At 33.1% G+C, this 59,456-nt stretch overlaps 1 protein-coding gene across 1 annotated transcript; it reads left to right on the top strand.

Annotated features, from left to right (window-relative positions):
* The first annotated feature begins 18,900 nt into the window (after nucleotides 1–18,900).
* On the top strand, nucleotides 18,901–56,184 carry LOC132721208 (protein jagged-1a-like). Its single transcript, XM_060705472.1, has 8 exons — nucleotides 18,901–18,942; nucleotides 24,290–24,376; nucleotides 26,044–26,110; nucleotides 28,377–28,478; nucleotides 28,685–28,795; nucleotides 33,569–33,682; nucleotides 43,591–43,827; nucleotides 55,707–56,184. The coding sequence occupies exons 1-8, from the start codon at nucleotides 18,916–18,918 to the stop codon at nucleotides 55,889–55,891; spliced, it is 930 nt and encodes a 309-aa protein (XP_060561455.1). The 5' UTR covers nucleotides 18,901–18,915; the 3' UTR covers nucleotides 55,892–56,184.
* Nucleotides 56,185–59,456: the final 3,272 nt, after the last annotated feature.

Genomic DNA, 59,456 nt, shown 5'->3' with positions numbered 1-59,456 from the left:
TTTTGTTTTTTATTTGAAATAATTATGGTTTTTTTCAGGTTATAAAACAAATTATTAAATTCATGGACATATGTTATGTGCGATTATTCTTCCATTTAATTTTTTGTTCGAATATTTAAATGACTGTCTAAACCGAGTATGAATATAAAAAACAAACAAGCAGTTAAATGTTGATCGGATCTGGAGAATTTGGAGAAAAAACGCTGGTTTTGATGAAAGTGGATTTTTTAAATCACGGAAAGTTTAAAGTATTTTTCTGCAACATGATATTTGGTATGATTCATCTGCCAGGGTCCCAAACTAACTGCATGTATTTAATTATCAAATTATCCACATATGGACAAAGATATTCCGCGGTTTTACGTGCAATCAAAATAAAAAGCCGGATAATTTGAAGAACCCATATGGGAACATGGTATGTTATATAACGTAACGTAGTTTACACAAGGTAACCTTGTTACATATGCATGTAAGACATTTTGGTGAAATTATGCCTATCTTGGACTTTCATTTAAAGATGCTTTAAAACATGATTTCATGGATATGTGTGCTTGCGTGTTTGTGTTAAAAATAAAATGATTAAACAATGTCTTACGAGGATAGTGCTCTCGAAGTACACTTTTGATATTTTTAATAATACCCATTTTATAAATTAAATGATATGGAGGCTGCGTTCTGTTTTATATACTACATGAAGTAGGTACGAGACCACCTATGACTTTGATGTTTCGATTTTTTATGTTAGAAAGTTTTCTAACTACCGTAAAGAACGTCGGTCGTTCTACTCAGGTGCCCGTTCGTACCTTTATGTATACCTAAAGGGGCACTTGTAAAACTGGAAAGTTGCCACATGATCATGTCAGTTTTGGTGAGCCGTGAAACCAAACCAAAAATGACCTATATTACCTGAATTAAAAGTTATTTTTTAAAGCTTTCTGCCTTTAAACATAAAAAATTTAAGCCATGGCAACTACATTTTTATTTGTTTGGGTCGTCAGACCAAACAAATAATTGTAGCGAAATTTCAGACTCTGATATGCTTATTTGCAACATCAGAAAGTAATCCGAACTCCTGGAAGCGGTTACTTACCTTTATAAGTACTCTAACGCCGAAAAAATAAGGGGAGATCACTGCGTAAAGATAGTCAAATGACAGGCGCATTAATGTTCAAGCCTTCTCAGGGGAAGAAAAGTACTTCCCGGTTGGTCAAAGGTTTCAAATATTGTGTCATTCTTTACAGATATACATGCAATATTAAGCTCCATGATTATTTAATCAGTGTTAAACGAAATAAATAAGGGGTTACAAACCCTAATTTAGAATGATATGGTTTCTTCAGGCTGTTATCGTGTAACTTCCCCGTGGTCGAGGGGATAATTACACGCTCGTTTAGAAAGAGAGAGAGAGAGAGATGTCCTGAGCTCAAACCCCTTTTTTATTTATTTTTTATTTTATTTATTTTTATTTATTTTTGTTTTTTGTTGTTTTTTTTCAAGCCAAATAAACATTGAATTGAATATCAGTGTTGCAATAAGCCTTATAGCTAATTTACTACAGTTATAACACTGGGAACAGCATTGGTGGCACTATACAAAAACAAATTGGTTTGTAATCTCATAACCTTCACCTTTCTGACATTCTGAGACCCAAACAAATTCAGCGCCTTCTGTGTTTTGATTTAATTAAACATGACCATGATACTGCAAAACTGTACCTAGTGACTTACTTATTATAAACAAAATATAAATATATATAATGTTATCAAGTAATGATATTTTTCAGCGATTTAGATCATGACATTGTTTTATTTTTTCCGGAGGAAGCAAAAAGACATATCTTACACTTCACTAAAACTAAAAGAAATACAAAAAACAACAACAATAAACAACAATAAACACAGCATTATAACAACATTTCTTTCTATAGAACAATCATTTGAAACGCAACTACATGATTCTTTGAAGATCGAAGTGTTTAACATACCCTTGGTGATTTTAAATACTAGTAGGACAATTACTCCTGAAATACAATGCTCAAATACATATTAACATTTGAAGTAAGCATAATGATACATTGCAAAACAGGTCCCAGGGTTCTTGTTTAAAAATATAAAAATAAAATGTATAACTATGAAAAAAATCACTCGTATTATAATTTAAATTAAAGTTTCATATGTTTTATTTTAAAATTATTTCAAAGACAGAAATTGTGTGTGTACCGTATCTTTTTAAATAACAGTGTGTTCCGTACCATTTCAACATTACTTGATGAAAATATGCTAAAACATCACTGCACTCACTCGATACATTGAACATTAGTAGATCTATGAGATTTTACATGTATTTTTCGATGAAATAGTAACAAAAACATATGGCCTGCTAGAAATCGCTTGTTATGACAAATGAGTGTGTACCGTTCCCCTCGGCCCCGGCTATGAGAAGAAAACTGTACTCGAATGTTCTCAAAAATCATTTAGGGGTTTTCAGAATTTTGATATACCGTGGAAAGCTGATAAAATTACGGGTACTCTGCGCCTTATCTGATCAAAATCGGTTGAGTAATAAATAAGTTATGAATAAAAAACATACCTGAATCGGGTGAAAAATCGGCGTGTTCCGTACCCGAAAAGTCACGTGGTATGGCCACATTGTAACTCATCAAACCTACAATCACTTGAATTAAAATCATGTTCATTACAAAACGTTTGACACTCTAAATTTTTTGATTCAAAAATATTGTTAGATAAATTTTCAAAATATGTCTTGAAATCTTCTACAGAAATGTCATCTGAAACAGATGTTTTATTTTTTTTAAAATGAGACCAAAATTGCTTTGGTTTACTAAATCGTAATTTTTCAATTTCAGAATATTTCCTCTTTATATATGATTTCTTTTTCCTACGGGTTAAATCTTTATATTCTTTTTTACATATACAAAAATATTCTCTACTTTCTACATCTTTACAATAATTAAAATTATTCAAAGCATCTAGATAACGGTTTTTCAACAATCTACATTCATCATCAAACCAGTCTGCATTATTTGAAGTAAAACTATATATATCAGTGAATGAAGCGTTATGTTTTTGTTTATAATTTTTCTCAAAAAATGGGTCAGCCACGCCCCTTAGTAAGCAGGTAAAGTTATTTAAAACATTGTTCACACAACCTCGGTCACCACAATCAATACCAATCAAAAGTTGGTTAAATTCCGGTAATTTTGCGATTAATCCTGCTCTGAATGAATTTTCCAGATTACTATCCCATACATATTTTACATAGCTACTTTCTTTACGGACAGGTAAACAAACGTTTGTTTTCAACGATAGACTTACAGGAGCGTGATCACTAAATTCGTTGACAGATTGTATTTCAAAAGAAGTAATATTTGAAAAATTAACTGCATTTGTCAAAACATAATCAATAACTGATGCTCCAGTTTGTGAAACGTATGTGTACATACCAATATTAAAATCATTATGCAACCTTCCGTTAACAATACGGAGATTTGTTGATCGACACAGATCAATTAATTTTACACCGTAGTTATTACAGGTTTTATCTAAGGAGGCCCGGTCAATAAATTTATCGGGAACATATAACTCGTCATCAAAAGACTTATTCATACAATCAAAGATTATAAAATCATATTTATTACCAACTCTACTATTGAAGTCTCCCATTAAATATACAGTTCCTAAAGATTCAAAATGGTTAATATCATTTTCAATATATTCAAATAAATCCACATTTACAGTATTATATGCTGGGGAGTCCTCAGCCCACAAATAAACACCACATAAGTAAATATCATTTTCAGTATGGAAAAAATATTTGTCGAGTTTACACTAAGTTTACACTAAACACGTTTTGTTTGTTTGTTTGTTTGTTTGTTCAAGTTTTGGCAAATATATTCATGAACAACTTATATTACCTTTTTTAGACACAAATTTGAATGACTTAATCATAGATTTACGTCACGCTAGTAAAAATATATCCACTTTCATTACATACTTATAAATGAAATATTGATAAATATTGATGAGAAAATGCGTATTTTCATTTCCCGTATTTTCACTGTAATAAATTATTTTTCACTGCAGTGAAACATATTTTCGTGTTTTCATTGGTGTCTTGCCGAACTACTTTCTTCTACATTCTGCCAGTATACAAAATTAACGGAAATTCTTTCAAATTGTCAAAATAAAAAAAAGTGTAAAGAATAAACAGAAAACTCTTTTTTCTATAAATACAGGATATATTTTTATCTTGTGGTATGAAAATTATCATATTTCTCTCGTGGCTACTGCTATGAATGAAATATTTATTTGCATACCACTCGATGAAAGCAAATCCTGTATTTGGAGGGAAATACCTGAATATACTCTATAAATTTTCGTTGAAAAAGTACAAATATATCATTATTATCATTATTATCGTTCGTTCATTCGTTCGTTCGTTCCTTCCTTCTTTCCTTCATTTATTCCTTCCTTCGTTCCATCGTTCCATCATTAATTCATTCATTCATTCATTCATTACAATTCATTCATTCATTCATTCAGTCATTCAGTCATTCATTCATTCATTCAGTCATTCATTCATTCATTCATTCATTCATTCATTCATTCATTCATTCATTCATTCATTCATTCAGTCATTCAGTCATTCATTCATTCAGTCATTCAGTCATTCATTCTATCTATTTATCTTATTTATTTATTTATTTATTTATTTATTTATTTGTTTGTTTGTTTGTTTGTTTGTTTGTTTGTTTGTTTGTTTATTTATTTATTTATTTATTTATTTATTTATTTATTTATTTATTTATTTATTTATTTATTTATTTATTTATTTTTATTTATTTATTTCCATTGTTTTTCATTTTAAAAATTCCATATTAACTCAACTATTAAGTAACTTGCTTGTTATGAAAGAACGGTGTTAAGATACCCCACAAATTATTTCATATTTCATTTGAAAGCAAAATATTAAACTAACATTTTAAAACAAATGTTCCTGAAATAAATCATGTTGTGAATCGTCAATTTGTTTTTCAGATGTAAAATTAAAATAATTTTTAAAAGAACTAACCTTAGTACAACAGATATATATTTTCCTTTCTTATCCAACGATGTTCAATTACATAAGTTCGTTGTACTAATTGTTTATTTTTTTTAAAAACTTCGTGTCATTGGTCTTATTGTATTGTTGTTTCTTCAGACAATAATTCGTAGTTAATTTATGCCGACAGAAAACGTGTGAAATAGTCCGTTGCTTTAATTATTCATAATATTGAACTATCAAACTTGTGAAAAACACATTATATTTAATTGGCCGTCGGAACAAACGACGATTTACGGAAAATACCGAAGTTGCACCAAAATTAGCTTTAGATTAAACCACGGAGTTAGCCGAAGTTCGCAATATGTTGTGGCCACATTTTTATTGGGATTATATGACAATACAAATATGTGCTGAACATGAGGTCCTATGAATAATAAATAAGTTTGACAGCAACAAAAATATATCAGTTAAATAACAGATTAAATTACCCTACTAACGGTAATCATAATTTTTATCTTTTGAAATAATGATTATATAACATAAAAGCGGAATTACTACTTGGGACCGAAAGATGTTCACATTTATTTACTAAAATAAATCGAATGTATAAAATATACTATTCACTCCTTTAGAATCTGTAAAATAACGGTATTATCAATCGATTCATCTATTCTTTTTTTCTGATATATTTTTTTTCTAAATTCAATAATTATATTTATTTATGATTTTTAATAACTTCTGAAAGAGTTCAGTGTTCTTTTCATTTCTGCCAAACAAAGACATCTGCGTAAAAAATAGTTTAAAGTATATATATATAGACTGTATGAAGATATGTAGAAACATTTGAAAGCGCTAACAGAAATAAACGTATAAAAAATTGAAGAACTTTGTACTCTGCATTTCCCAAAACATACTTTTTTTATACATGAGATCCACACAAGGAATCGAACTTCTTTATATATATATATCACTGTGCATTGAGTATGAAAAAAAATCACCTTTCTGGTAATTCCAAGATTCTGCAGTAAAAACTAGTTCCTTCTAGACACGTGTTTACCAAGCATAATTTACGTAATGAATAAAAAATATTTTTTTCGATTTACATTCAAAATGCTTACGCTAACATAATGCCGTAATGATTCGTACATGTAAAGGTGTATGGAAAATGGCCACCGAGTTATTTCTTCAAAGGTGTTAATACCAATATATCATTACTGCTGGGTCCATTATGTCAATAAAAATCGTAAATCGCGATTGGTTCTCGACCCTTGTTATAGACGCAGTTAATAATGTCTATAAAAAGTACAATTGTTTCTAAAAATGGCATTTTGTCAATAATGATAAAACTGATACAGTTAAGTATATACATACGTATATAGAGATACACCCCAGATACAAATAGCCACATACTTTCAATAAATGTATAACTATTTCAGTCTTAATGAGAATCATATGAATAATTCATATCCACATGTTATGTTTATATTTCACAATACAAAGCAATTTAATAATATATAGCTAATAATAATAATATCTTTTATTTAGCCATGCTGATTTTAGTGTATACCAATTACAAACACCTTCAAAGTTGGGCAGGGGTTTAAAGTAAAGATCGCGAGTTTAATTGTTCTAAAATACTTTTACAATTTCAGATGAGATTATGGTTAATTTAATGACATGTGTACTTGTATATTCGTAATGCAAACTCCACTGAGATCCGACAGGCTTTTTGCTGCCAAAAATGTTACCAGATTTTTACATAAAAATCACAATGTTATCATTTATATCAATCAATGACCCCTGGGATGGGCCAATTTTAACACAGTGCTTTTATTGGAACAAAGTTGGTAGACACAAATAAGATTTTTATGCTTAATATCTAAGCTCTAGCTCTTTGTGGTTTTAAAAGAAGATTTTCTTAAAGTTTTTACTATAGACAATATCATAAGGAAAATAACTGTCCGCGCAATGTACGAAAATAAATATGGAATATATAAATGAGCCGTGCCATGACAAAACCAACATAATGGGTTTGCGACCAGCATTGATCAAACCAGCCTGCACGCTGTTCGCTATCAGTTTCTCGACTTGTAAAAGAGTTTGTAAGCGAACAGCATGGATCCTGATCAGACTGCGCGGATGCGCAGGCTGGTCTGGATCCATGCTGGTCGCAAACCCATTATGTTGATTTTGTCGTGACACGGCTCAAACAATGTTAAAGGCACACTAGCTTAATGTCATCAAATATGATGAACAAGATCGACAAGGAAAGGCGGCGCTCAATGAACACAGCCCCCACCCGACCCAGCAACAAGCGCCATCGGTAAGGAGCCCAGGAGGACCCCAAAGAAAAATCTGCATTAGCACAGTCGGTTAAGTGGCTGCCTCTTACACAATACATTTGGTTTGAGGCTTCAAGTGACACAAAGCCCATCAAAGTGCAAAGGTACGTTAAAATAATTTTACATTTTCAATTTTGTATATAGTTTCTATTCTCTGCGGGCTGAAGCCCGCAGGGTCTTAGTACTTGATTAATTTTTGAGGCATGGACGAGCACGTGACCTGTTTTCGGTACATGAAGGAGCACGTGATCTGTAAACCGTACATAATTATTTTTAATTGACAGTTTCAAAAACCTAGCTAAATACCTTTTGCCGGTACGTTACGGATTTAGCTCAGGTGAATACACTTAATTAAGTACATAACACTATCACGTGATATTTCTAATTTTCAATAATAATAATACCGCTCAAGGTAGAAAAACTTTATGTGTTTGAAAATTAGGATTTTTTTAAGTATCTATCTCAAAATTAAGAAAAATAAACTGCTTATAATGAAAATCTTTAAAATTAGCACTTGGCATCTGCTGTCACTCCGGTACGGAATTAGACCCAGCCTATTGTTGTCAATGGCCTATTTCAAGTCACCCCAACTAATACTGGTTATATTTTAAGTATATCTTAAGTAATTGTGTAAACAAAATTTCATTTCTGAGTAGTTTAAAGGTTGTTTTTGATTTATTTTTGCAGGACTTCATTTCGGGGTGGAAGATTTCAGGAAGTACTGAGTTCTATGCACAAGAATACATACTAGTTAATATTTGGAATAGTCTGTTGTGATTAGAGAAATTAAAAGATGCAAAAAACTCCAAGGGCTAATGTATTATGTTCTGCTCTAAATGTACTTGGCCTGCATTGTTGTTTAAAGAAACAGCCATGAAATTCATTTAACGGATATGCTTTGTCCAAAATTTAGCCATAAATGTGATAGATTTACTATATATAGTTCGAAAATTCACTAAGCCGTCTCCATCTGCCATAATAGAGATATTTTCTGCGTAAACTTTTGTTTTTATCTTTTTTACGCGGAATTATTCTCATAATGGTATTTAATCGTTTTCTTAAAAAGAAATACATGTAGTTGTTTTACTTCACTGAAATAAAAAAAAAACACACACAAAAAAACATAAAGATCGTTGTTACACACCATATATGAATTATACAGACGGGTGACCCACTAATCTACCTTCTCCAGTTTCCGGTTTTCAACAGTCACCGGTCTTCAAAGACCTTCTATTGATCTGTACAAACGTTGTTTTTTTTTCAAACAATTTTGAAAAAAATTAAGTAAAATGCCTTTAAATCATCAAAAATGTTACCGCAGGAAACCATTTAAACTTGTCATATATTTCACTAGGACTAATAATTTTACCTTCGGCACAAGACTATTTTCTCGTGTAAAAGTACAATTGATTGCTCTTTTTGTATAATATAGAACAAGGTTAGCTTTTAAAAAAGCTAGTAGCGACTCGCTTCGTAATTTTTTTCCAGGTGTACGTTTAAATGTAAAAATGACAGTTCTGTAAGCTGAAGAGACTTCAGCGAAAACAAAATTAAATTGACATAAAGTAATGGAAGCCAGTTCTCTCAGTTTAAGAAAGAGGAATATGAGTATATATGAAGATGCATGTAAACAGATAAAATGAAGTCCCTAGATGTCTATGCACATTTACTGTATGGCCTGTTGACCTTGACCAAGTAAATGTTAGATAGGTAGAATTCATAAAGATGTCTCTTTATACGAAGTTAAGTTGTAATATATTATTTAGTATTGGAAGGAGTGACAGATACAAGTCCTAAAGTATACACAAGTTGTCAATCAATTCAGCCAGAAAAACCGGGATCCTATTACAATATATAGGGATCCCGGGAATTGACCATTTCAAGAATATAGTTTTCAGAAAAGCTGGGATCGCATTAAAACATAAAGGGATCCCGGGATTTGACCAATTCAAGAATGTAGTCTTTGATTTTTCCAATTAATTAGGCATATAATTATAAGTATTGGGATTTCCGCATTTTAAGTTTGTTAATACCCCGGTCACATATTCACGGAATACGCCCACGGAAGAGCCACGGATTAATTCCGGCATCGTCCGTAGCTACCCGTACTGGTCAGTAGCTCTCCGTATTGTAACCGTAATCACTCGTAGTAGTCCTTGTATATCCGTAGCGATCCTTGACAATTTTTGAACATGCACAAAAATTTGCTACGGAAAAATCAACCGTAGCGTATCCCTACTAGTCCGTATTAATCCGTACTGATACGTACTGGTCCGTGCGAAAACCGTAATAGTCCGTACTGATTCGTAGTCCACCAACTTGTCAAGGATTTCCACGGTTTGGTACGGAGAACTACGTATTTGTACGGTTACCCTACGTATAAGCTACGGTTTTAATACGGATTAATACGGCATTGTCACGGAAAGCCACGATCGTAATACGTTGTACTACGGAGAGGCAAGGATTAGCACGGTCTTATACGGTTTATTGCGTTGCAACACGAAACGGTACAGAATGGTACGGCCCACCACTGTTTAGTACGGATGAATTAAGTATCATGTACTTTTTCAAGGGTATAAATACTACCTTCTTGTTAAAAACAGCCATATATATTTGCAGAAACATTTAATAAATATTAATTGCCATTTACTAGTAGCAACTTGATATTGAAATGGCTCAGAATGCGAAGGCAGTGGTCGAGCTGCTTGATGACATGCATAGAAGTAAATTTATATTAATATCGTACTACAATTCATAAGAAATAGAATAACATTTAATGTTACATATTTTACAAACATTGGATCGTGAAAATGGAGTATATATGTACATAAAACGAAGTGTCTCATAAGCCTCGGACACTGGCCCTTGAGTGTTAATAAGATTAATTAACAAGCTTTTTACATATTTCAAAACATAAACATCACGATCATTAATGTAATTGTAAGATAAACAGCAAATCTTGAAATTAAAAGAGAAGCAGTATTGATCAACATTTTTCATTAATGATTACTAGTCCATATCTAATCAGGTAAGAGAAGACAGACGAGATGGTGGACTAGAGATTGGCTTTTACGAAGACGGCTTCATGTTTAGTATGAGGCTCTCATGGCCGAACTTGTTGAGGATCCAGCGTCCTTCAAGAAATTCACTTTAATTGGACCTGATGTGTCTCGGGGTTCGGACGCGATTAGGCTGAATCCTCTCCGCCAAAATCATTGAACGATGCAATTCGTTTTCTAGGTGTTCTTTTCTTTTGAGGCATTTTGAAAATGAGCAAACAAGAGGTTGTGGACGGATGTATTAGGTCCGTATAGATCCGTGGCAATTCGTTCTTCTCCGTATCAATACGTTCTTCTCCGTATCAGACCGTACTTATTCGTACCAACCCGTGCTTATACCGTAGCAGACCGTAGTGTATCCGTAGTGCGTCCGTCCTGATTCGTGTCGCTCCGTATCAAACCGTGTCGGTCCGTAACAATCCGTGTCTCTCCGGGGGCTTTTGGTGGTAAATCTGTCGGACTCCGTACTCATACCGTTGTGTGTCCGTACTGGAACCGTAGCGGACTACGGAATTTCACATTTCCGTAGTAATCCGTGAACGATTAGACCGTAGCTCTTCCGTGGCATTATCCGTGAATATGTGACCGGGGCATAATAAATAGCTCTAAATATATTTATACCCTAAGTTTAATTTATTTAACGTTCATAGCATACAATAAAAAAATTAACGTTTAATGTCCTTTCATTACGACAATAATCAACACAAATATAGTTTATTAGTGTTTCCTCTATATCTTATACGATCCCGGATCCCGGCCAGTCTGGGCCTCCCGGACCCCGGCCAGTAAATATATACACTAAATACCGGAAGGATAAAATGACCGGAAAAAAGGGAAAAGAAAAAAATGCACAGAACCAGATGTGCACTTATGTTAATTAACCAAACGAAAACTTGCTACAGAGGAACAGGTGAGATCGCTAAATCAAACGTCAGTGTAAATATGAATTTTTGAAAAGAATTCATGAAAACAAACATTTTAATCATCATTACATCTTTGCGCTCAAAATAATAATTGCTGCTTTTTAAAAATGGCGTGAAAATTGAAGGTTTTTTGACGCTATGTAAGACTAAATTTGATTGGCTAAATAATTTTGGATCCTAGCCCTGATAGATAAATTTTGTAGAAAGCTGGAAGCCAAGCTTCGATTAAATTTTTGGATGGATTCGGAGTTTTAGGTTGTTTTTCAGTAAAATCCTATCGTAATACCGGCTCGCCGTGGCGAGCCGGCAATAGTGCGGAGAATATTGAAACTAGGTCAATGAACTTAAAACTGATATCTATTTTCTCATTAAAAAGACATCTGTTACATCATGATCTACTTCTTTGACCTGTTAAAAATCGGCTTACTTAATGTTCACAAAATACATGTTTGATAGCAGAAAAAAAAACAATTATCCAAAGTTAAAAAGTTATTCTAAGTCACTATCTTGCGTGGGAAGACAAGGGTAACAACTCCTATACGAAGGTTTTTACATCGAAGTTTTTTAAATGATTAAGGATAAATAAAAAGTTATTATACAATATGTAGCCTTATAATTTATCTATAAAACAATATAGAGAAAAAGCAGAATCCCCAAAGAACGCCCAGCAAGCAATATCAAACCAGAGTATAATTTCTGTTATCCCTCGTGTACTTAATGCGAAAAGACAGTCACAATCATACAAACTCCTTCGTTATCTTAGGTCGGAATCGTGGCTACGGTGTTAAAACTATTGCATTTGTAGCGATATTTTTCAGTTGTTATAGTGCCTAGCAATTAGAACTAGATAAAAGTTATCAAAATACAACATAGCAAGATTTATATCAGGACTGGAAAAATTCTAACAAAACAAACAAAGTTCTCCATGTCCTCTTTCACAATAAGGAAATAAGCTTCCTTTTCTAGGAATATCTTTGAAATTATAGCAGTCTAATGAAAAACTATCTAATGCCCTCTGCCATGTCTCCCCAAAAAAATTATCAAAAAGTCCTTCATCATTCCAGGATGCCATATTAAGTTCACCCGTTTCTTCACCCCTAACTTCTATTTACGTTAATGAGAATTCCTTGACTCCTTGACTACTGTCTGTATCTCTAATAAGTGTAAACGGCTGATTGTTAATATACAGTTTATCCCTTACAAGTACTGCGCGTTTAACTTCAGAACGGTAGGCGAAAGCCTAAAATCTGAAAATAGCAAATCAATTATTGAACATTTAAACACCACAATTATTTTTTATTAATTTTGAAAAATGCAATTTAAACTACTGTTATGTAGATATCAAGTAGTTGTACAAAGAAACTTTATTTTCTATTATTACCCCTCACTTTTTTCGTAATGTTAATTTCCCATAGGCCTCTGGGAGTTATTCTTACTGTTAATGCAAGTGTACCACGTGACTACGAATTTTGTACTGTTACATAGGTAACAGTATTTTTTAACAGTATAAAATCTGGTCACGTGGTCTATTTTCTAAATAAAATGAAATAAAATGGTCGCCATTTTTTTCTCGATTCATTCTTATTTTCGACGATGGGGCATCGCCGAAGTAACTATTACTCTGATAAAATTTTGTTCTTTGCACCCTAGAGTCCCTTTCGCGTATTAAATATCTTTTTGTTTAATAGTCAACAGGAAACATCCGTTTTCAACGGAAGTAACTGTAATGTAAATAATTTTGTCAAACTGGAACATGCAGACAATTAAAGCATGCAACAAAGGATAATTTAACAATTTTAACCAGTGAAACGTTACAGATAGAGTTGGTGGACAGACATCTGTAGCATATCATCGTTATTTTCTAAATGCACTTTGTCAAAAACCATGCGAAGAATATTCTGGATGCAGAAGGATCAGATTTCACAGATCATAACCTTATAAATGGGTTAGTGTTTTGTTTTCTGAATAAAATACAGCTTATTTTATGTTTATGACTGGTAGATATCATCACTTGCCTAAAGAATAAAAGAAAAACAGCTTCTCAAGTAGGCCTACAGTGCACTGACTTAAAACTTGCAAGGTAAGGACAGTTTAGTTATTGCTTCTCTTGGCTTATTTTTGTTACAGTTAGATTTAGTTGACAAATTCAAATCATCACAGTATTTGTTCGGGGTAATAAAATAAATAACACATGGGTTTGTGGGTAACAGTAAAAATATCATCCCTCGTATAAATACTGTTACCCGAGGCTACGCCTCGGGTAACAGTATTTTCCTCGGGATGATATTTATACTGTTACCCACAAACCCATGTGTTATTTATATACTGTTATGTTAAAAGATGCGGATGAAAATAATAATAGTTAAAAAAAGAAAAGACCTGTGATAAAGAGTTTTTCTTTTTTACGGAAGAGCATTAGTGCCAGCTGTGTGTTTTTTATCAATTTGAAATTCGAGTTACTAACTCAAAATTTCAAGTTATTCAACTCAAAATTGCGAATTACTTACTTGAAATTTAGAGTTATATAACTCGAAATTTCAACTTAGTTACTGAAATTTTCGACTAAGTTACTCGAAATTTCGTCTTGCTAACTCGCAATTTCGAATACAATAACGCAAAATTTAGACTTTGTGACATTATTTGAATGGCTAAAAAAAGTTATGAGTTACCAAGAGTTAAGATAAAATATTATACATGTATAGTAGAAAGTGCACTTGTACGATGGAGATGGTGACCCGGGATCGTTCATACTTAACGTGTGGGACATCTGGCCGAAATAGGAAATGGGGCGAGCTGAGGCCTATGTCAAATTTGTTGGGCTGACTATGCGAGTATTTTTCCGTTTCTTGTAAAATCATAGTCTGAGTAAATATAAAAAAATAGAATATTGACAAACATCTTTTTAAAAATGTAACATTAGTGACAGACCTTGTAATAAATCATTGAAAAGTTGCGATTTGAGTAAGTCGAAATTTCGATTTAATAAGTCAAAATTTCGAGTAAATAAGACAAAATTTTGAGTGAATTATGTAAAAATTTCAATAAGCAGCAGTCGAAATTTCGAGTTAATAGGTCGAAATTTTGAAATTTTGAGAGTTAAGTAAATAGAATCATTGAATTAATAAGTCGAAATTTCGTGTTGAGTAAATTGAAATTTCGAGTTAGTCGAAATTTCAAGTTCATAAGGCGAAATTTCGAGTTAAGTAAATAGAAATTTTGAGTTGATTTGTCAAAATTTCGAGTTAAGTTAGTCGAAATTTCGAGTTAGTAAGTCGAAATTTCGAGTTCATAAGTCGAAATTTGGAGTGAATAAGTGGAAATTTCGAGTTAAGTAAATAGAAATTTCGAGCTAGTAAGTCGAAACTTCGAGTTAAGTAAATAGAAATTTCCAGTAAGTAAGACGAAATTGAAATTTCGAGTTAATAAAGAACACACACCAGGCACCTATTCTATTCCGTACTTTTAACTCCAAAGGTTTCATTTCTTTCTACAAATGCACGTGAAGCATTTGCTTGTAAATTTAAAGTGCAAAGTGAAGAAGGGCAATTCGTAGAAAAATCACAGCTATTGCATGCATGTAGGGAAATGGAAAAGTCATGAGGATTTATTCCTACAAAGTCACTGTAATATAATATCAACAAGGTAGATCTTGCATCTTACATCTAAAATATTACAAGATAGGAAAAACATATAGTGGCATGTATAAAACAGGTTTAATGGCGAATCCCTTTTGTGGTTATTTTTATAAAATAGTATTTATGATAATACAATCATTTTCTATCCGGCGACTTGATGATTTAACATCAAAACCTTGCTTGCTTGCCGATTTGCAAACAAAATTAATTGAATTGTTATAGAACTCGTCTTAAAAGATTAATTATTTGAATGTGTAATGAAACTAAACCAACATTATATTGCAAAAAGACATTTAAACTATAAATCAAAATGGCAACCGCGCATGCGCAGTATGTGGCACTACACAGGCCGGTATGTTCCTAACTAAAACGCAGAATATCTATGATTTAATACTACTGACACATGAATTTTAACCAAGTTCCGATTATCATACATAAAATGAATAAATATGTCCGGACTAAGAGGACCAGATGACCTTGCACCTGTCTTTCAAAATTCTTTCTTTTCAAGATATAAGAGGCACTTAACAAAGCTCACTAAAGACAGCTCTTTCATTTGTAACAGTCTTAATTATTTTCAAAATTTAATACAAATCTATATTGATAAATACTTCATTCGTTAAAATGATGGAATTCGGACAATCAACTCCCGGACAATTCACGCCCCATTTATATTTGACCATACGGCAATACCCCTCCTTGTTTTGTTTTTTAACGTAGACAGTGATCAAATAGAAAATCCGGAAAATTCTTCTCCCGGAAATTCTCTCTAGTTTATTTTTGACAACCCGAACGATTCCCCTCCCGAAATGTTTACACAGTGGACAATTTCCGTGTTTGTTAGTTCTTGAGACATTTCCCCTCCTGCATTTTTATTAGGCCGGACAATTCCCTCCCGTTGTTTTTTGATAAAAATATTATAAAGCAAACGATATACACATAAATATATATAAATATGTAGAGAGAGGGTTTTGAATGAGGGTAAGTTCAATACTGAATTTATTGAATGAGTTTAGTTGAATATAATTAAATGATGCAAATCGCAGGTTATACTTTGTACCTTATACAGAACATATGCTAGACTCTGTACACAAGGCAAGACCTATCTTAAAAGCAAAAAAATAAAGTTGATGGATGACTACACAAATACAAAAAGTGAAAATTCTATACTTTGTATAAAGGTAGTATTACTGTAATGCTTTCCCGTCAAAAATCTAATATCGTGGCAGATTGGTTTTTTCTAGATCGTTATTTTTCGCCTTTTCGTCAGTCACATTTTCGTCTCCGGTCCATAACGAAACCATTCATATCAGGAATTTGAAAAGGCTTTGCACGAATATGTGTTTAAATAACACAATGTGTCATGCGTAACACGTAGACTGCTTCCTCTAACGACAAGGTCAATATTGTCTTTCGTTCCATAACTTTCTCAACCATCAAGGGATTTTGAAAATACTTGGCACAAATGTTCACGATAACGAGCAAATCCGCACCCCTATTTCAAAGATCAAGGTCACACTTGGAAGTCAAAATTGAACATGTTCTGTTAAAAGATATGTTTTGTATCCGACCCGTAACTTTGTCATCCATCAAGGTATTTTGTAAATACAATATTCAATACAAATTTTCACAATAATGAGATAACAAGTCATACGCATCAACAGACCGCTACTTCCGAGGTCAAGGTTAAACTTGCATGTCATGCGCAACATCCGAACCCGAAATAAATTGGCACTAATCATTATAATGGCAGGACGTATCATGGGCAACACACGGATCCAACCTTCAAGATCAACGTGACATCAGGGGATCTAAGCTTAACATTTCCTTTATAGGAAATGTTTTCACTTGTCTTACGAAACACCCGGACTCCTATGCCAAAGGTCACAGAAACATTTAGAGGTCAAAGCATAAAATGATCAGACTGAAGCAAATAAAATATGATTGGTGAATCGCCCACATTCCTTGATCGATGAAAAGTGACTGACCGGCCACGAAATATGTCCTTTAACAAACCATACGCTGTATTGATTCTTAGCTTCAATATGTCGCCGTTAACATGACTGCTGTAAACTTTTTAATGCTGAATTTCTTTTGTTCTTGACAGGTATTTAAAATGGTCAAAAGACTGAAAATATTCCTTAGAAGTGAAATCAATTGAAGCATCTGGTTATATTTTCTTTTGAACGAATGGCCGAACTAACTTGGGGTCACCGACCCCGTTTTTTTTTAATAACCCGTCCATGGATTTGAAAAAAAGATGGAATTGATCTTTCGTTATGATTCAGGAAATGAATTTGAATTAAATTTAGATTTATAAGGTGGAAAAGTGGTATTGTGGTAAAAGTTCTCTCAAAACAAAGACAATGGGTATCAGAGCTAATGTTTTTGTTTTCTTATAGTTGACACAAGTACTGTTTGGTTAAAGGAAGTGGACTCGATAGTGGTTCCAAGCTTCAGTCTTTGATCATAGTTGAATAACTAAGAATATACGATTTAATTAAAGTAAGTAGATTTATTTCAAACTTAATGGTCTTTTTGTACCAATATTGACCCAGGGGTGGGTAATGTGTAACTTTTCAGATAGTGTGAAAGCACATTTTCGACGGTCTTTTGATTCAAGTCTGTAAGTTCATAAAAATTGCCTGCAAACTTTGATACATTCATAGAATGATTGTTGAAAACATATCTCTGACTAATACATATGAAAACAATGATCATATTACAACAATTCAAAATTTCTTCAAAACGCATAATATCACGTGTATATCCAGTAACGTTGAAATGTACAAATGAAACAAAAGTAACGCCGAACCTGTGCAAAGCTATGGTCACTACGAGAAACATGGTAAGTAAATCAGCCCAACGTTTTATCCTAAGTCAAGTTAAAATAAATGAATAACCGCATACGGCTGCTAGGACATTACATTACAACATTACAAATTTTTCTAAGAATATGTTTACTTTTTAACATCATTTGTGAAAATGACAATCTGACTACCATTTAGAAGACGATTTTTGTGTTTCGTCAAAATTAATAAGTACATTAACGCATTTAAAACTTTATATTCTGTATACTTTAACATTTTTCTAACTATAATTGTCGTATAACACTACAATGAAGCAGGTAAAATAAGATTCTGTTGTTAATTGTTAGGTAACCATAGTTGTTTCGGTGTATCATTCACGAATCCGGCGTTACCTCGTAAAAATGTCTTAATAGTTACATTTCAACTAATCATTGTGAAATATGTGCGTTAATATATTTAAATACATTTTTTATATCGACGAAACACAAAAGTCGCCATTTATACTCTAGTCAGGTCGTCATTTTCAAAAATGATCTTGAAAATAAACACATTCATGGATATTTATGGCGTTTAAAATATAATGCCTAAACAGCCGTATGCACTGATTCATGTCTACGTTCATTTTAGTTCCATGGTGCTCGTTTTGGTCACATATTCTGCATTACTTTTGCACAATTTCTGCATTATTTGCACATTCCAGCGTTACTTGATATACACGGTGAGTATGCTCTTGTTGTATTTTCATTACGAATATGTTATGATTTTAAAAGGAAAGTAACAGAAGAGGACGCAAATCTGACATAATTGTTGCTTTTGTTGTGAAAGAAATAGTTTTTAATAGTAAATACATCGACAATTAAACCTATTTGTTCCCGATGAAAAAAGGTATGAAACATTCGCACATTTGTTTTTTGATGACGTACATTTTCAGAGCGATATATTTTTTATCCGTTAATGTATACTTGCGTGCGCAGTTTTAATATAGATTCACGTTCATAAATTAGTATAAATACGGTCGGTTTACAGCAGTCACGTCCCATCACTCTGATACAGCAGACGATAATATCAATAGTTTGAGAAGTATGGAACATCTGTTGGTTTTTATTCTGGTATGTTTTCAATTTTGATCAAATTCTTAAATATTTGTTTTCTTTGAGAATTATCTAGAAAGAATTTATATTGTTCTGCTTTTTTCTGAAGCTACATGTATTAATGTTTAAAATTTGTAGTGTGAATATTTATCAAAATTTGATTATGTATCAAAAACGACTTTTCAATCTTTTCAAATCTTCATGAAAAAGTTCAAGACAAGGTTTATTGTTCTGATATATATATTTTTTCATAGTCATATATAATTTATGTCAATAATATCTGTATTGACAGTAAAATATACAGAATGATTATTTAAGCTAATATTGTATTTTGAACACAAATAATAAACAAATAGTATTTATTATTGTTTGATGCACAAACAATTTATTTGTTTAAGTTTATATTTGTTATATTTGACAACATAATTTCTATAAAACCGTGTACTTGGGTGAGCATACACCGCTTGTCATGGAACGCTGTATGAACATATCTGCGGATGTTTCTAAATTCAAAATTTCACCATTTTCGTATTCTGCTTAAGCCGGTGCTAGAGGGCGTGGACGGTAACTTGCAATTTCCAGTACCGTCAATGAACAGGCTCAATCAAACCGAGCCTGCAACATTTTTTATTTTGCCGTGTTGGACTTTCTTAAGGGATTCTGCTTTTCTCTATTTTATACGTGTGACGTATATTTTATGATATTTTTTCTCGTGTTCTTCAAATAAATGTTTTGCATTTACTAAGATTAACTTTTAAATGAGGTCTTTTTGTACATCGAATCTTTTTTGTAAGAGATTATCGTCAGAATACCTTGCCGAATAATCACAATCGAACCGTGTATGCGCTAGGTTAGAATGCGTTTGTTAATGCACGGCCATTACCAGTACAAAAATAGCTTTGATTGAACGAAAGTCATTAACCTACTTAGACGTGTTACTTTTTGATAGTGATTAAAATAATAATGATAAATATAAATTCAAAAGATATTCTTCAAGTATACCAAACTCATTAAAAATATGTTTGAAACATAATGTTAATTGTTTTATCGAAATCATGAAAAAGAAAACTTATTAAATAGTGCTTATATGTCGTCAAAGTGCAGAACATTTACCTTGTTTAAAATTAAACTATGGAGCCCGTCAAGAGTCGTTCCACCTGTGGTTTTTTTTCTTAAATGATCTATAAAATACTTAATGATTTTGGGGAATTCTGGAATACTTACTGAATGAGAACAAAATAGTTAAGACATTTTTAAAATTTGTTACTTCATTTTAACACTTGCCATTTTTTCTTTAAAACTTGAACATTGATTAATTTGTACAGACATGTGCTCTTTGGTAAATAGCAAAAATAATATTTTTCTGTAAAAACCTCACCCCTTCTAATATAAAGGATATCCAGTGTCGCCAAATACATGTTCATTAATCGTAACAATTTAAAAATTATGTAAGCGAAGAATAAGCATGCTTATAAACAAAAAAATAAGCTGTTTATCAATAAAATCATTATTTTCTTAATTTCATTTCAGTTCTTTTTTGTCAATGGCGCCTAAGATCGAAACATGCGTTACCATAAAGTAACGTCTTTTTTCAGGTTAAATTAATTAACACAAGATAGACAATTATTTTATTATAAATATACATTTTACAACGCGGTACGTTGAGCATTGTGAAAAAAAAATCAACCGTATCTAGAACTTTATCTTGGGTAGGGCAGAAAATCTCTTTGCAACCACGTCGGTCTAGAAAATAATTGAATTAATTGTTGTCAAAAATGTGGAAATATATATTTATTATTGAGGAAAATCTCTACTTTATTCTTCTTCAAATAGTTCACATAATAAACTAAAGAGATTTATACATCATATGAAATGGAAGTTTTTTATTATTCAGAAAAAATATCACAACATGTGACAATGCCTGTTAATAAATTTTTTTTAAAAATTCAGTTCGCATGATTTTATCCGATTTGACTGTCTTGCCAAACAATCTCTTAAATACATCAAACTTATTTTACAAAGTACTGAGAGGTTAAAAATACTTCCGATATAAGTAGCAAAATTATTTACATTTTTACCCAGTTTCTCGTATTAGCTAAATACATTTCGTACATTTTGTTGCTTTATTATTGATAAAATATATATGTAAAAATTATTTTAACAACGATTATCATGATTTTACGTAATGTGTGTAGTCTTTTCTAAATGAGAGTCCACCACAAAATGCATGTAATATAAATCCGTGATACCGGGACTTTTATTGTTATTTTGTGACATAACATATATTCGTATTTCTTTCTATTGAGCATTTCGTCATGGGAAGTGATATTTTCGTCGGGTATGTTAAAAACATCATTGGAGTAATTTTCATTTTGATCGTACATGTTTTTTTAAATGATTTAAAATGATTTTAGAGGTCATCAATTGTGAGTGAGTCTGCTATGTTAGTTTCTTTTTTGTACTAAGATTTAAGAATTTTCCAAAACTTAGTAGGTTTGAGGAGGCTAATTTGTTTAAACGATCACCCTCTTTTAATTTATATTTAAACTTACCTTTCTTTTTAAACATTTTTTTAAAACCTGTCTTTAAAAAAACTTTGTTTATTTTCATCTGTTTCATTCCTATTATACAAGTTCTAAAGAGATTTAAATTTAATCGTTTCTTGTTTATATTTGCTATCAAACCATAACTGATTTTCGTATTTAATTTTGTCATCTTACCGAATACAGTTTCAGCTGCTGAATGAAGTAAATTTGTGAATTGTTTCGCAGATTCATTGACGTCACCAGAATAAACTTGTGTTATCAATTTATTAATTGACTCATATTCATTTCTTGACATGCAGTTAAAACCGTTTAACTTAATTGTGTCAAAAACTATTGTTGTTATATTATTATGAGTGTTTTCTGATTTTGTATTGTCAAACTCTAATGTTACACTAAATTTAGACTTGAATTCAAAAGACATACACGCATGATCAGAGAATTCATTGAAATCATTTATAGAAAAAATATCTAAATATTTGAAAGTATCATATTGAATTTAAAGATGATCTTAAACACTGGCACCCCTAACATTACAAGAAGTAGTATCTCCTAAAGAATCATTTTCTAATCGGCCATTTGCAATTAAAAAAACGGTCGATATACATAATGGTAACAGATTTCTCCCATAAAAATCAATGACCTTATCTTTACTACATCTGTGTGAGAAACTATCAAATTTATAAATCAATAGTTGATAGTCATCTAAGTATTTATCAAAAACAATAAAATCGTAATCATCAGAGGTTCTACTATTCATGACACCAGTATTGAGAACATGGCCTAAGTTTTCATGATGAACAATATTTGATTCTAAACAAGCAAAAAAGTCAAATGCATTATTTTCTAACACAAACGAATTATTGCTTGATGTAAGTATGGCATAGACAAATATCAGTGTCGTGTGAAAGAAGGAGTTTTATCTAATTTTATCCAAAATAGTCCATTTATGTTCTTTCAATTATAATTATTTTATCTTTAAGATATGTTTCATAATATAGAGAAATACCCAGTTTTTTGTGTTTCGATTTAACTCCATATAAATGATTACTTTCAAAACTATCAATGTTAAGAGTTGTTATATTTTCACTAGAAATCCACGTCTCATTTGAAAAATAATGTCAAAACATTTTATTTAGTCATTCAAGTCCTGATCACCTAACTTCTGTCTTAATCCGTTGATAGTCCATGCTCCTATGCTAAGGGATAGCTCTTGACCCCCTAAGCTCATGGATCGCTGAAGAATATGGTCGTCCATTGATAAAAGATCTTTACCGATGAATTTAACATTTTTCCCAACATTTTTGCCTGCCGCATTACGCCATACAAATTCAAAACAAGATTATCCTACTCTTTATATATTAAATAATCAATACTTTGATAATCCCAAAATATGCGTATAAAGCTTACGTTAATAGAGATATACAAATACCATATGATGAGTTCATATTGAAAAATCTTGTTATACTTGCTATATATTGCCACGGTAATATGAAGTAATCGAACTTGTAGTTAAGGTAGGATTTTTATATAAATGTACATGAATTAGAATGTTGATACTCTGTTACAACATTATTTTATTTTAACTGCATATTTTATCCGCCATATAGTTGTGTACTGGCGATGGACATTGTAAATGTTTATACCAACTAAACTGTTGATTTTACATTTAATTGAGAGTATATATTGAAGGACTATTTTATTGCGACTTATTATTGTGGAAACAATTATTGCTGAGGAGTTTATTCAAAAGATGTGACATGATACTTAAAATGCAGAAGGGACGTAAAAATCATAATTTAATATCGGGTATGATCACCTTCAGTATGAAGGACTGCCTGGCATCGTTGGCAAATAGAGTTTGAGTTTGGCTTGTGGAATGTTGTCATGTTTAAAAGAATGATATTGGCATTATTTGAAACAGTGGGAAAATTGCCTCAGAAGAATTTTATCTTGGTAGTATTGGGCATTCAAGTTCCCTTTGATAAAGCCGCGATTAGTGCGAAAGCCATGTACAATGCCTGTCTGGACCAAGACTGAACCCCCACCCCTTAGACAACGATCTCGTTCAAGTAAGCAGCAGTCGGCATAACGTTTTTTCTTCTCCTACGGTAAACTCGATCCCTGGCATCAGCTCGATGACTGGAAAACCTCGACTCGCCAGAGTCCATTGTTGTCTACGCCAGCGTTGGTATGTACGTGTCCAAATAACACGATTTACGCGGCGACGTCGCCTCAACCAACGTATGGCGAACGTCGAAGTAGCCCACTCTCGCGCAATTGAACAGTTTGGCCAGATATACGATTGATATGTGTACTAGGGGTGTAAGCAGCAATAGCTGTGGCAGTTTGGAAGCGATTGTGCAGGTTGCTGTTCAGAATATAGCGGTCTTGGTCGTGACGCGCAGACGTCCAATACGTGGTCGATCTTCTGTACGTGTTGTTGCTTGAAAACGTTGCCTAAAAGGAAAAAACTTCATAAAGTATACAAGAATCTACTGGTCCATGCATGCAAGTGAAAATCGCAGTCAGTTGGATTCTCCTGCAAAAGGAGTTAAAATCGATTTAAAATCTATTTTATCAGACACATATCTTTATTCATTCGCCAAATTATATGTAGCTCATCTGACATTTTGATTTTTTAGAAATAAAACTATATCTCAACTTAAACACAGGCGAAGTTTCTTTTTTCATTCAGTAAATGTGTTTATAAAATCTACTGAATCTACATACCGTTAACATTTAAGCTTATTTTATAAAAAAAAAATAATGTATGGATTAAGCAATAGGTATAGGCAGTTTAGCTTTTTGTTTTATTTCAGATATGTTTCTCACTTGCGAGCATGTCTAATGCAGAGGAAGTCGGCTGCCCGAAACCAAAAGTATATGAATGTACGACACATAGTGATGTAAGTACTATCAGAATTACACGTTCAATGAAAACGACGTCTCTCTCTCTCTCTATCTGTTCAATGAAAACGACGCCTCTATCTGTTCAATGAAAACGACGACTCTCTATCTGTTCAATTAAAACGACGCCTCTCTCTATCTGTTCAATGAAAACGACGCCTCTTTCTATCTGTTCAATGAAAACGACGCCTCTCTCTATCTGTTCAACGAAAACGACGCCTCTCTCTATTTGTTTCATGAAAACGACGCCTGTCTCTATATATGTCTGTCAGACTTTCTCTCTCTCCTTAAACCATTCAATAAGACATTAAATATCATTGTCAAATTGCATATTTAAAAATTAAGCATTATAACTGGTTGATTTTATTTTTATTTGAAAAATAAAGTTGTTAGATGAAGCTCAATATTTTCAGAGAAAAAAGAATGAAATGTTATTCTGTGGTTACCCTAACCATATCTTACTTCAGGGGGTGTCCGTGTCCAAATGGTAAAGGCGATTTTCCCTCACCGCTCAGGGTTCGAATCGCAACAGAGAATTTGGGTTCTTTCATATGAGGAAGCTATCCACTTAGTTTATGAAACGTCGGTTGTTCTACCCAGCTCAAATAATCACGGATAGGCACCTGCGACCCGTTAAACTAACGTACTTATGGTTAAAATATGCGTAAATTTTAACCTACATCCGACTTTCTTTTTTTTTTTTTTTTTGCATAAAAGCGTTTTCATAAAAAGAGGCGTACTTAAGAAATTACGCTTAAAATTTGAATAAGACTGACATCATTTATGAATCATGGCAGAGAATGAAAGTGAGATTTCTGGAGACGGGCGTGACTGGTAATAATTTAATTGTGAAAGCCGCTCTAGAAAAGTACATTTAAGTAAGGAAAGGATAATGTGGCTTTACGGGCTTATTAAAATGAAATTTAGTTACAAACAAATACGAATATTGAAGTCATCCTTAAAGCTTAAAAACCTTTTCTTAAAAATATACTGGTACTCCATACCGACCTTAGTCGTGGTTGACTTCAACTTAAGTGTTTTACGTTATTTAAATTTCAGGAGCTTTTGATTCTAAATTAAGATATATTAAGAATTTTATAAATGACATATAATGTTAGCTGAAACTCAGTAACTTAATTTTGTTTCATACGGCATCAAGCTGGTGACAACGGAATAGGAGAGTATCTAAAATGATGAAAATTTTTGAGCGAATTAAATTGTATGATTTGCGTAAAATTATCTATTGCAGTTGATTTTATGGCAAAAAAATCCATATTTTCATTTCCAGACAACATTACAGTTTTTATATTTTTCAAAAGAAACAAATACCCTGTAAATATTTTCAACATAAAACAGCCATGACAGATCATGTGAGATTTCCCTTACTACTCTAACTTTTAGCTTCTGTTACTTATTAGCAATTAATTCAGGTATATTTATTAAGTACTCGTATGGAATTCAAAATATTTCTTAGTTTACATTTTCTCTTTTTTATTGACATAAAATTTTATATTGAGTACTTCTGTCTTCAGGTGATAAGCATACAACATGCTTTAAAACCTTATTTTAAACACTAGATAAGACATTACATGTATTTCTAAAGAAAGAAAAACTCATTTGTATCTTTAATAACCAATTTTCACCAAAATATAAATATAATTTTCAGTGTGAATCCTTTGGATTAAAAGAACATGCCTGCATTGACAAAAATGGGAAAAAAATCTGCATGAGATGTAAGTTAATTTTGTGAAAATGATTTAGATTTATAAATAATCAACGTGTTATTTTTTTAAGGCAGCGGACGATCGCGAAGGTTGAAAAGAATTATTGATGGAAATACCAGGGGTGTTCGAAATGTATTGCTTATTTGTATCTGGAGACTTCAAATTTCAAGTTAGCTCCATGCCCTCGAAGTATTCCCCGTGGCTAGAAATGCAAAGTTTCAGCCGATGTATCCACTTCTTGAAGGCTTCACGGTAAGCTGATTTGGGCACAATAATAAGGTACAGATGAATGGCAGATCCAAGTGCCTGTCGGGACTTGTTTTTCAGCCCAGCAAGGTAGGATTTCAATTTCGGAAACAAAAAGAAATCACATGGGGCAAGGTTTGGAGAATACGTGGGAAGGCAAAACATTTACTTTTTTTTTCAAAAACGCCGAAAATATTGCGGAGGTATGAGCGGGGGCCTTGTCATGTAAAAAACGGATATGCTTAAAACCAGTGACAGGCCGTCGTTTCTTATAATACTTTTTTCAGTTTCTTAAGTAATACGTCTTTGTAGTACTTCCCAGCAATACTTTAGCTTTTTTTCACCGGCACTTTTATTGCGACTCCTTCACTTGAGAAGAAAATTGCATACAAAACCTTTTTTGAACTCAAAGACCGTTTGGCAATAACAGGGCGTTTGTTGTGTTTAGTGGCCCAGATTTTGTTGCTTACTTTTCTGATGGGCTCAAAATAATAGACCCAAGTTTCATTACCTGGGACGACATTGGAAAACTGTGTTTGGCATATTTTGGAAACATTTGAACACCTTCACCCGTTGCCTGTTTTGCTCATCGGTCAACAGTTGTGGCACCCATCTAGCAGAAATCTTTCTGACTTTCAAATGCTTCTTCAAAATAAAGTGAACCGTTGATAGTGATATGCCTATCTTTCGTACAATATCACGAACTGCAAATCTGGCATCTCCTTCAATGATATCCTTTATTTTGGAAACGATTTCGATGCAGATTTTGGCCTTCCTGATTTTGGTGCATTTTTATGCACTCTACACCAAACTCATTTTTTTTTTCATCGCGTAACTGTGTCATAAGATACACAAGAAGGTTCATAAGCAGTCGAGAGTTCAGTCATCAACTGCTTCAAAGAGCAACCCAGTTTTGATCGAACTTTGATGTAAGCCCGTATTTCATCATGTTTGTCGACGCTTCTACCCGCCAGTTGTGGTCAGTGACTGTGTGTATTTAAAAGGCAAATTGTATGTCTTACACTTACTCTAACATGTACATTTTTACACCGTTGTGTAGGTATTGAATTACCCTATACAGGTATGTATTGGTTTTTATCGTGTCTACATGGATCACGAGACAGAGGACAATAAGCAATTCTTTTCGAACAGCCCTGGTACATTGTTTTATTTGTTATATGCAAATCAGATTATCTATATAGAAATGTGTTCTTATTAAATCAGACATATGGCCCATGTAACATAGTTGAATAATCCCGCATAACATTATTGTCGCAAAGAATAACGACCCACCCCCTCCCCTGAAAATAATATCCCGTTTTGTGTTGGCCATGATGGTACCTGTGGACAAAGTTAGACTTCAAAATAAAATCATATAAATATGTTTGAAATTTTAGTATATTATGATATACGAAATGTTTTGTTTTCTACTTATTTTGGTATATCCAAAATACAATAGATAGATATGACATCGTTATTTTTTTACCTTCCGTTGAGCATGCGCTCAGGATTACAACTCAAAATACTAACATTATGCTAACATCATGATCCAAATAACATCCAAATAATTGTAGCACTGTTAAAAAATTCTTATATCGTCAAATATCATCATGATTTATGTGCACATGCTAGACCGGGAGGCGAAACAACAATGATATAAAATCGACGCCGAAATGATGAAAAGTTGAAAGTACGATGGTAAAAAGCCGAAACCATGATGGTGTACTATCGAAGGTACAGCGATGAAAAGTCGAAATAACAAAACCACGATTGTGAAAAGTCTAACACATGATAATGAAAAGTCATAAGTACGATGATGAAAAGTCGAAATGACGAAACAAAGAACCACGATGATAGAAGGTCAAAAACAAGACATTACATCGAGTTTTTATTTGCTAGGTTTAGTAAATTTGCCTTTCATCATTGCTATTTCGGACTTTCATCATCGTACCTGCGCCTTTCACCATCGTAGTTTCGGCTTTTCATTATCGTACCTTCGACTTCGAAAATAATGCTTTATATTATGCAGGTAAATGTGCGCTCTTTCATCAATGTACATGGGATAAAAATGAAGTTGTTTGTGATAACTGTGAAGAAGGTTATTTTGGTGATCATTGTGAATGTAAAAACGGTACATTATTAAAATTGATTCTTACCATCATGTTTTCTCTGTTTTATATATTTCATGATCTTAGAATTATTAACTGTATGTATTTAAAAGAGATTCTAATTTTGTTATTACGTCATTTGTTAAATCAGTTAACGAAATGCACAACAAATATATATGTCCAATTCAATTTTATCCATATTTATCAATTTGCCAAGTAAATTTTCCAGAAACTAGTCAGTGTGACTCAAACCCTTGTGTCAATGGTTGCTGTGTAGATTCTGGTGAAAGCTACCATTGCGAATGTAGATCTGGATGGGGAGGACAGAATTGTGATGAAGGTAGTGCAGGATTTTATTGTGTCAAATTTTAAAACGTAAGCAAGCCCTTATATGAATTATACATGATGGCTTCAAAAACATGTGTGTGAGTATGTGATTGTTATCGTTGGTCATGTTCATTTCTCGTCTGGATTGTCTCTCGTGAGATTACAGAGCAAAAATAATATGCAGTGACATTTACTGCTCCACCGAGGAACTTTTTGTTGTAATTTATAGTTTATTATTTCTAATATATCTTTTCTTTCACGATATATTCTGCACATACTAATGACTAGCCATTCGTATTAAAATATTTCTTCATGCCTCCGATTAAATGAAAATAACAAAGTTTAACAATTTTTATTAAGTTAAATTTGAAATCAGTCCATTGTTACATATCGATCATTATGTTGAGTGAATCCCTGTAAATGTATAGAAAGATTACAGGTGTTTCTTTCACAGGTAATATTTATATTTTTCATCATTATGTTGCGTTTGACCAGAAACACATTTCATTTGCTTCCCATAAAACCATTATACGGATAAATTCCTTAGAAATTATCATGAATCTTCGCAGTTCTTTGTGACAAATATATTCGTTGATTCTATGTTTTTTCTGCAGCATTTAGAAATAATTTGTAGTTGATAACTCTTCGGAATAGCGCGCAAACAGGCCAACCAAAGGTCAATATTTTGTATTTAAACATATTCTTTTGATCTTTTCTTACAAATTTATTACATTCTGACACATTTATAACATTTGATTATCATAATATAAACACAAAAGTAGCAAATGGGTTGAACCACACCACGAGTGCTTTCAACATTAGCAAACGGTTCTTCCCTGATATATGGAATTATCTTATAATAATAAGACAGTTATAAACCAAATTGAATGATAGTACAGCAGTGGTGGTAATATGAACAAAGAGAAAGATTAAGAAAAGAATAAATAAAAAAGAAAATAAAAAGGGGAATAGAGTTCAGTATATAGGGATATAAATTGAACGTGGCAAGTAGTATTTATATATATAATATAAAAATGTTAAGATAGCTAATAGCTATTTCCTTTCAAATCTACACATGTTTGTACTTTGTCAAAAATAAATGAACTATTCTCATCAGAAAGAGGCTCTTTTCCAAACAAAAGGGTCATAACGCTCAAAGGATAGAAACTCAAGTTGAACGGAATAACTGCACTTTTTTCCCGTTTTATTTGGGACATTTAAAAAAGTAGTGTTCCGCATCTTCAATACAGTACCTGCAGAATGAGTGATCTCGTGTTTATTTTTTCAAGATCCGCATTAAATTTACTACATTCGTTTCTAGTACGTGCATGGTAAAAATATAAACTTCGATCTCCGTTTAGGAAATATTTAGGAACGGCATGTGGTTTAAACATTTCTTTGAGACGAGATTTAAATGTATTAAGAGAAGCCGCATGTCTGATATGATCATCCAAATTGTTCCAAAACTCAATGGATGAAGGAATGAACGATTTTGTGAATATTTGTGTTTTCACTTATCTATTATCATTTCGGAGATAGTATGGCGTAGCATTAGCGGCACTATTTGGGAAGAGATTAAGTAAGCAGCTAGGAACATTGTTCTGATGGGCTTTGTACACTATTATTAATTTTTGCATAATTATCCTATCCGACAAAGATACCAAGCCAATTTTTCTGAGCAGACGTTCTATAGATACCGATCTAGTAAGGCCTGTGACAACAACGCTGCTTCGTTTTGCAGTTTTTCAAGAGAATGTTTATCATTTTCATTAAAGCCATCCAAAACAGTGGAGGCATATTCGAGGATTGGTCGCATATATGATAAATAAATTTAAATTAATGTATTTCGTTTAAGTTTGAATTTCAACGATTGCATTGAGCTTAGAACTTTAGAAGCTGATATCATAATTTTATTAATGTGTTCGCGCAATTTCACTTAATGTAAGTCCAAGATGTTTATGCCTTTTTGCATAAGTACGTTTTTTATTTTCAAAGAATTGAGAACAACGTTGTTCATCATTTAAGGAAATAAAACATTACTTTTTGTTTTATCTGGAATAAATTGAATTAGCCACTTATGAGACCATTTTTTAAGAGTGTGTAGATCGGTATTTAATGTGTTTTCTATAAAACTCATTTTACTAGAGGAAATCGACAACAAACTATCATCTACAAAGAAGCGGGTTATGCTTAATAGATTATCCGCAATATCATTAGAGTAGATTAGAAATAGCAACGGACCCAGGACTGATCCATGGGGAACGCCCGCAGTAGTTATTTACTCATTTTAACGAAAACGTTTTGGTGTCGATTTAAAAGATAGTTACTCAATCAATTTAATATATTTATATCGCCATCAATACCGTATTGCCGCAATTTAAAGATAAGGCCTTTGCGTCATACCTTATAAAACGCTTTCGAAATATCACAAAATATCAAACATGTAGATTGTTTGGGGTTTTTTTTGTCAAAGGCCTGAGTATTTTGATGATAACTATCAAGTTGAAAGACGATGGAGTGACCCGGTAAAACCCAGACTGATGATGATCTATAATATTATGAAGATGTAAGTGATTATAAACGTGCTAAAAACAATTCGCTCAAATACTTTACCTACACAACATATAAGCGAAATATATAATTGTATATAATTCATAGGCATGTTTTATTGCCCTTTTTATACTGCTGATTTCCATGAATTAGGGTAAATATTTTCGACTAATAATCGGGATCTGTTCAATAAAATGCATAGTAGAGCACAGACAGAATATATTGTTTCATATAGCATTCTATGACTAATTTCATCTGGTTTACTTGCTTTATTTGTAATAAGTATTATTAAGACATCGCCTTTTTCCTGAATGCTTATTTGTTAACTTGAAAAGGTAACATTACTTTAAGCAACAAAATCTGGTTGGGACGAATGAGCGTCGTCTACAGTTGTGACTGAAACAAAATAATCGTTTAGACAATTTGCTTTTTCTAGATCGGTAAAAAAGTAAATTGTAATTGGCGAATTTTCTATATAGAAATGGAGGAATATTCACACTACCTTTGTTTTCTTTGATAAACTTCTTTACGGTTTTCCAATATTGCCTGGCGTTATTACAATTAAGATCAGATATGGAAAATTGTAAGTTATTAAAAAAAACTTCTCCTTTGCATGTTTAATCATATTCTTCACTTATTTCTGTACAGTTTGTGTAATAGCCATTCAAGGCTAACAAAAAGATAACGATCAAAACCTATGAAGTTTTTATCATATGAGACCCTTGGTCAACTACTGTGCATCTGAATGTTTTTCACGTAATCAGTTTCAATCCCTAGAAAGTCTTCGCAATTGGTGGACGCACGTCCAGTGTTACGGAGATGGTAGACTCTTAAATGACGCCGACTAAATTTTTGTCGTATTGACATCTCCATGTTGAATGTATAAAATCACTAAAGACATTGTCACCATCATCACCGAATATAATCTCGTGTTATCATGGAGAACCATCCGGCATGACCACATGCTGTTCTTTTTGTTAATCCTAGCCGTAACAGACTTTTACAAATTCTCATTTTTTCAAAGAACAGTTTTCTACTAGAACAGCTCTCTTTATATTTTTTCATTGTCCATTACACTTCGCCTTGTCCTCATGACTGATTGTCATATTTACTGTATCTCAGCACAAGATATTGACAAACTGCTTTTACTTTAAACAAACCGTAAACATTTCAAATTGTGTGTTTCGTGGCATAAAAAGGACCAGTTAGCACGCATGTCTTTATTGATTCTAATTTATATGTCCGTTTATGCTTTAGACTAACTGAGGTAATTGTATAAAGATACGATCTTAGAAGCTTTGTGTAACATTTTCATGTTATAATATGATGGCAGAAAGTCTCCATTTTAAATCCGCAGACATCTTCTGTCTTCATAGTAGACAAGTCACGCAAACATGCCGACTTAAGGTAGCAGGTTGCGGCCATTATCATGTTTTGTTTTGACGCATACCTTGGTTTAAAGTCGAGTTTGAGAATTTAGCATCGACGTTTCATTTTGGGAGAACTCTCTTTTAATAAATGACTGCCTCTTTTTTAAAAGTCCGCGATTTTTTAATGAAAATCCGAGTGCTTAGCGTAATTCATCCCGGTTAAATCATTCCGTCTGCGCAAAACCGCAGCTGAAAATGCTATTACCTGCGTGATATTTTATGACACCGTTGTTAAGGAGCAAAAGTCGACGCTTATTATCATTCCCCATGACTCTAAACTTTCTACAACACTTGCAAAAGATGTCGCGGATTTCTTTCTGTTCTTCAAATTTTTATAGACATACAAGGGGATAAAATATTGTCAAAATGAGTCAAAACAATGGACGCTACCGGCCGAATGTCTTTTGTTCATATACAGGTTTATACATTACTTGCGAAATTGTGTGCGATTTCGACAGGAAATTTCGCGGGTTTTTAAGTTGCACGCGACATTTTATGATAAAACGTCAAAATTTCTCGCTTGTTTGAAATGAGCACAACTGGCCATCATATTATACTGCACTTACTAAAAACTCAATTGTTTCAAGTGTTAAATACTAAACAAATAATAATGTTAGCAATTAGAAACTAGTGACAGCAACGGTAGATATTTTTGAAATGTACGTAAATGTGTACGTTTTGATAAATCTGAATCCACTCCGCCGATCACAATATTTCTTATTCCGACCGCCGACGTCATATTGAAATTAAAATATGTCATATCTTAATTGATCCATTGTGTCATAGTAAAGTTTACTATTTTACAGATGTGGATGAATGTTTATCACAGCCATGTGGGGTTGGTGCCTGTGTCGATGAAACAAACAAATATAAATGTGAATGTCCAAACGGTTATGTAGACAACTGTCAAGGTGTAGATCGTAAGTTTCTGTTTTATAATTCATGTTGTTGTTACATGTTTTTAATTAAATGTTCCTAATTTACACTACCTGGTCTATCCTTGTTAAACTTTTGACAAAGTGATGAATTTCAATGTTTCAAAGTTCGTATTTTAGCAACTTTTTCAAAACAACAAACTGTCATAACCATGTCAGCAGCAGACAGGATACATTTTTAATACAGGGTAAATTAGTTGTTATACTTCCATGATCGATATATTTCACGAGTACTTCATTTAGTCATGTCAATTTTATTTACAACGGAGTGTTTTTATGGAAAAATTTCAATTAAATCCTGCTATAATTCTACGTAATCTAGATTAATAATATCTGTCATATTTAGCGGTTCGGATCGGAATATCCGTCCCGAGGTGACCCGCCCATTGGGCGGTAACGAGGCTTGCCGAGTTACCGCCCATGGGCGGGTGACCGAGGGACGGATATTCCGATCCGAACCGCAAACATATGTCAGATATATTTTCTTGCATATTCTACCATATTCCATTATATTTTAAATTATTTATCTTTTATTTTCAATGAAAATTTATATCATTGCAACCGTAACTACTTTCATTCAGCAGCGTATGAATTACAAAATCATATTCATAACGGTAAAATGACGTCATCTTTATCGTGCCAGTGTACAGCACGCGACTCATCTGGAACCCCCCATGCCAGATGAAATTTCGGGCATGGGTAAAACTAACGGAAACGCCAGTCTGATATGCAAGAAAAGCCGGCACTGTTCGTTTTATAGTCAGTAATTATTTCTTATCTCATTTTAAAAATGATGAAAGATTTTGTTAAGACTGATAAGTTAATTCAAGACCATATCAGTGTTAAGTAAAGGTTTATTATTTCCTCACTCATTGAAATATTGCTCTACATATTGCTGTCAGAAGATATATCTTCAAGCTAGCTGCATATACTTAAAAATCTGAACGAGGCCTTGAAATGACCGCCCGTCCGTCCGACAACCTGCCCGTTCGTCCATCCGTCCAAGATATCCATCCTACAATACATTACTTTATCTCATAATCGGTATTTCCTGTCTTCTTTAACTAAGAATTGAAGCAAACTATCATAGTGCAAACATAATCCACAAATTTAATTTTGTTGTTGTGATAATTATTAAAAACATATAATGCGTTGCCATATTTTACCAGTGGTAAATACATAAAATATTGAAACTAAAAACCGGAAATTATGATGCTGAAAGTCTCAGAACTACTTCTTCCTAAAATGATGCACGAAGGGCTCCAAATGTCTTACTCTCAGCAGTTAAGCTGCAAGTTGCCAAAAGATCAATGCAGTTTTGTTACGCCCTTGCGCTTGGTCGTGTTAGCCTTAGCAGTGATCAAGTAGGATCTCTTTTTAAATGAGCTGTCAGGATCTGTTTCAATATCAACCTATCAATGTGAGCTGGGAGTTGACTTTTCTGGCGTAGGCTGATCACAGTTTCAGCTGCTCACCGTGACTGTAAATACTAGGGCCGACTTAAATGCTTGCTCGGTTGGTCGCTTCTTGACGTTTGGACTTCCAACTATTTAATTATTATTTTAATAAAACAATCTTGGGAAACACCTTAACTAAGCAAAAGGAAAACAATATTTCTAGAATCAACAAATTTATTGCAAGATAAATATTATTTCACAATTTATGAACATGTACGAAAAACAAGAAGAAAGAAAAATTTCGTTAAATAAAAATATTCTAAGAATAGAAATAGGTCATAAAACACGGTGGACAGCCGCGGCGTAACCACTAAAATGACGCGTATCTGTCAATTCCCAAGATAAAATAAAAATGCAAAAAATATTAAGTATATGCAGATGTAATAAAGAGAAAAATTTATATTTCCTTTAATTCAAAGAAGAAATTTACTTATTTTACGTTAAAAAAAATAATGCACACCTTTTAAAATTCAGTCAAGTATTTTAAGCTATCAAATTTCAGTGAACGATCAAAATACGGTGTACATGAAAATTTCGAAGTTGGAAGACCCCGACTGAAGGCAGACGGGCTATTTATATGCCACAGTCCCCACAAATTCCACAAGCTTGTGGAAAGAACGCACCACAGACTTTCTTGTGGGGCCCACAGAATTTCTTGTGGAAGGAACGCTCCACAGTATTTTACGTGGGAAAGTCATCCCACAGTTTTTTTTGTGGGTTCAACAGATTTCCTTGTGGAAGAAAGAAAAAATTAAGTTTAGAATACATAAAACAATACAACACACCTTATATTTACGTTTTCTGCTAGGAATAAGTTGAAACATCATAAAAAGTTGAGATTAAACTTTATCATATAAAGAACAGCATCCAGTGTTGCTTTTGACGTCTTATCTGTGATATGCAGGCTTCATAACCTCAGATCCCCTTTCAAAATTCCATTTTATTTAGTTCCGCCCATTGTTTTCTCGTTTGAGGCAAAAGCATTCTTTTACTTGGGGACCATACGCCGCTTTTCATGGAATGAAAAATACTGTGTCACATTGAAGGTTCCATGATAACCGCCGTATGAACATATCTGCGGATGTTTCTAAATTCAAAATTTCACCATGTTCGTGTTAAATGATGAATTCTGCTTAAGCCGGTGCTAGGGGGCGTGGACGGTAACTTGCACTTTCCAATACCGCCCATGAACAGGCTCAATCAAACCGAGCCTGCAACATTTTCAATTGTGTTGTGTTGGACCTTCTTTAGGGATTCTGTTTTTCTCTATTTTTTTGCTATGCGAGCGCTCGTCGTGTTTACAGTATAGAAAAAATAGTAACAAAATGGCCGCCTGCAAGAGGACAGGTGTACTCACAGTGCTGTTAAAAACAGTGACAAAATAAATGGATTAAATGATGAATAAAGTGGTTTTGCTCTGTGGTAAGACATTTCTAGGATTTCTTTATCAAGTACAATCAACAATTTAACGCCAACTTGTCTGAGAACGATAAACAAAAATGTTTACATATTTCGCGAAAACTGTATACATTCGAGACTGACATTTAAAGTTCCTGTCCAAGAAACGAGTTACAGTATGAAAATAAACAGACAGCCGATATCTAAATAGACAAACATTCATTATGCATTTATGACAGCCTCTGTATGTTGAAGTATGAATGATGAGAAACTCTCATCATACTCATAAAAAATATTACTGTGAATGAACATTGAATACAAGAGAGTAAATAGATAAATTAAACAAAGTGGATATTACATTACAACAGTACAGATCAAGGTAAGAATAAGAGATGTGACCCTGGGATATTACAGTATTAGTGCGACTTAAAGTCGAACAATTACTAAGAACTAGCCCTTTTGGCAAGGTAAATGATATCCAATGACAAATATTGAATTCCTTTAATGGATTTAAATCAAATTTGACATAGATATACAATAATGACGTAACATACCTGCAATTAGTTTTGTCTTTACATCCCCATGATCCCAAAAAACGATGTTTTCGGACAAAACCTAGTTTTGTAATCAAATTTGATATATGAAGAGATCTGGGGTTAGTATCTCGAAGCTATCGTTAGCATAACGACTATCGTATACCTCTCGTTAAGGTTTTCACCGCTATCTCGACGCTCTCGTAATTATCGAATAATCGTTAACATGATCAATTATTAACGGATGCCTAGAGGGTGTCGTAAGGCTCTCGTTACTATCATTTTGACACAAAAGTAAGAAAGGAGCGATTTTAAAGTACATAAAAAATGAGAATTATATCATTTTATTGATAATAAATGAAGAACCGACATAAATATAGTATTGTATTTCTTTTTCTCATGAATTTTCACAGGCCCGTAATAGATTTTATTGTGTAAATTCACCCAAAGAACTCTTTAATACAATTCCATAAAAATATATCATTGATTATTTGAAAGAGATAAACTTGTATTCTTGGATCTAATTGGCTCATTTTTATTGTCATTTACAAAGTTTTACATAACATTTTAAGCCTATTATAGCATTCGGCACGATATGGCCAGTTATGTGTTGACGACCCGTAAAAATCCAAACAAACAAAAATTTTCTCACATATCAAAAATATATAATGGTTCTTTACAGTTTAATTTAAGACTTATATTTGAATGCGGATGAGAAAAAAAACATATCATAACTTAAACAGCGAAAGGAATAATCTCCGTTATGTGTAATTTTGCACAAGAAAATATTAATAAATATATGCAAACATCATGCTGAAAATTCAACAAAATTCAAACTTGTTACAGAATTATATTTCGAAAAGTAAACTGTGACGTATTAATTACATCATGAAGAAAAGCTGCAAAAATCGGTACCACAAAAAGGGATGTAATATATAGAAATGTTGTTTGTTTATCATTTCATATTATTATATGATCTAAATATAGCTGCAATCTCATTGGTCCAAATAGTAGTCAACAGAACTTTTTATAAAATCATATTTACTGGGTGTAGTATCATATTCACTGGCTGAATTGGATTTTCCCAGTCTAAAAATAGATTGAGACTCATATTTAATGATCATACACCGTAGACTGTTAAATACGCGTGTTACTTAAAAAATAATTGTTGCTTTTTGTTCTTTATGGCATATTTCTCGATTAAAATATCAATAGATTACCATTTTACTTAAAGGCTACACCGCAATGATGAGTATAAACTTGAATTACTTTTGTTTGCGCAGCGTTCGCGAAATCGTTGCACGCCTAACACGTGCGTCTTTTTTCCAGCGCTTCAACGAGGCAAAATGTGTACATGTATATATAAGGTTGTACTTTTTGTGATTTTTTTTATTTCTTAGTCTGTTCATATAATAAAACAATTATTGACTAGTGAGCCATTAAATTTGATGTGATATTCACCGGCAGAAAGTCATATTGACCTCGGCTATCGCCTCGGTCAATATGTCATCTGCCGGTGAATATCACATCATATTCAATGGCTCACTAGTCAATAATTATATAGTAACAAATATTTCACTCGCGAACACCAGTTGTTATAACTTAACTCGTTATATTTTAATTTATAATACAGCAAACATCCTTTGTTTAAAACTTTGTAATTAACAGCAGCCATGTATATATTTAGTAATACAGATTTTTGACAGGTTATATGGCCGTATATAAACGATAACCCGAGCCGCCAAGTGAGAGTTATATTGCAAACAAAATTATATCGGCCATATATCCTGTTTATAACGAATTTACAATACTGCAGAAAAAAGAGAGATTCGTTGATAAATTGACAGCAGCTGTGTATATAAACTATATAAACGCCAATTAAAATTGACGTACAAAACTTGCAGTAACAAACGTGCAGTGTTATAAAAGATTTTATAATACTGCACGTTTGTCACGTCACTTTTCATTGGAAAATCGTGACATTTTTATAGTTTTATAAACACTGTTTCTGGCAATTTCCTAAGAGATCTCACTTTTTTTCTCAAAAAAGGGAAGTTCGCGGTTTTATAAATACGTTATAAATATTCCTGACATGTTAAATGGTTGTTGGAAATATAACCATCACCTAGCGGCTCGGGTTATATTTCCAAACAGTCGTTTATATAGGGCAATATTACCTGTCAAAAATCTTTATAATTAATAATATAAACGTCATGATTATCCAATGAAAATCGACTTTACATATTTAATATATATTTATGCTTATGAAGTCATTGTTTTGCTCATGGCGTCATTGTTAGGCGCATGACGTCTTTGCAGCTGTGTAACAAGTGGGATTTTAGAAAGAGTTGCTGTACATATGTTTGTCTTAAGGGTAAAAGTTTATTATATTTCGTGAAAATATAGTCCACATTTCACTCAAACGGAAAGCAACAATGAAAGCAACATTTTCAAGTTTGAATATTGACAGTATACTTACACCCTAAAACAACATGTTGTTATAGCCTGAAGAATGAGGGATGGTTATCTGCCCCCAGATGTTTTGACTGGTATTGAGAAGAAGCTCCGCAAGAATATTGGCTTTAACTATGTAAAGTGTTTAAATTATCTGACTTCACTGGCAGCCGCTGCTGCTAAGTCTTCCGTCTCTGCGGTTCTATATACAGTCGTTTTTCCTCTATTTTTAGTATTGCAGTTTCTATGTTAAGTTCCCGCCCCGCCCCTCAATTTAAATCACGCCTGTTTCATTGGAACTTTCAACTGACTGTTCTCTTTTTTTTAAAGGAACTGTTTTCGTAGGTTTACCACTATCACAGGCAATCGGGATTTTCATCGCAAAACAAGTCTATATTGCTAGAAGACAGACCGGCGGATCCTGCACGTGTCGTGTGATTGTGTTCCGGTTATGCATGATCGTAACCTTATATTCACCTTTGTCTACGCAAAATAATGATTCGGTGAATATAAACAAGAGCTGTACACAATTTTCGCGGTACATGTATTCAAATGATAACACAACGCAATCGTTAATAACTAACGAGTAAGCAACGAACGATTGCTTTACTACTGCTTTCGAGATACCCGCGCTAGTCTCTCGTTAACCAACCCTCCGTCAATCGTTAGCACGTTCGTAAACGCAAATATAACGATAGCTTCGAGATACTAACCCCTGACTTGGAATTGCTTATTGACCCCCTAAAATCAAGGTTAATTTAATATCGATGTTACTAAATATAAAAAAAAACATTTCGGCCGATAAATTCAACAAGAAGTACATTTAGAATATTGTAATTAAACTTTGTAAAAAAAAGTTAGCTCAATAGTTGACTACAAACCACTTTTTTCTTTACATAGTTTTGAACTTTTTCTCTTTGTTTTCTTTTGCAAAAGCAATGTTTCCAATAAATACCGTTTGAAAATACAATGGATGACAGTAACATTTGGAACACAGACGAAACGTCAAAAATATAGTTTGAATTTGGTTACGGATCATTTGTTTTACACATACATGTAGTTATGTTTCCTTTCAGTATTTGAATGTCAAGCAAATTCACATTAATATTATAATATTAATATAGTATTTAAAATTCAAAAGGACCTCAAAGGATACGGCGGGGAATATTAAGTTTAAAAATCGCATATGTTATGATAATTTACACAAATTGTCTTGTACATGTAGATCTAAAAATATTAATTTTTTATATGCCCGTTTGGAAAACGGGTCGAATTTTCTCCTGAAGGGCGAATGGGCGCATGAAAAAGGTCTACAGGTCGTGCGCATGAAACAGGTCTGTAGGTCAAAGGTCTAGGTCATCTTAGAGGTCATTGTGTCCGGACACAAACTGCTACATGCATAGAGGGATTTCAATATAACTTGGCACAACTGTTCTCCATTGTCAGGCGGAGTGTAGCTTGTAAAACTCAGATCCCTGCACAAGGTCAAGATCACACATAGGGATCAAAGTTCAGATAAAAAATAAAAAATTAATTCGGACCATTTAGTCGATATTTATTGCGAGATGAACCACAAATGGTCATTATCATGACTATTAATGTGAAACAGGTGATTTAGGTTTATATATGCAAGGTAAAGGTCAGTTAAGATGATAATCACAGTCAATAAAGATGATAAGCTATAGAGATTCTGTCCAGAGTATTTCTCCTACACGCATGGAGGAATTTTAATGAAACTTCTAAGAAATGTTAACCACAGTGAGAAAAATTCTGGAAACAAAGTGATCCTTCGGAAGCATTATTCACAACAAAATTACATAAGAATTGCACACTCGGTTTGATTGAGTCTGTACATGAGGGATAATGAATAAGTGCAACATCCCTCACTCTCCCGTAGCACCGACTTGAGCGGTTCTCAATTCTCAGCACTTTATAGTGTTGGCACCAATGATCCCGAAGCCGTGTCGCGCGCATGACTCAGGTATTTAGATTAATTTTTAAGGTCACACTTAAAGATCATTGAAAAACGCTTGTCAGGAGCAAATATTCTACATGTATTGAGAGATTTTTATATAACTTGGCACAAATGTTTGCCATTGTAGGGCAGAGTGTCGCGTGCAAATTTAAAGTCCCTGCAGCAAAGGTCAATGATAAACATAGAGGTCAAAGTGCAGATAAAAAATATGAAAATGTGTATTCGGACCATTTAGTTATTATTTATTAAAGGATTATAACATAAATGGTCATTATCATGACAACTCATGTGAAACATGTGATTTAGGTTAATATATTTGCAATGGCAATTTCACTTAAGATGATAGTCAATGTCATTAAATATGATAAAATATATTGATTTTGTCCAGAGCATATCTCCTACACATATGGAAGGTTTTAAATTAAACTAATGCAAAATTTAGGTCCTTTTGGCCAATGTCAAGGTCATAAATGGGGGTCAAAGATCAAATAAAAATATGTGTATTCGGACCATTTAGTCATCATTTATTAAGGGATTGAAACACAAATGGTAATTATCATGACAACAGGTGTGAAAACATGTAATTTAGGTTAATATATGTAAGGTCAATGTCATAAAAGATGATAAAATATAGAAATGTTGTTCAGAGCATATCACCACACATGGTGGGATTCTAAGGAACTTCATAGAAATATTCACCACTTAGAGAAGCAGTTGCAAATTCGTGAACCATGTCTCTATGTTAAAGGTCAAAGTCACACTTAGAGGTCATTAAAAATGCTTGTACGGAGCGGAACTTCTACATTCATGGGGAATTTTAATGTAACTTGGAACAAATGTTCACCATTGTGAGGTATATTGCGGACATAATTCAGGTCCCTGCTACCAAAGTCAAGCTCACATAGAGAGGTCAAAAGTTGTGTACGGGGTCCATTTAGTCATCATTAATTGATAGAGTGTAACACAAGTGATAACTGTCATGACTGAAAGTGTGACACATGCAGACACACTTGGGGTTTGGAGCTCAAAACGACTTTAAAATCCAAATAAGATGCATATTTGTCAACCCCAGCACATGCACTGATCATATATATCAAAACACTTAATATAAGCCGTTTTGAAAAAAAAATCATATTTAAACATCAAAAATAATACACAAGATAAAAATGTTCGCCGGAAAAAATCCGCACCCCTACAGTCATAATCACCAATGTATTTTATGGAAAAATAGACAATTGCGCAAGAAAAATGAAATTTTTCAAATAGGCAATAAAAACTCTTAATTGCAAATATAGAAACTTAGAAATGTAATGTTCAAAGACATTTTACACGTGAAAAGATTTACTCCGATGAAAGACATAATTCTGACATGAGAACACTTAAGTCCAAATTTGTCGTCCCTTCGTGTTTTCGCATTTTCGCATTTTGTGGCGAAGACGCGAAAGTACGGCATGGTGTAAATCAGCCACCATACATAATCCATTCAAACAAATAAAAACTGGCGAATCGAAAGGATGTTAGTATAAAACGCTAAAATGTGTGTGTTGATAAAAATACTGTTTAGATTCTATATGGTTTTGAGAAAAAAAACTGTTTCTATTCAACTTTTCACGGAAATTGGCGTAAAAACAATAAAATGTCGGCTGTAGAAATCGAAAGGCATTTTGTCACGTGACTTTTGCCCATGCTACCAAAAACTACCCATCACAATATCACGGCGTTAAGACGCCGTGAAATGAAATATCCAGATGTTTTCAGGACATAACTCAGAGCATATCTTCTAAATGCAAACCTATAATGCCCACATCTATGTCAACAACTTTTTGATGGGCATATTTTGCGACAATATTGCCCTTGTTTTAAAACTGGGGAAACAAAAAGAAAATGATACACAAAAATGCATAATACATAAACACTGCAATGATTTTTTTTTAATATTTACGTCTTAATAAATTTCAAAGAAGCAATGTTCATATTTTCATGCATACAGAAGACAATTTTCTTTTAAGCCATTTGTTTTGTGCATGAGAAAAAATAGCAAATTATCAACTACCTACTTTTGTTGTTTATTTCAAGCTCAATTGGCTAATGTTATCATCGGTTATCGTAGCGTGACTGCTTCATCAGAATGGAGTTCTAACACTGGGCCACATAAAGCGGTAGATAACAAATTTGGAATAACAGGAAACTTATACCACAGTGGCCCTAGCGATTACAGCCCATGGATTCAAATAGAGTTCATAAAAGTATACGGAATCAAAAGAGTTGTGATTTATAACAGACAAGGCGGAGGCTGTCAAGATACTAGTTGTGGTAAGATTTGAGCTGCGTCACGACAAAACCAACATAATCGGTTTGCGACCAGCATGGATCCGCGCAATCTGATCAGGATCCATGCTGTTCGTTATCAGTTTCTCTACTTGTAATAGGGTTTGTAAGCGAACAGCCTGGATCCTGATCAGACTGCGCGGATGCGCAGGCTGGTCTGGATCCATGCTGGTCGCAAACCCATTATGTTGGTTTTGTCGTGACACAGCTCATTTTTTAGCGCACCTGAGGACAATGTACTCAAGGTGACGTTATGTGATGGCCCATTGTCCGTCGTCAAACGTCCGTGCGTCAACAATTACTTTAAACAACTTCTCCTCCTACACCAATTGCCAATTGGGCAAATTTGTTGAACTTTACAGGAATGTTCCTTGAATGAAAAAAGTTATTAAAAAATCCGTTGAAGAACTCTGGTTGCCATAGTAACCGAATTATTTAGAAAAATATTTAAAAATCCACTTGTCAAAAAAACACAAGGTGTAGAGCCTTGATATTTGATATGTAACATAATCTAGTGGTCCTTTACAAAGATTGTTCAAATTATGCCTCTAGGATGCCCCTAGGATCAAAAGGGGCTCACAATGATGCTCTTCTGTTTTATATGAAATTATATAAGGAAATTTTCAAAAAACCTTTTTTAAAAATCCACAAGGCCTAGAGCATTGATTTGTGGTGTGCAACATAACCTAGTTGGCCACCACAAAGAATGTTCCAATTATGCCCCTAGGGTCAAAAGGTGCCCAGCCGTGGGCGTTACTCAAAATCTTTAAAAAGAATGTTCTTGTCAAAAACCACAAGGCCTTCAGCTTTCATATTTGGTATGTAACATCATCTAATGATCCTCTACAAAGAATATAAAATTTATGGGTCAAAAGGGGCTCCACTAGGGGGCTCATCATTTTTGTATAAAGTTATCTTGGGAAATTTTAAAAAACCCTCTTGTCAAAATCCACAGTGGGGAAAGCCTTGATATTTAGTATGTAACATGAACATGTATCAAAAGGGGCCCCCAACGACACCTCAGTTTTATACAGGAGTATACAGGAAAATCTTAAATCTGCCTGTCAAAATGTGCAAGACCTATGCCCAAGGGTCAAAAGAGGCCCCTCCAGGGATTAATCAATTTAAATATTTTATATTTGGTATAAAACATCATCTAGTGGTCCTTTATAAAGATTGTTCAAATTATTCCCCTGAAAATGCAAACGGACCCACCAGGGCCCTTATTAGTTTTATTTAGAGTTATTTTTGGAAATCTTAAAAATTATTCTTCTCAAAAATCACAAAATAGATAAATACAGAATCCCTAAAGAAAGCCCAACACGGCAAAATTGAAAATGTTGCAGGCTCGGTTTGATTGAGCCTGTTCATGAAAGACCTAGTGCTTTGATATTTGGTATGTAAGGTCATCTAGTTGTCCTTTTAAATTAGAGAGAAAAAAACATTTAACAACATCTAAACCACTTGTTTAATTTAGAAATAATTTTACTACAAAATCTTTGGTGAGATTGAACAAAAATGTTTAGGTTAGGCTTGTTTTCAAGTTTTCTAAAGTTAACCCGTAATAAAATGAATCCTGAAAATCTGAAGTCGGGTAAATTTAACATAAATCTGTACACGAGGGGTCATGAAAAAGTGCCAGATCCCTCATTCACGCCCCCCCCCCCAAAAAAAAATGTGCTTGAATCAATTATTCTATAGTGCCAGGAACATGTTACAACACTGAAGTTGGCACAGAGGATAAAAATAAATGGACTGATAAGAGTCTGCTTGACGACAATCACATCCTGTTTTCAAAAAGCATTGGACAAAAATCCATTCATTTGAAAGCAGATTCAGTATTTGTATAAAAAAGTGATATTCAATATAGAATATATGAGCGAATAATCCAGACATAAGTGACTTGAAAATTTAAAATCCAATGTTATATCAATAAAATGGATTGAATATTTAACTATATTATTCACTAATTTAAAATAAAAAAATAAAAACAAATACAAGTAAACTCATTAAAAGAAACTAAATGAATTGATTATGAAAAAGAAAAATCTATGGCAACTGTTATAGGAAATTTAAACGTTTTGTTTGGTCACCTGATGGCCAAGATCCCGTGTTCATGGCATATACCATAGGTTCCCTATTACCAGTAGAATTAAACAAGACCTGACCACGGACAGCACGATCCACTTTTCCCAGTGAAGGAAAGTGTTCAATAAAATCAAAGAAGAAAAGAGGATAATTCTGCAAATATATTAAGCAGGTTAACATGACCTTGATCATCAACAAATATCTTTATTTAAAATGAATTTCATTCTGAAACTGACTAATTAGGAAAAGGATAAAATTAGGTTTCAGGATTCTTGGGACTTAGAAATGCATTTAAAATTTCTTAGTGTCCAGCTTTATTTGTCATCCAATGAAAACGCTGTATTTCTTAAAAATAGTGTGTGTTAATTTTCATAGAAGAACAAAAGTCAATACTATACAAAACTCTGTTCATAGTCGCCTTCTATTTTTTATAGTGCTTCATAGTACTGTCTTCATAAAAGTAGTCATTTATTGTCAGATTGTTATCATTTATGTCAGGAAGTTGCTTTACCGGAACAACATCCTTGTAAGGTACAGTTTCAGATGGAAGTGAAGTCTTCTCTTTTTTTAAGAGGTGGCAAATTAGGCTCAAGAGCATTACTTATGTTATTTAGAATTTCAAACTGTTCTCGTTGATAGGACTGTACGGCATTGCTCTTATGCTTGCTCCTACTCATTACTGCTTTGTCTTGGAAATTTTTAATAATACAATGTGGTACAAAGTGCAACCCCAGCAGAATGATTACATATTTTTCTATCCGTCATATCAATGCCTGCTTCATTATAGAATCTCTTAATCATAGACTTAATAGAATTTTTCGCTATTGTTGCAGCACCAAATTTCGGAGATCCGTTTTCATCTACACTTCACATCCGTGTTATTTGTGCCGTGTGGCGGCTGTAAAAAGTCTCCCCGTACATTTAATCAATGATGTTATATTTTCGATCCTTGAAGATCGTTCAGCACGACATTATTGTTGTGCTTGTGGTATTTTTAGTTTCAACTTTTCGGCATTTTCCACTTTGGTGGTTCCAATATTCCTACTCGAATAATGTTGAATCACCCTTAGGATATGTTGCCTGCTTTTTAAATTTGTCTTTTGACGTCTTATCTGTGATACGCAGGCTTCATAACCTCTGATCCCCTTTCAAAATTCCATTTTATTTAGTTCCGCCCATTGTTTTCTCGTTTAGGGCACACGCTTTTTATTACTTGGGGACCATATGCCGCTTTTCATGGAATGGCACGGAATTGTCACATTGAAGGTTCCATGATAACTGCCGTATGAACACATCTGCGGATGTTTCTAAATTCAAAATTTTACTATTTCACGTTTAAATGTTGAATTCTGCTTAAGCCGGTGCTAGGGGGCGTGGACGGTAACTTGCACTTTCCAGTACCGTCCATGAACAGGCTCAATCAAACCGAGCCTGCAACATTTTCAATTTTGCCGTGTTTGGCTTTCTTTAGGGATTCTGTATTTATCTATTTCATATAGAACGCACTCACCCGCGGTATCAAGGACAAATACAAGTCATAAAGATTTATAATAGAATATGCTCTGTCTTCCTGCTCGTAATGAATAATGGGCTTAAGAGATGCATTTCGGCTTTTCAGCCCTCCTTGAGAATGTTTACGTATCCCTGGTGTTAATTTAGTATAACGCAAGTCCTTAGCATTGTCTTTTAAAATTTCAAACTGATCAGTCTGGCAGCTCACGTGCTCCTGAAAGTCACAAAATCCAAATAATTTCCCATTGTAAAAGAAAACTGCATTACTTAAACCTACTGCAGTATAACATCCCTGATTGCTATAGCTGAACTTCGTCTTCCTTTGTTACAAGATCAGCTGCATTTGTTTTTTATGCCAATCCCCTGTGCATGCAGTTCTTTCAATCATGCGAGTGTCTAAGCACTTTCTGAAATCAATTAACTGAAATTCTCCTCGAAAAAGTTAATGTTAGGTCTTGACACTGTACTAAAATAGATGAATACAGAATCCCTAAAGAAAGGCCAACACGGCAAAATTGAAAATGTTTCAGGCTCGGTTTGATTGAGCCTGTTCATGGACAGTACTGGAAAGTGCAAGTTACCGTCCACGCCGCCTAGCACCGGCTTAAGCAGAATTCAACATTCAAACATGAAATGGTGAAATTTGAATTTAGAAACATCCGCAGATGTGTTAGATAACTTTGCATACCACTCACAATTTGTGTAAAGAGAGTTTGGTGGTTATACCGTCTTGCCTTTTTTCCACGACAAAGCGCTGACCCCAGTACTTAAATCATGTCATCATTTAAAGCACCAACATCTTCAGGAATAGGATGAACACCTTCTATCTGAGTAGACTCCTGACTGTAACGGAACTTAGCCCAGTCTGCCAAGACTCTCAAAGCCCAGTTATTAGCATCCTTTGTTTTTTAAGGAATACTGTTCATACTACGTTGGATGATACTTGAACTCCAAATCTTCTGGAATCTAAAAGAAAGAAAGTTTCAGTTTTTTCATAAACAGTTAATGCATTTGCTTTTTTCTAAATAAGATGTCAACTACTACAGAAAAAAGTTTAATTACATAAAATATACAATGAATTACTTAAAAATGTTAAGTCAAACTCTCTTAACCTTTTCCCTCATATAAGCGTGTTTCGACGGCTTTTTGCTCCCCCTTTTGAGGCCTGTGGATGTGCCCCCTTCTGTTTGGGGGTTTGAAGGGGGGTGGAGTCCCCCTCATCGCCAAGAAAATTTTGGACATGTGACAGGCTTAAAATGGCCTCAGGTCGATCTTAGTGTCACTAGTAACTGACGCTGAAAAGCCTTTTACTTTATCTCAATTCATTGAGAAGTTGCAGCACTTTAAAATCAGTTTTGATGAAAAAAAGCAATGCAAAATAGTGATTTTTGGCAATTATGAGACGTCCCCCCGTTGCCATGGTAACAGGAAATTTACGATTGAGCATGCTGTTACAGAGGCTATGGTGTAGTGAACATGTGTGCCAAGTTTCATCAGTATTGAAGCATTTTTCATAGTTTCATAGCAGTTTGAACTTGTTACAGGTGGCTTTTCAATGAAAACGGCCATTTTTCGCAATATGCTCATAGGGTAAAAGGTTCAGTTGAATGTCCGCTTAAATCGAACATATTGTCAGTATCAAATCCATATTGATTTATTATGACTGAAAATTGAAAATGTTTGACCAAACTTCATCAAGATCTAACTTAAATTGTTTAGACTGGTTCAATCGACTTCGAGTTGACGAGTTGTAACTGTTTTGAAATTGGCCTTACCAGGTCGGTTAATGTTAGTGTGCCCTGCACTCGTGTCATTGGCACAGACACTTGGGGTGTGGAGCTCAAAACGCATTTAAAATCCAAATAAAATGCATATTTGTCAATCCATGCACATGTACAAATCATATATATCAAATAAACTTAATATAAGCCGTTTTGAAAAAAAAATCATATTTCAACGTCTATAATTATTATAGACGTTGAAATATGAATTTTTTTCAAAACGGTTTATAATTTTGATATATATATGATCAGTACATGTGCTGGGATTGACAAATATGCATTTTATTTGGATTTTAAATGCGTTTTGAGCTCCACACCCCAAGTGTCTGTGGACGAAATGTTTTTAGGAACATACATCACGTGACACATCACGTGACATTAGACTAAGTGTTTACATGTATATAAATCATACCAGTAATTAGCTCCTGTGTATTAAATGTCAAAAGCTGTGTCATTGACGGTGTCTCATCAGTCGTGCCAAGACACTCGTCAAAAATGCTGTCCGAAAGTACATTCTCAATATCAAGCACGTTAAAACTCGCATTGCCGCACTCCATCTTTACGTCCTCCATTTTTACTGAAGCACAAGGGTGCGTGTGTCTTCGCGCGCAGTGACGTAAACTATGCATATTCATAAGGTCAGTTTTAAACCCACCATTCAGATAATTGTTGACTCCTGTCGAAGTTTCTAATTTCTGGAGAACAGCACGGATGAACACTAACATAATATTCATATAATGTGCCCTTTTGGTTTCTTGTTCCCTGCGGTCTGGAGACCGCAGGGTATTAGTACGCGTTTTACTTTTGAGGCATGGAGGAGCACGTGACCTGTTTTCGGTACATGGAGGAGCATGTGATCTGTAAACCGTACATGATTGGTTAATTGACCTTTTCGAAAACCTAGCTAAATACCGTTTGCCGGTACGTTACGGATTTACCTGTAGGTCAGACACTCACATTGATATTTCCATAGACTTACATTATAAGAAATGGTCCCTAATCCTACCTTAAAATTGAGTTTTCATGCTAAAGAGCTAATTTTTCTAGCAGAATGAAATGCCTGACACATGAAAATGTTCTTGCTATATAGGGGTAGCCAACCAAATTTTTTGCAAAATGACTTCAGCGAGGATTACCCTCCATTTCATTGAAATTTTCTGCTGATCACAGGACTGACATACACTTTTTATGAATGCAAATATCCAAGTCAAAATTATCACAGAGACTCATGAAATATTTCATTTTCTTCAGAAAACAGTGTAGTGTTACTTTTTAAATTAGTTTTTTTACTTAAAAATACCCCACTTCCATCCAATCACCTCATGTATAAATTGACTCATACGGTTTTCCCTGCACTTTTTTTCAGCCAATCGCTGGCCATGTTACAATGCGATACCCTGACCTAAAGGGAATATTAAATGTTTAGTATTCTAATATCTAATAATAAATGAATTTGCATATACAATTACCAATTATATGGATGCATTTTCACCACTCTTAAGTCATTTAAAACTTTGAAATTCCCTTTTTTCTAACAAGCGCCGTTATGCCGCAATCCGAATATTCTGAAAATGAATGTTAGCATGTGATTTTCATACATAATTCATTATTCTGAAGCCAATTTTGTAACAACTTCCATAAAATCACTCAGATAGCAACACTACACTGTTCTCATAACAGAAGTGCTTCAAAATACTAATTTTCTAACAAAAGGATGTAGCAGGGAGCAATTTTATCACCCCACCCATAACAAAATAAGTGATTTTTCACCCAAAGTTCAACATTTTATTACCAATAGACTTCCTGAATGAAGATTTAGCTTAGCAAACATACTTAATAACTACTCTATAGTGACCTGACTATGGATTACACGTTATTTGTACACACATAGCAACATTTTGGGTGTAACTAGGTATTTTAAAATTGCCCCTGCTGTATTTTTCTACTCCAAATATTTGCTTATATAGTCTTAAATACAAGCCTAAATGTCAATAAAATGCCAAAATTCTTTATATATATTTTGTCTCTCTCTTACATGGATATAAAAAATGCAATATATGGAAAAACCAAGTTCCTCTGGACTTAACAGCACAGTAATAGCCTAAAATTTGACTTCTACACCCAATTTATTGGCCATTTTTGCATTCATTTGGAGCCAAATATGACAATTGAAACCTTCTTTCAGGTGTTTTACCATGTAAATCACCTCTTCAGACCAAAATGTACTTGGAATGGATAGTATTGTGTATTTTCTTCTCATTGTGGTAGCCAGACACTAGAATTTATGCACTTATCTAAGTTTCTCAATAAATAAAGGGAGGTAATTCACTAAAGTTGTGCATAATCACACCCTTTGTGTACATTTATCTACCAGAATAAGTGCTTTTTCTGTTTATAGACACATCAGAGACACTAAAGCTGTGTTATAATTGTGCCTAATATGATTGTGAAAAAGTAGATCAACTTTTACTTATCAATAAAACTTTTTCTACAAAATAATTCTACCCTTGGCCATTATGATGCTCTTTCAATTATGCATTAAACAGATATAAAGTCTAAAAACTATGGCATTATACATTGTGAGTGTGTAAATATGTATTACCAAATAGAAAACAATAATTTTTTATCACTATTTTACATCTTAACCACATAATAAGAGGTTATTCAGAGGCTACCTAACTGAATTATGCTACATTTTTCAATGGATTTTAATTTCTAAGTATGTGTTGATATTCATGCCCTGAAACCAAGTAAATTTTAAGACAGAAGCCTTAAAATGCTATTTATTTGAAGCTTTTATGCTATATATGCCTGTAAATGAAACACAAAACATTCTTATATGGGAAACAGACATAGAAGCAATTTATTTGTGACATTCTATGTAAATATTTGAGCAAAATGGAAAAAAATTAGTGCCGAGCGAAGAAATGTCCGCCCCTAAATAAAGTCGAAAGTTAACCGAAACAGCACCCTAGACTATTTCTAGTATTAATATATTAGTTTTGAACCTGGCAATATGCATTTGTAGTGATATACCTGCAACACCCATCAAAAGTGGCCAATGTGCTTACATCAGGTCCTGTCAAGTTATACATAAGTCTTCAAACCTGGCATGTGTATAGCCAATGTACAGCATTTCTTTGAAATCTGAAAAATATTTTTAATGACCAAGGTCTACATTATTCATCATCAACATATTACCAATTAATTATCACTCAAATTCACTGTTTAAAGAAAAATACAAACCATTATTAACTTTTAAGGAACACTAATACTCTTGTTCATATGTAAACAATGCTTGTAGATTGACCCCCTTGACACATTATCTGCTGTAAACACCAACAGTTGCATTGAAATAATGAAATTTCATACCTAGACAGGCTGTATACATCCATTCTTCCAAAATATCAGCTTTTCATGGTGTATCAATGAAGACAAAGTACTACAAATGAATTATGACAGTTCCAATTTCCCTCTCTTTAGGTCAGACACTCACATTGATATTTCCATAGACTTACATTATAAGAAATGGTCCCTAATCCTACCTTAAAATTGAGTTTTCATGCTAAAAAGCTAATTTTTCTAGCAGAATGAAATGCCTGACACATGAAAATGTTCTTGTTATATAGGGGTAGCCAACCAAATTTTTTGCAAAATGACTTCAGAGAGGATTACCCCCCATTTCATTGAAATTTTCTGCTGATCACAGGACTGACATACACTTTTTATGAATGCAAATATCCAAGTCAAAATTATCACAGAGACTCATGAAATATTTCATTTTCTTCAGAAAACAGTGTAGTGTTACTTTTTAAATTAGTTTTTTTAACTTAAAAATACCCCACTTCCATCCAATCACCTCATGTATAAATTGACTCGTACGGTTTTCCCTGCACTTTTTTTCAGCCAATCGCTGGTCATGTTACAATGCGATACCCTGACCTGTAAACACTTTCAATATGATCTACGTAAATAGCCGAGGTATATCGAGTGGAAAAATGCTTCCCTTATCTTCGAGTAAAATCGCTATCGCTTATGCTAAAACAATACAAAATAAGCTGTTTTTAAACCGCTAGTTTGTTGTGATTAAATGTCCGATTTAAAAATGTATTACACCAATATAAAGCTTTGGATCTTAGCTTCGTCACTGTATAAAATTCAACACATCTTTGGACTTCAAAGTATTTTAATTAACTATTAAACCTACCATATGTCAGACCATTTTACATACGATTTATACAGTGAGATACACAATCCGTTATCCTTACTGATATGAATAGCCAGTCGTCTGCTAGTTCTGAAAGTGTTTATCGGTGTTTATTTGTAATTTTCTATAATTAATTTATCGTTAAAGTTGGAAAAAACTTGAATGATATGTTTGAAAATTATCAATGTTTCTTAAATATCTATCTCAAATTTTTCAAACAATAAATTGTTTATACTGAAAATCTACAAAATTAAAATTTTCGTAGTGGCATCAGCCATAATAAATAGAGATATTTTCTGCGTAAACTTGTGTGTTTACTTTATTTATTTTTTGCTCGGAATTATTCATAAAATGAAGGCCTATTTAATCATTTTCTTAAAAAGAAATAATTGTTTTATGCTCGACCTTCTCCGGTCTTCAACGGTCACCAGTTTCCAAAGACCTTCTTCCATAGTGATCGTTTATTCAACTTTATCCCTGATACAAACGTTTATCCCCCCCCCAAATAATGTTGAAAATAGTTAAAAGAAATATCTTTATATATATCATTAAAATGTGCACCGCAGGAAACCATTTTACTTGTGCCCCTTTTACTAAGTTTCAAATTGAAACCCCAAATAAATACCAGCTAATGCTATAGTAAACAACCTTTCAGTAAAAATAATAAGGCAAGTGTTTGAAGATGTTTTCGCTGTCATAAAAGTAATTAAGCAACATATACGACAATTGGGAACTTAAAGACACGACATTATTGTTATTTCACGTTTAAATGTTGAATTCTGCTTAAGCCGGTGCTAGGGGGCGTGGACGGTAACTTGCACTTTCCAGTACCGTCCATGAACAGGCTCAATCAAACCGAGCCTGCAACATTTTCAATTTTGCCGTGTTGGGCTTTCTTTAGGGATTCTGTATTTATCTATTTTACTTAATGTTAGAGACGGATTGTAAGTGGAATCACAGACGCTTAGGGGTCCGATCCTGCCTCCCAACGTGAAACATCCCTGTCTTTACTTGAGACTTGACGTATTTTTTCTAATATGTCAAAATTGTTTGAAAACCAGGCCCCGTGTTCACAAAGATTTAAGGATCAGGATCAAGATCAGGATCAAATTTAAAAACCCCGATATTCTTCATTGTTTATCTTCATAGATATATATCTGATTATAAATTTGATAAAACAGGACTTAAAATAGCAAGTACATGAAATTTTAGAATAAATAAATTGTTAATTTTGCAAGATATGGGCATTTTACAGTTGATCCAAATATTGATCCTGATCCTAAAATTGATCCTTATTTTGATCCGAATATTTTTGTATTTGTTTTGTTATTGTTGATTTTATACCAAAATAGTTTGTTTTCTTTGCAAATCAGCATATTTTTACATTTTGAATATTTACAATTTAATTCAACAAAACACAAATAATTTTAGAAACATCAAACAATGAAAATAAAATCAGGATCACTCCTGATCCTGATATTTTCTGAGTGAACACGGGGCCAGGTGTTTTTTGGGTTTTTTTTTACGTTTTAACAGATATCCAATTCGTGTTTAAATATTAAAATACTTTGATAGAATGTTAACAGTGGCGTATCACGTTAGGGGGCAGGAAAAGTATATTGAATAAGTAATTTAAGGGCTTTTCAGTTGAAAAAATTCATTAAGCGGTTGTACCTTTCAATTTTAGCCGTTAGCATAAATTTTATTTCAGTAATTATCCTTGTTTATATCATTTATGTAACACCGGCTGGGGCGGCATCAAGGTATGTTTCTGCTAAAGAAATGGCGATGCCTTTAAGCAAGATACAACCGTTGGAAACGTTCAATGTTAGAGACGGATTTTTAACTGTCACCTTGTGGAGAAAGTAATGTTGATTCAAGATTTAAGGGCTTTTTTCAGTGGAAATAATTCGTTCCACCTGTTATATATTAGTTGAGATTTTTCCCTATCTGAATCAATGAAAAACTGTAACGTTACTGCTAGATAGTTTTCAAATGGTCATTGAAAGTGTACTGAGTATAATGAGTTAGTAAAAACAAAGAAAACGTTCGAAACCATGCGATAGTTTCGTGTTTTATGTGTTTGATGTGATGGCATTGATTTAGATTTAAAATAGTATGGCGCTGATTTGCAAAAACGTAATTTTAAATGACTATTAACAATAATTTAACAATAGGTTTTATTAGTAGTTAATCAATGTGTATCTATCACCATTACTCATAAGCTGATTAAAGCTGTTTTGATATATTATTTATCTCATTGTTATATATTGCAGATTCAAGACTTAGGGATTTGACAATGTATGTTGGAAACAATGTTTGTGCAAACTATACAGGTCCTGCAACAAATATATATAATCTTGAAATACAATGCGACCAACAGACGTTTGGAGATACTCTTAGATTACAAAAAGACGGACGCTGGCTTCACTTTGTTGAAATAGAAGCATATGCATACTAACATTTTAATTTTATGTAGTTACTTTTAACAAAGTATATATCTATAAGAGGGAATACATAACGAGACGTGAAAATTAAAATATATCAATGATTATTCTTTGTATGGGATAAAAACTGTATCTTTCTGTTAGTTAACTTTGGGAAAATTGCTATAAAATAATAGATAGTTAGATTGAATGTAAATATTAAGGTGGATAAAATAGTGTGTTTCTTATTTTTGTTTTATTTTTTGAGGGCTCAGTGCTAGACTTTTCTAACCTACAGTTTGAAATACTTTCAGGAAATGGAAAAAAGTAAAATTTGATGCGAATTAAAAAAAATATTTACATTTTTCTGTCTATATATACATATATATATATAAGTCATGGAGACATCGATGTTTGATTATCAAGAGAAGAGTTAACATAAAAGTATAAAATTGTAATTATTTATCACTTTAAAATATATTATACTATATATCAACATAACACTTGTTTTCCTTGTCAATTTGTTTATTATGCTTTAACGGCACATTGACTTGTTATATCATTTCGACCATTATAATTATCAAAAAAATATGATCATTAAATCTAAAATAATTAAGTTTATTAATTTATTCTTATGAAATAAGTAGCTTAAATCTTTAAGGTAGAACGTGACACTTTGTGAACTTTCGAGTAGTGTCTTGAAAATTGGCATGCCAAAAAGTTGACCATATTTCTGATTAGACCCGTAACAGTTGCCAAGGATATGCAACGACGTCATGTTCAAAAACGGGCTTTGATGGTCAACTTTGACGTCGTGTGTACAAAAATTGGCTGAAACTATTAGAATAATATCAACGGAATCTATTTTCAAGAAGCTACTCAAAGTTCGCAAAGTGTCGCATTCTACCTTAAATTTCATCTCATTTCTTATTTGTAACAGGTTAATAAAAAAAGGAAGACAATCAAAAAATATCTGAAATTGAATTTACTCGGTTATTTCTATAACATACCTGTGCAAGGTTTTGACATTTAAGAATAAATTCCTTGACAGTGACTTATTTTAACAATCAATTCAAAATGGAGCATTTTCGCATGGATAAAAATGTATTTGTAAGCCCGGTGTGTGCAACGTGACATCTAAAAAAAACTATCTGATCATGACCAAATGAAAATGAAAAAACTGGTGGCAGAGGTAATAACATAAAGTTTGTTGAATATGGCTTTGTCCCATTTGATTTCCATTCAGATGATATAAGTGTAACTTATAGGTGAAATTAGTATATAATATGATGGTTCCAGGACACTTTGAAGCCTAATAAAGTGTTTATCTATCAAACCAAAGGGTAAGACAGCTCGACATAGCTTACCCATCAACCCAAAAAGTAAGACAGCTCGACATAAACCCCATTTTATTGATTTAAGAACACCCTCAGGCCAAAAACCCCCCGGAACCATCATATTATATACTACTCATAAATGGAATACTATAAGACAGTCTAAAAGGCGGGAACCAACGAGTCCTTTTTTATAATTTAAATATATAAATGAGTTAACAAAAACAAATATATTGTTTAAAAGAACGAACATACACTGATAATGTAAATCCTCAATATGTTACAACAAAAAACGGAAGATTAATGATAAAAGCCGTGTGTGCTTCATGCGGTAAATTGAAATCTAAGTTTGTAAAACAAGGCGGTTCAATAGATATTCATAAAGCTATGTTACCTTTGTTACCTAAAAAAGGTTTAACTCTTCCTGGATATAACTATTGCGGACCAGGTAACCCACTGGTCAATGGATCACCTGTTAATCAGTTAGATGAAGTATGTATGAATCATGACTATTGTTACGATAGTGGCCTAAGTAAAAGTGAGTGTGATAAGAAAATGTTATCTGATTTAAAGACAACTAAATCAAAAACTATTGGTGAAAAACTAGCAAAAAATTTAGTAGTAAAGCCTGTTATAAATATGAAATATAAACTTGGTTTGGAGCAAACACGAAATTCAAAAAACGGAAGAAGGGGGTAAAGCATGATATAAGCAACATGCGACTTACCCCCGAAGTAACATGGAACGTTAAATTAGCCAATGAATTACACAGACCAATCAAACGGAAGTTTCCAAAACGGAGAGTTATAGTAAATGATGTTGATGAAACTTGGTCTGCTGATTTAGTTGATATGCAAGCCTTTTCTAAAGATAACAAAGGAATAAAATATTTCTTAACAGTTATTGATGTGTTTAGCAAGTATGCTTGGGCTGTTCCGATAAAAAATAAAACTGGTGATTCTGTTACAGAGGCTTTTAAGGAAATAGTTTCTGGTGGTAGAAAACCAGAGAATTTGTGGGTTGATGAAGGAAAGGAATTTTATAATAAAACTTTTCAATCATTCTTAGATAAAAATACAATAAACATGTACCACACATTTAATGAAGGCAAAGCTGTGGTTATCGAACGTTTCAATAGATCCCTAAAGCGAATAATGTGGAAATACTTCACCTCTAATAATTCTAATACTTATTTAAATGATTTACCAAAAATGTTAGAAAAATACAATAACACAAGACATAGTAGTATAAAAATGTCACCTAAACAAGCAAGCAAACAGTTAAATAAAGGTAATGTTTATTTTAATTTATATGGTGATTTAAAAGTATCAAAAAGTAAGGCTAAATTTAAGATTGGAGACCGTGTTCGTTTAAGTAAAATTAAGAGACATTTTGAAAAAGGATATACACCAAATTGGACAGAAGAAATATTTACAATTGATGGAATTCAAAATACAAACCCAAGAACATATACTATCAGGGATTTAAATAATGAGCTGGTCCAGGGTTCATTTTATGAACAAGAACTGATGCCAACTAAACAAGAAGTTTTTAGAATAGAAAAAGTTATAAAGCGTGACTATAAGAAAAAACAAGCACTAGTTAAATGGAAAGGTTATTCTGATAAATTCAATAGTTGGATAAAGATGCCAAAAATAATAAATGCTGAAATTATATAATGAGTAAACAAATTGAAAATCTTGATGAACTAATAGATTATTTAACAAGACTTGCATCAGCATATAGAAAAAGTTATAAATTTTGTGGAAGGGTAAGCGTAGGACTTCAAATAACAGCGGGTATTTTAGGTTGTTCAACTGCACTTGCACTTATTCCCACCATACCTATATTTGTAGCTTTAGTAGGAGCTTTACCTTCAGTAGTTACTATATTAGCTAACAAACTCAAAGTTGCAGACAAAAAAACTATTTTAAAATTACATTATCAAAAAGTTAAACAATTAATTACTGAAGCGCGGATTGGGAAGGTACAGTAAAAACTGTTTATAGTGACCTTCGATGGGAGAAAAGAAAAAAGGTCATTATAGACAGGGAGTCACTGTGGACAGTCTCTACATAATTCGGATATATGAACATATCATACCAATATTTTGTTGAAAAGCAGGATAGTACCATACTTAGGGTTTAATTATATTTTTTATTGATATTAAACATACCAAATATCATTTATAAAAAACAGAACAGTATAAAAATTGCATGTATAATTGGTTCAGATCATAAACTACACCATTACATTAGTTTTAAAA

This window comes from Ruditapes philippinarum, unplaced genomic scaffold, assembly GCF_026571515.1.
Source record: "Ruditapes philippinarum isolate M1 unplaced genomic scaffold, ASM2657151v2 ctg1323_1_1_1_1, whole genome shotgun sequence".
Classification (NCBI taxonomy): Eukaryota; Metazoa; Mollusca; class Bivalvia; order Venerida; family Veneridae; genus Ruditapes; species Ruditapes philippinarum.
The sequence above is the reverse complement of the archived record's forward strand: the minus strand, read 5'-3'. Positions and strand labels throughout refer to the sequence as shown.

What these genes read in the sequence shown, in the direction of transcription:
- LOC132721208 (XM_060705472.1), top strand. Translation starts at nt 18,916, where the DNA reads ATGGAACATCTGTTGGTTTTTATTCTG. An exon ending in AATGTACGACACATAGTGAT is followed by an intron (nt 24,377 to 26,043) that starts GTAAGTACTATC and finishes TATAATTTTCAG; the next exon opens with TGTGAATCCTTTGGATTAAA. An exon ending in GAAAAAAATCTGCATGAGAT is followed by an intron (nt 26,111 to 28,376) that starts GTAAGTTAATTT and finishes TATATTATGCAG; the next exon opens with GTAAATGTGCGCTCTTTCAT.